At 48.5% G+C, this 60,948-nt stretch overlaps 15 protein-coding genes across 24 annotated transcripts; 5 read left to right on the top strand and 10 right to left on the bottom strand.

The window, feature by feature from the left end:
- Window positions 1-3,665: 3,665 nt before the first annotated feature.
- LOC131208689 (SH3 domain-containing protein Dlish) lies at window positions 3,666-5,534 on the top strand. 2 transcript variants are annotated; one of them, XM_058201636.1, is made up of 5 exons: window positions 3,666-3,890; window positions 3,972-4,349; window positions 4,413-4,786; window positions 4,850-4,960; window positions 5,043-5,534. In XM_058201636.1, the coding sequence occupies exons 1-5, from the start codon at window positions 3,842-3,844 to the stop codon at window positions 5,205-5,207; spliced, it is 1,077 nt and encodes a 358-aa protein (XP_058057619.1). In that variant the 5' UTR covers window positions 3,666-3,841; the 3' UTR covers window positions 5,208-5,534. The 2 variants fall into 2 exon arrangements, with proteins under 2 accessions (XP_058057619.1, XP_058057532.1); XM_058201549.1 differs by having other exon boundaries at window positions 3,972-4,960.
- LOC131208816 (small ribosomal subunit protein uS15m) lies at window positions 5,271-6,553 on the bottom strand. Its single transcript, XM_058201756.1, has 3 exons — window positions 6,153-6,553; window positions 5,899-6,094; window positions 5,271-5,835 (listed from the first exon to the last, which is right to left on the bottom strand). Exons 1-3 carry the CDS (start codon window positions 6,496-6,498, stop codon window positions 5,541-5,543), a joined length of 837 nt encoding a protein of 278 aa, XP_058057739.1. The 5' UTR covers window positions 6,499-6,553; the 3' UTR covers window positions 5,271-5,540.
- Window positions 6,554-8,580: 2,027 nt separating this feature from the next.
- LOC131215671 (uncharacterized) lies at window positions 8,581-10,267 on the top strand. The gene is made up of 5 exons (XM_058210063.1): window positions 8,581-8,680; window positions 8,935-8,952; window positions 9,121-9,132; window positions 9,965-10,113; window positions 10,199-10,267. The coding sequence occupies exons 1-5, from the start codon at window positions 8,587-8,589 to the stop codon at window positions 10,265-10,267; spliced, it is 342 nt and encodes a 113-aa protein (XP_058066046.1). The 5' UTR covers window positions 8,581-8,586.
- A 1,330-nt stretch (window positions 10,268-11,597) lies between these two features.
- LOC131216578 (uncharacterized) lies at window positions 11,598-12,664 on the bottom strand. The gene is made up of 3 exons (XM_058211108.1): window positions 12,515-12,664; window positions 12,257-12,436; window positions 11,598-12,178 (listed from the first exon to the last, which is right to left on the bottom strand). Exons 1-3 carry the CDS (start codon window positions 12,588-12,590, stop codon window positions 11,598-11,600), a joined length of 837 nt encoding a protein of 278 aa, XP_058067091.1. The 5' UTR covers window positions 12,591-12,664.
- Window positions 12,665-15,425: 2,761 nt separating this feature from the next.
- LOC131216702 (uncharacterized) lies at window positions 15,426-17,574 on the bottom strand. 2 transcript variants are annotated; one of them, XM_058211257.1, is made up of 4 exons: window positions 17,412-17,574; window positions 16,291-16,462; window positions 15,740-15,941; window positions 15,426-15,654 (listed from the first exon to the last, which is right to left on the bottom strand). In XM_058211257.1, exons 1-4 carry the CDS (start codon window positions 17,482-17,484, stop codon window positions 15,517-15,519), a joined length of 585 nt encoding a protein of 194 aa, XP_058067240.1. In that variant the 5' UTR covers window positions 17,485-17,574; the 3' UTR covers window positions 15,426-15,516. The 2 variants fall into 2 exon arrangements, with proteins under 2 accessions (XP_058067240.1, XP_058067241.1); XM_058211258.1 differs by having other exon boundaries at window positions 15,740-15,932.
- A 1,021-nt stretch (window positions 17,575-18,595) lies between these two features.
- On the bottom strand, window positions 18,596-19,758 carry LOC131216397 (uncharacterized). Its single transcript, XM_058210879.1, has 3 exons — window positions 19,339-19,758; window positions 19,170-19,275; window positions 18,596-19,096 (listed from the first exon to the last, which is right to left on the bottom strand). Exons 1-3 carry the CDS (start codon window positions 19,587-19,589, stop codon window positions 19,073-19,075), a joined length of 381 nt encoding a protein of 126 aa, XP_058066862.1. The 5' UTR covers window positions 19,590-19,758; the 3' UTR covers window positions 18,596-19,072.
- Window positions 19,759-20,213: 455 nt separating this feature from the next.
- LOC131216718 (glycine-rich protein 1-like) lies at window positions 20,214-22,026 on the bottom strand. The gene is made up of 5 exons (XM_058211274.1): window positions 21,860-22,026; window positions 21,416-21,436; window positions 20,829-20,879; window positions 20,704-20,763; window positions 20,214-20,629 (listed from the first exon to the last, which is right to left on the bottom strand). The coding sequence occupies exons 1-5, from the start codon at window positions 22,018-22,020 to the stop codon at window positions 20,293-20,295; spliced, it is 630 nt and encodes a 209-aa protein (XP_058067257.1). The 5' UTR covers window positions 22,021-22,026; the 3' UTR covers window positions 20,214-20,292.
- A 528-nt stretch (window positions 22,027-22,554) lies between these two features.
- LOC131215153 (ADP-ribosylation factor GTPase-activating protein 2) lies at window positions 22,555-26,260 on the bottom strand. 2 transcript variants are annotated; one of them, XM_058209576.1, is made up of 7 exons: window positions 25,912-26,260; window positions 25,613-25,804; window positions 25,361-25,492; window positions 24,815-25,006; window positions 23,914-24,664; window positions 23,570-23,839; window positions 22,555-23,501 (listed from the first exon to the last, which is right to left on the bottom strand). In XM_058209576.1, exons 1-7 carry the CDS (start codon window positions 25,987-25,989, stop codon window positions 23,350-23,352), a joined length of 1,767 nt encoding a protein of 588 aa, XP_058065559.1. In that variant the 5' UTR covers window positions 25,990-26,260; the 3' UTR covers window positions 22,555-23,349. The 2 variants fall into 2 exon arrangements, with proteins under 2 accessions (XP_058065559.1, XP_058065633.1); XM_058209650.1 differs by lacking the exon at window positions 24,815-25,006.
- Window positions 26,261-26,583: 323 nt separating this feature from the next.
- LOC131207392 (nucleobindin-2) lies at window positions 26,584-29,289 on the top strand. 2 transcript variants are annotated; one of them, XM_058200007.1, is made up of 5 exons: window positions 26,584-26,647; window positions 26,880-27,079; window positions 27,151-27,255; window positions 27,320-28,204; window positions 28,264-29,289. In XM_058200007.1, exons 2-5 carry the CDS (start codon window positions 26,939-26,941, stop codon window positions 28,828-28,830), a joined length of 1,698 nt encoding a protein of 565 aa, XP_058055990.1. In that variant the 5' UTR covers window positions 26,584-26,647; window positions 26,880-26,938; the 3' UTR covers window positions 28,831-29,289. The 2 variants fall into 2 exon arrangements, with proteins under 2 accessions (XP_058055990.1, XP_058055998.1); XM_058200015.1 differs by having other exon boundaries at window positions 26,630-26,647; window positions 26,883-27,079.
- Window positions 29,290-29,378: 89 nt separating this feature from the next.
- LOC131205474 (uncharacterized) lies at window positions 29,379-39,927 on the bottom strand. Of its 3 annotated transcripts, none has more exons than XM_058197621.1 (7): window positions 39,663-39,927; window positions 38,117-38,349; window positions 36,223-36,344; window positions 33,219-36,149; window positions 32,396-32,635; window positions 31,796-31,930; window positions 29,379-31,086 (listed from the first exon to the last, which is right to left on the bottom strand). In XM_058197621.1, the coding sequence occupies exons 1-7, from the start codon at window positions 39,707-39,709 to the stop codon at window positions 30,721-30,723; spliced, it is 4,074 nt and encodes a 1,357-aa protein (XP_058053604.1). In that variant the 5' UTR covers window positions 39,710-39,927; the 3' UTR covers window positions 29,379-30,720. The 3 variants fall into 3 exon arrangements, with proteins under 3 accessions (XP_058053604.1, XP_058053688.1, XP_058053768.1); XM_058197785.1 differs by having other exon boundaries at window positions 30,732-30,893; XM_058197705.1 differs by lacking the exon at window positions 32,396-32,635.
- Window positions 39,928-46,856: 6,929 nt separating this feature from the next.
- LOC131205722 (CDAN1-interacting nuclease 1) lies at window positions 46,857-47,867 on the top strand. The gene is made up of 2 exons (XM_058197947.1): window positions 46,857-47,087; window positions 47,156-47,867. Exons 1-2 carry the CDS (start codon window positions 46,876-46,878, stop codon window positions 47,805-47,807), a joined length of 864 nt encoding a protein of 287 aa, XP_058053930.1. The 5' UTR covers window positions 46,857-46,875; the 3' UTR covers window positions 47,808-47,867.
- Window position 47,868: 1 nt separating this feature from the next.
- LOC131205723 (mediator of RNA polymerase II transcription subunit 20) lies at window positions 47,869-48,628 on the bottom strand. The gene has a single exon (XM_058197948.1). The coding sequence runs from the start codon at window positions 48,565-48,567 to the stop codon at window positions 47,908-47,910; it is 660 nt and encodes a 219-aa protein (XP_058053931.1). The 5' UTR covers window positions 48,568-48,628; the 3' UTR covers window positions 47,869-47,907.
- A 331-nt stretch (window positions 48,629-48,959) lies between these two features.
- On the top strand, window positions 48,960-49,759 carry LOC131205725 (zinc finger protein 706-like). Of its 4 annotated transcripts, XR_009156757.1 has the most exons (3): window positions 48,983-49,048; window positions 49,115-49,456; window positions 49,534-49,759. XR_009156757.1 is itself a non-coding variant. In XM_058197950.1 (2 exons), exon 2 carries the CDS (start codon window positions 49,158-49,160, stop codon window positions 49,389-49,391), a length of 234 nt encoding a protein of 77 aa, XP_058053933.1. In that variant the 5' UTR covers window positions 48,960-49,091; window positions 49,153-49,157; the 3' UTR covers window positions 49,392-49,759. The 4 variants fall into 4 exon arrangements, 3 of the variants coding, with proteins under 3 accessions (XP_058053933.1, XP_058053934.1, XP_058053936.1); XM_058197950.1 differs by having other exon boundaries at window positions 48,960-49,091; window positions 49,153-49,759; XM_058197951.1 differs by having other exon boundaries at window positions 48,965-49,048; window positions 49,153-49,759.
- Window positions 49,760-49,805: 46 nt separating this feature from the next.
- Window positions 49,806-50,664, bottom strand: LOC131205724 (zinc finger protein 706-like). Its single transcript, XM_058197949.1, has 2 exons — window positions 50,571-50,664; window positions 49,806-50,371 (listed from the first exon to the last, which is right to left on the bottom strand). The coding sequence occupies exon 2, from the start codon at window positions 50,367-50,369 to the stop codon at window positions 50,136-50,138; it is 234 nt and encodes a 77-aa protein (XP_058053932.1). The 5' UTR covers window positions 50,370-50,371; window positions 50,571-50,664; the 3' UTR covers window positions 49,806-50,135.
- Window positions 50,665-51,374: 710 nt separating this feature from the next.
- On the bottom strand, window positions 51,375-56,198 carry LOC131215670 (uncharacterized). The gene is made up of 6 exons (XM_058210062.1): window positions 55,686-56,198; window positions 53,943-54,294; window positions 53,505-53,632; window positions 53,093-53,152; window positions 52,917-53,023; window positions 51,375-52,839 (listed from the first exon to the last, which is right to left on the bottom strand). The coding sequence occupies exons 1-6, from the start codon at window positions 56,196-56,198 to the stop codon at window positions 51,375-51,377; spliced, it is 2,625 nt and encodes an 874-aa protein (XP_058066045.1).
- Window positions 56,199-60,948: the final 4,750 nt, after the last annotated feature.

Here is a 60,948-nt window from a genome sequence, read left to right as displayed (position 1 = left end):
GACCAAAAGTGGCACGGTTCGTGGGGCAAGAACTAGGAAGGAATACTAAAAGTTATCACCTTCACATTCAAATAGGCTGGGTTATCATCGTATTTAAAACCCCGATCGCTGTGTAATCGTCAGCTCTGCGAAGCACTTCAGCGGACTTAAAAAGTTACCTTCAATGTGAACCATATAAAGGATTATATTTATTGGTATACATTATCTGTCCCTCTCTGTCTCTATTGCCGCGTTGGGCCATTTTGTTGGGACAATCAAACGTTTATTGATGCAACTCACAGTGTACGCGATCACCCGCAATCGGTTCGGAATTCAACATTAACATTCAAACCTAACCCAACGTGCCATTCCCTTCCACTGTTTTGTGCATTTTATTTGTTTTCCAGAAAGGTTTGATTTGTAGAAACACCTTCGACCTTCAGTGACTCTCGGGCACAACCCGGCGGCCCCATTGCTGCAATAAAATGCAATTCCAATTTAATGCCAAGCAAAGACGGCATTCGGTGAAGACAGTGTCACCGATTAATTGATAATCGCTGGGTGCATCGCTATTGTTGTATTTTTTGCTCGTTCCACGATGCTTTTTTTATTCGCCCAACATTGATAAGTTGCTGCGGCCAGCACAGCGGAGGCTTGATAAGCATGAGGTTTTGCAGTTTTCATCATCAAATGATGGCTTAAAGCAGTCACTACCGAAGACCGCAAAGAGCCTGTTTTTTACGAATAGAAATAGAACTGGCAAAAGATATTTCCAATTACAGCAAAAGAGCGCTTCGCCAACGCTGTAAGGAATTTAAGTTAAAACCAACCTTTTGGACCATCACCTGGAGCATTATTGCCATCAATCTAAACCCATAAAACACTAGCGGCCGAAGCTGCAACAGATGATTAACTTGGATTATTTCCGATTCCTCATTGTCTTCCAACGTACCGTAGTAACAAAAAGGTAGAGAGTCAACCAAGAATCGATCGAAAATCCTTGAAATTTATCGGCACCGCTCACCGGCGAGCTGAAACTTGAAACCGATTCGCAGGTTGATGTGGGTTTTGGCGATGCGTTCACATTATGCGGGAAGGAACGAACAAAATACTCAGAGGAGCAGACAAAATGGAGCAAAAAAGGACAAAAACCTGATCCGGGACAGTAAGAACCACCATAGGCGGTTGCGTAATACCGAGGGAAACTCATTACTTCATACCATAAAGTAGTAAAAATCGAAGAAAACCCCTGAACACTCTAAACAGCAGCTGATGTTTTTGTGGCAAGAAGTTCACACAGAAAGGAATGATAGCTGGAACGGTGCCTGGCCTCACCGGGAAACCTTCAAGGCGACGGTCGATCCAGCCCGAAGTGGAAAACAGTTTGGAGCCAAACCCGGTATCGTCCGAGAGCGGCGATTAATTCATCAGCGCTCGAGCGTTTGCCATCGAAGGTAAAAGTCCTTGAGCCGCATATTGCCGCGCGCGATCGTACGCATCATTTACGCCAGTCGCTGGCAGGCACACACAGCGACGACTGTCCCCAGCGGTAAGTGTCCACGCAGCAACGAAAGAGACGAGCCCCTCCCGCCAATCCGCCAGTGGCGATTCGAGAGATTATTGCTATCGTGTTGCTATGATAGCCTACACGCGGTGCGCAGCATTGTTCCATTGGCCACGCACCGGCGCCGAGGGTTGCCCCGGCAAATTACGTGGCACTTTGGCATCGGTAGCCCGAGTGCGGCGTTCGATAAACACCTTGCAGAAAGATGAGATTGGTGGCGTGACCTTGGCAGTTAGATGCGCAACATAAGCGAGGCGGACGGGCGGCGGACGGGTTGTGATGTGCCCCAGGTACAGGAGCGGTGGTTTCTTATCACAAACTTCGCTCGAGAGCTCTGGCTTGGGTCGCGTTCTTTCGCAACGCGTCAATACCGGCGCAATCCGCGGGAAAAAAGGTAGTCCCGCCGTGGGGAGCGGCACCATGCTAACAGAATTGCGCATTTCTCGAAAAAAAAAACCATCATTCACACGCCGGGACCGCTAACGTGGTGAACCGGGGCTGCGCTCGACGCGATGATGTTGTCCGTCGCTCGCGATGCTTTGCTTCTTATTTTGGGCCCAAAACGATTGCTAAAAATAGAAGTAAAAGTTGGGGCTCAGTACTTCACGGAGGTTCCAGCACGGTTCCGCGCGTTTGGGTGTTGCTCCATCACACATACACACGCACCCGCTTGCATTGGCGGGCCACGCGCCGTGTGTGTCCCCAGAGAGTGGCTTTCTTTTCGGTGCCAAAATTGACCACAACTGGTGCAACCCGTGGCGAGGAGATCGTTCGTTAACCTCTGGTGGGTCCATCGTGAATGTTGCAGGAATTATGCAATGGCATCGTTTTTTTGTACCGATCAATTTATTCCTGCTGAGGGGCTCATTGAACTCCGGAAGGATAGTTCGCAGGTCGTGGCCCACTGAAAACGCATTCTGTTTACATTCATGCTGTCATCCTCAGTTCTAGAATGTTCTTCAGGGCTTCACATCTGCACCCAAAACACGCGACCCTGCGCCGTACGTGCTTCCGTTGTATGTCCATTGTTTCGTGATGAATTCACTTACCTTGTTGGGGTGCACAAAGAAAACCGAAACGAATTCACAAAACCGACTCCGCCACGCACACCGCGGAAAAACGGTGGATCTCACTATTTTGTGCACGGCCGTCTTTGGTTATTTTCTGCAACTCACCGTCTCGGTGGGGACCGCGACAAGCGTGTGGTAAGAAAACACGGCAAATCCGCTGGCCAAAATAGCCTCTCTGTTAACGACTTCAGATAACACTTTGCAACACTTGTTTTCCCGGAGAAACGCACTGATAAATTGGGTTTTGGCACCAGACACATAGGGCATACGAGCACAGCGGGGATGTAAATCGCACCCCACGAAGGCGCGTTTCCGAAAAAACGCTAATAATTCGCGAACAACACATTCGCGGCTGCGGACGTGGTTTGGACAATCTTTCCGATGGTTTGGCTAGCAAATTTGCAGACACAATTGATTCGCACGATTTCGACTCTTGACAGATTAACCGAGTTGTTGCTGTTGGACGGTGTGTTGGTGTTTGGAATGTTGGATATGTTGTACAAAACATGATGTTCATTCCATGCCATCAACACAACCACAATTCAAGATGAACGTGTTCATTCTCACAATGAGTGCATCATGATAAAAATGCGGTCATAAATCAGTTTTTAAACGTGAGGATTTCAGTTATATTTTCCTAAAATAGATAAGTTGCCAATCAGAATTTTCGATTCCTTTTCATCCCTACACTTTAAGCTTACTTGGACACTTGGATCCAATTTTCCGAAAAATATCTCTTTTAAGCAGATTTGGTGCGCTATAAAGTATTTTATAGAGCACGATGAACGATCGTTTCCCCTGTGTGAACTATGGAAAGTTGATGACGATTTCAGCCATATTTTTCTAAAATACAGTGGCGAAAACAAATTTTTAACGAAAGAAAAATCATTCAAGAAATCGTAACTTTATTATAGCATCCGTCCGTAAGAATTGTTGTTGTTGTTGTTGTTCATCGCGATGAATGTTGTACGATCAAACGTTCATGCGATGAATCTTGTGAACGCGATCGAGCCAGAGATTGCCATAAAAATAAAATTCCTTTGATCGAGCTGGTTACGTTGTTGATTCGGGGTGGTCCGCAGTGTTTTCGCAGAATTCGGAGCAAATTTGGAACGAAGAAACGCAGGATGTGCTGCGTACCGGAGTGATCCGTTTGTGAATTTCAGCCGCTGCGCCACCCGCTGGCGTCATCAGGCCACACTGCGAGTGTTTCTCTCCCCGAAAAGTAATGGCATTCCTGTGCCCCGTTCGTATTCGTCGTGGGAAAAAGAAGAAACGTAAGCAGCGTTGTGATGATCGATCAGGTTCCTGGTAGTTCTAATCGTTGGTTTAACTGTTTCTTATTCATTGGGCGTTAGCACTCGGCGGTGATATCGACAAGGATCTGTCGAGCAGCCTCGGGCTAAACCATGGGATGGGCCGGATAACCGGATCGGCCAGCATCGAGACGCTGGTCCGGGTGGGTATCGAGAAGGAGCACGGCCTTAGCCCGGAGTCCAAAATGGCCGTGCTTCACGATTTCACGCCCTGCGTCGATGATGAGCTGGAGGTGAAACGAGGCCAGATCGTGAACATTCTGTACCGCGAAAACGACTGGGTGTACGTGATCGGACAGGACACTCGGCAGGAAGGCTTCATACCGTACTCGTACTGTGCTCCCTTCAACACCCAGCTGGCCGATTTGGCGATCAAGAAGAAGCTACCGCGCGACCTCACGACGATGGGCGCTGGTGCTGGTGTTGGTGGCCCCGGTGGCGGTGGTCCTGGCAGCGGTCTGGTGGGTGGCAGCGATCTTACAGATGGTATGCCGGACATTAGCATCGATGTGCTGGACGACAGTGGGCCCGGAATGCTCACAAACGCACTGAAACACTCGCAGGCGAGCCTCAGCTCCGAACCGGACTTTCTGCCCTTCGCAAAGGACCCCAGTGGTCGGTACATAGTCCTGTACACGTTTATTGCGCGCGACGAGAATGATGTGTCGGTCGAGCGGGGCGAGTTTGTGACGGTGTTGAACCGTGAGGATCCGGAGTGGTTCTGGATCGTACGCAGTGACGGTCAGGAAGGTTTCATACCGTCCGGGTTCGTGTATCCGGCCGAAAACATTCTACAGGGTCAGTCCGGCAAGCAGCAACAGCAAGGTGGAGGTGTAAATACTTTGGATATGAACATGGTGCCAATGGGGGGCGGTGGTTGCGGTACGAACATGGCAATCAGTGCCAACCAACACCAACAGCAGCAACAACAACATCAACAGCAGCAGCAGCAGCACCAGCAACAACCGGGCATTGGGTCAGATGACTTGCGGTACCACGGAACCGAGTTGGTTATGCTCTACGATTATAAGGTAGGTCAGCGGCGCTGGAATGGATGGTTTCTCTCGCAATTGCAACGTTCTGACGAAACATTGTTCTCCCACGATACCACAGGCACAAGCCCCAGATGATTTGAGCGTCCGGCGAGGCGACTGGATCTACGCCGACCTGAACAACCAAACGGTGGACGGCTGGTTGTGGGCCTACGCACCGAAAACCCGCAAATACGGTTTCATCCCGAAAGCGTATGCTCGCCCGCCCGCCATGACAAGTCTGTAGCTTTCGCTCCAACCCCTCAAGCGTGTCGGACGTTGAGTTTCGTCCCTTTTCACAATGGCTAGGTTTAATTTATTTGTAAAACAACTGAAAGTGCTTAACATATCGCTATACTGTTTCCCTTCTTACGGGAACCCATTCCGTTGATGGCATATTCCATTTCAGCCTTCGCAACAGGCACGCACCATTGCGGTGCCGCTAAAAATATTACACTTTAAAGAATATCGATGGGTTTTGCGTATTTTACGTACGAGTACGACGGAGCGCCAAGTCTATTAACTTTATTTTCTATTAATATATTTTATAATAAAAGAACGAAGTGGTGAATCAAAACAACTAAGAATCCTCTTGCTCCTTCTTACTTTCGACAATTGCTTCCCGTTTACGTTTGAGTTCCTCGTACTGCTTGCGCACGGTCTTGATTTGCTCTTGTTCAACCGTTACCGGCACACGGCAATCGATCTGCTCCTGCCGTATAAATTCCAAAGTTTTCAGCTTCTTTTCGAGGAAATCGAGCTGCTGAGACTCCAGCTGCTGGCGGTACTCCTGCAGACGACTGTCCTTGATTTGCTCGCAGTGTATGTTGGTTAGTTTGCGCAACGAATCCTTGCGGGTTATCCAATGAAAGTGTCTGTTCCCGAAAGGAAATCAGGTCTTAGGAACGAGATGATTAACAACACTCGCCAGTACTTACGTTGGGTATGGTTTGTACACTAGATCTAGTTTTTCGAGAATATACTCGAACCGGCGATAGTCCCACCGTCGCAGGTAGCGTAGGAAGCGCTTACGCTTGTCGATCAGTTCCTTCAGCTGCACCTTGACCACCGATTGGCGGGGAAACTGTTCCATGTACTCCTGCAGGCTGCGAATGCGTGCCGTCATAAGACCCACTGGAAAAATCAACGTCATTTGAATAAATGCACAAAAGTGAAGCACCATCGAACTTACGTGTGGCTTCCATCGAGCCGTAGTCCAGCTCGTGTCGGTATACTCGACGGACCATGTCCTCTTTGAAGTTTTCAACCATTTCCCGCCGCCGATTGTGCTCGAGAGTGAACAACTTTCGCACGGACTCATCGGCCGTTTCGAGCTCCTTTGAGTCGCGAAAGTCCTTCATCAACTCCGTACCGGCAAACTTTGGCAGGGCCTGAAGGTCTCCCGATTTCTCCGGCTTATAGCAGGGGATTTTCTCTGGCCGCACCCATTTGATTTTGAGATCCGACTTTAGTGCGTATGTGCGGACAATCTGGTTGATCGAGGAAGCTGTGGGTCTCAATTTTACTAGTGAATTCATCGTGGACCACGTTGTTACGAAAGACGATCACACTGTTTTTAAATGGGCCAGGAAAAGGTAAACATCGTCCTGTTTTTGAAGGGGGAAATCTTCACGTTTGTTTTTGACGTTTCGTAAGTTATGATAGCGCGCCATCTGTACGTGACGTTTCGCACTACTTTTGATTCTCCACGATTTTTGAATTTAATTGGGACTAAAAACATGAAAAACGTGTCGTAAAAATGTAATTTTAGCCCTCATAGTGACGATAATAACACTACTTGCCTACCTAATCGACAGGTTTTCAGTAATATTTCAATAGGCCGCTAAGTTTGTTGACATTGACCGGTCAATGTTTGTCACTGACGCAATTAACTATGGAATTTCCGGGCCCGGAGGGGATCTACTATAAATAAGCCGGATTTCTAAACACGCAATCACATATACTTTTCTTCGTCAGACTTTAGAATCTGTTGGTAAACATTCTTTGTGTAAAAGCCTTGGCGCATCGATAGGCTTTCAAATTATTCAAGGTGCCGTACTTAAGGTGCCGTAGTAGAGGCAGAGATAAACAACGAAAGCGAACAAACGAAAGAAATGTAGGACGAAAAACAAACTGGTTTGTCCCTGTTACTGTTACTGAGTCCCTGTTTGTCGCGTCTTATTGAGCACATTTTCTGATTAGTTCCGGTTTCTAATTCTGGTTCTCGCGATTTTGTTCGTGGAACCGAATTCAGCGAATACGTAATGCTGAAAAAGTATACCAAACGAGATACGTGGCCGGTCAGGAACAACTGGAGGCGCTTTCAAGGATACACGGCCTTGTCAACGTTGCTTTCACTGAATGTAATAGTTGCCGAGAGAAGGGAAAAAATCTTTCTGTTTTCATTCCAACACCACGCAGGATGTGTTGGATACAAATGATAATTGATGCTCTTATCCCTCGATACTCTTCCACTTGTTCGCCAAAATGTACCCAGATCGTTCGAGACACGCCGTGAAACCTTTCACGTAAGCAAAATGTCAAAACATAATGGGTCAGTAGACCGGCCTTCCGTTAGTCTCCAGCGCGATCACCATGATTGATCGTCTGAAGTGGAAGTCCTTGTACATAGGGCCAGGTTTTTGGACATTTTGTTTGTTTTCCCCACCGTGAGTCGTTGCAGAATAGGGTTTTGTTACAGTTGTACGTGACCTTAAAACGATCACTTGGGGGCCTACGGAACCGAAACGCTTTTAAGTTAGGAGTAGTCCAAGGACAAGCCCGCCATACTTTTCCCTTGTAGTTCAAGCGGTAACCTCACGATGCCGACGATGTTGAACTGAATGGCCGATCAAGGTTGGGAATTCCCCGGGTTTTATTTTTCACCACGATTTTCTTCCACACAGCCCAACTCACCACTTCGCGAGAAGTTCCGCCTATCCGGAACTGGTGGGTTTAAAGACGCAATTTACACGCTTCCGACTTGTTTGTGAGAATTGTCACGAAGTCTTCATCTTCTCGTTTCACGCGAGCAGTAGTAGTGGATGTGTGTGGATAGATTATACCTTTTTTATTAGCGAACCGCCGGTCAATGACCATTCAAGAAACGAACCACTTCAAGGATACGACATGGGTGGAAAAATCTGGGGAAAAGAAACAGACACACACCCAACATGCTAGTGGGGATGCAGCATCCCTAGAAGAACTTGAACTTGAAATCGGCCCGGCCGGTCGGACGATGGACACAAGTGACTCAACCACTGGATCTCTTCGGTTTTGCCCGTGGTTTCGGCCGCCGTCGGGTTGGGTCGGCTCCGGCTGGTCACAAACAACCTTGCGCCATCGTCCTCCGCTGCTCCACCGCACGCACGAATGTTGCGACAGTTATTGTTGACTCCCGTCCACCTGCAAGACGGAACCGTCGCCGCGCGCACGCTGGGTCTGATCCGTGATGCTGCGATCGTCAGCGTCTGCGGCACAGCATAAAAACCTTTATTTGACTATTGATGTGTAGCAGTTGATCGTTCGTCTTCGAACACTAAACATCGACCGGGTTCAGGACACACGCCCGTGGTGAAGTGAATCGGTTGTGACATCGGTTTAAAAGAAGCGCCAGCCCGTTCAGGATGAAATCGTTCGTGGTGTTATGCACGCTGCTGGCGGCAGCCGTAGCAGCTCCAGTGGCACAGTTCGGGTTCGGATATCCCGGTCTAGGAGGAGGTATTTACTAGCTTTGCCGCGGCCGTGAGTGAGGCGTTAAACGCAAAGATCGAGTGTAGTGCAAACACTGGGCGCACAGTAGTGGTGAACTCTTCTAAAGCTCCTCGCTTCGCCTATTTCTGTACCTTTGCTAACATTTTACATCACCTAACAGCCAAGTAGTGAAACTGATTTAATTTTTTTACCTCTTTTTCTTGTGCAAAAACGATATCCCCAATGGTTACTGAATGATCATTTCCTAAACACGATCACAGGCAAAGCATTTCGAAAAGGTAGTCAACATGTCTGAAGGCACAAAACGGAGTGTAAATGTAGTTTTTTAAATATCTTTCTTATTTTCTTATCAATGGCCGTACATATCGAAAACTGCACGGTCACCTGCATAACTGATGCATCTGTAAACACTGTCTCTCTCTCACACACGCGTACACAATGGTCAGCCCTACGAAGAGGTACGGTAGTGTTTCGTCCTACACACTAAATATTCAGATTTACAAACATCAGAAACGTCCGCAACCCGCCCATGCTGGAGTTATGTGATCAACCTTGCTGTTTCAAAATGAAGACAGAGTTCACACAATCCATGAATCAATACGACGTGAGATAGGCACAAAAGTAGAAATCAAGAATTCGACTGCTGGTTCAAAATATCAATATTTTAATCATATTTCACTATTACTATTTTCTGCATAATTTATAGTTAAAGGATGATCTTTTAAACAATACTTTTTTATAGATGAGGTCATCCAAACAGAAATACTTTCGTTGGTAGTTTTACCGAAAGTTTCGCGCAGATTATTCAAACAGAAATAAGTATACCTAATTTGAATAATGGCCAAAATCCCCGCAGGACCGGTTACACCGTGTCAACAGCCGTCCGCTGTCTCGCGGATGTTGTTCTTAATCGTCTCATGCGGAACGTGTGCTGTTGGGTTCCGACAAAAATCTACCGATATGTACACAATCGGGGTTTGATTGAGTTGTGTGCCGTCTTCACATTAGCATTCCGCATTTTTGCAGATTGTTTGTGTTTTATATTTGAACGGTGACATGATACAAACCTACGAACAGATGGATGAACGGAAGGAACTTCTTGGACAGTTCTGGTGCCATGGGAACCGAAACGCGGTTTATAAGCAGTTTAGTGTTAAGATTACTACTCGGCATGGGTGTGGTTGTCGTAGACGATCGTAGTCCGTATTTTTGTACCTGTCCTTCTTCGGCTTAACCCCACCGCTAATCGTAGTTTGCTTGTGATGGTCGGTTTCCGGTTGGTATTTCTAGGCTTCTTTCCCATAGCGGTTGCGGTGCCCGTAGCAGTGGCACCGATCGGTATCGCCCCGGTCGGTGTCGTAGCCCCGGTAGGATACGCAGTCCCAGGTAATGGCTTCGGTCACAGTAAGACTCATCGAAAACGGGGCATCCTCGTGCAGGCCGGTGTTTTGAGGCGTCGCCACTCCGTCATGGCCTCTCTATTTATCGTTACGTTTCCTTTCGTTTCCGAAATTTCCGGACAAGAACCTCACCATCATCATCATCATCACCATCGTCACCGACCACATTTTGAACGGTACGATGGACCAATAGGACCACTTGGAGTCGCTGGGCCACTGGGCGGTGGCGGAGGACTCTCTGGTAGCCAGGCGAACGCGCAGTCGGCCTCTTTCAACATTGGGCTGGGTGGCATTTCAGGATCGTTCAGCAATTCGAACGCCAACTCGTTCGGAGGCGGTGGCTTCGGAGGATCGGGATCGGGTGCCCAAGCTTCCGCACAGTCCGCCTCGTTCGGTGGAGGTCTCGGAGGATTCGGAGGTTCGGCCTCGAATGCCCAAGCCTCGGCAAACTCGTTTGGAGGTGGTGGTGGTGGATTCTTGCCGTAAGTAACTGACCGCTTTGACTACTGTAAGTGTCTTCATTCATCGTTCTGATACCATCGGTATTTTGTAGGTTCTTCTAAGTAAATCCGGAGGATGATAGAGCTGTACATAGGAAAACACCACGAGCGAAGCGAATTTAACCCATGGAGTTATCTCTGATGTTTTGTAAAATATTTTTTATTTATGAATAAAATGTTAAGCAACAAAGAAATCGAAAGCAAACGGGTTTTGGAGCGAACCGAAGGGCTGCCCCGATCGCGATACGATATGCAGTCCGCAACGTGATAAACGAAACGAAAGACTCACCAAGCGACGAACCTTTTCGACGTCACAACCACAGTGTTGTCGCGTCAAGGTCGAAGGTTGGGTCGCTGAAGAAACTGTGGTTCACACGTTGCAAGGTTTTGGGAGACTTCGGTTGGGTATTGATTGGAAGAAAAACTAGGATACAGTAAAACTGTATCAACGCACGAGGTTGACCGTCACGTCCATTTATCGTACACGGCAAGGCGGAGAGATCACCCGTTTTAAAGGTTACTTTTGGTGCAATAACTGGTTCGTTTATCGTTCGATCGTTTGAAAACTTTCATCTACGTAGCATCGGCATTCGTTCCGTGATAGCAGAACGGGAAACTTGAAAATATAGCAAAACGCACTAAAAGGCCGCTAATGCTTGGGCGACAAAAAAAAATCTTGTTTGTTGGATAACAAATCTGAAACAGAATCTTTCATTTTTTTCTGACCGTTCTAAAGTATGTCGGATATCCTAAACAAATATTTTATAAAATTTCATGCTTTTGCTGAGCTTTGCATGCTGAGAAATATTGCAAAATTAAGTATATTAAAGGGGGATGTTTGATTTGTGTTTGTATTTTGTATATTTAAACTTGAATGGTGGCTTCAGCCATAATTCGACAATCTGCCTCGCTGTTGGATCTCTTGCATTGTGACCTTCAGCGAGAAAGGGACAAGTGGAAAAAGGTTATTCACCCGCCCCGGAGAACACCCGGTAGCAATAAGTTAACCCAACAGCCTAGTGTCTAGTATTTGTTGCGCAGCTTCGCTGGCCGATTGCTGTTGATGCTGCGCAGTTGTTGCTGGGCTACAATGGACCGGCGACGATCCTCCGGCACGGAAGCTGGACTTCCGTAAGCGGTAGCATGGCTTGTGGCCGAACCCCCCTTGCCGGTGCTGTAGCTGTTGGCGATGGCGATAGCACCTCCGTTGGTGCTACCGAACGTAACCGGGAACATTGAGCCACCGCTGGCGGCACCGGGTTTGCTGCTGTTTCCCCGGCGCGTTCCGAAGCTCACCGCACTCGGCTCTTCCCCTGCATCATCGTCCTGTTCCTCCTCCGAGGCCGAGTCCAACTGTACCGTGGTAACTTTTTTCTTCTGCTTGTCCGGAACAGCGACCGACGGGGCCAACGGTTCCAGTCCGGTATCGTCCACAACCGACGCTCCATCGAACGCACTGCCTACGCTGCTTGCTCCCGGATCAGCCAACAGATCTCCTTCGTCTCCGTAAGGGATATCATTTTCGGGTGACGCTTCAGCAGGATAGGCATCGGCAAACGACTGAACCGCGGGTGCCACCGGATCAGCTGGAGGTCGGCAATCGGCTGTTACAACACAGAACAAATGCAAACGTGCAGAGCCCGAGAGCTGATGTGGGGAATCGTCCTCACTCCTATACGTACTCTTTAGCAGTGTCCCAGTGGCGATGTCATCTCCGGAGGCGAACGCTGCCACACCGCTCGTGGCCGACCGGCGGTGGCTGCGTAACCGCTGGTGCTGGTACATTGCCTGCTGATACATGGCGCTCTGCTGGAGCAGCGGCAAGCCCATCATTGGGTATGCGTTCCGGTAGTACATGAATGCTGAGCCAACAAGAGAAGCAAAGATCATCTAAGTTAAACGTCACACTCCAGGACCGATCATCCAACCAGATCACGCACCGTGCTGTGGATAGGGATAGGCCATGCTGAGGGCCACGCCACACAGGAGAGCAAACACTACGGTTGACTTGTACATAGTGGTCCGGTTAGGTTGGACTGTTCACTTTGGGAGCGTCACTTGAAGAACTGTTTCACTCAATTTAACCTTCTTCAAACTCCACACTGATTGCCTGGGAAAGTTATTCTTTTCGGCTACAAATACCACAACTCAATTCCTTTTAGGGGAACGTCGACGTCGAAGGCAAACTGCCGGTGGGGATAAGCACACGCCAACGCCGCCGGATCTCGCGACCGAACCGTACAGATCTCCTACAACAACTGACTGATAACCATCATCCCCGGGATCATGCCTTTTATACCGCGAAGACGATCTCGGACCTTAGAGTTTCCACTGGTCCGAGACCTTACCTCGTTGGTATTCATGTCCATGGGCGAGGTATTATTGCCTGCTCTTTTGTGCCACACACTGCACACTGCGGGTTTGCAGCGCCGGGTCGACTTTGCATGTGCGGCTATTGATTTTATTAGATTTTAGAATAAATTTACCGAAGAGCCGCTCCGCGTAGTCGGCAAGTCTGCAACTATGATGGGACCAGACCAGGGACCAGATATGCGCGAGAATTGCAAGCAATAAATCAGAACCAGAGCTACACGTGTGCAGTAGCTGCTCCGGATCTGGTCACTAGCAGTAAAGAGTAAAAACAATGTTCGGGAAAAGTACTAATACTAATAGTAGACGTGCGTTAGGACTCGTTCGCTATTCAGGACGACCGTCTTCGATGTCGATCGTTGCCCATGGTAGTCTCGTATTCTGCACCGGGCCTATCAATATGGTGACTGAATCTTATCGCGCCGATTCCGCCAGAAATTGGACAGTCGAAATGGATGTCAATCACTTCGTGACATCTGTCACACCATCTGTGCGCCAGCGGCTCCCGTTCTATTGTCCCCGCGTATTGATACGTTCGATATCGCGCTGGAGCCGATTCCGGATACGCATTCCGCCGCTGAGGCAGCATTGTATGGTAATTTCTGCCAAAACGAGCCTCTTTGGGGCTCGTCGTGGTCGTATCTACGGCTTCTAGTCCCCACCCCCGAATCGCAACGCATTGTCCAATATTCTTCCTCCCGCTAATTGAAAGGAAGAAGCACGTGTGCGGTGACTGAAGAGTGCCCGGGCTTAATTGCCTTATCGAAAGAAGGTGATGATCAGGTGGTGATCATAAACTTGAACGGACTCGAATGGAGCTTGAACGGCACCACGGCGTTCCACGATCATTAAAGATTTATTACAACTTATGTGCACTAAGCCCTTCTACTGCTCCCATCGGCAACTGTCGGTAGTCCCGCAGGCCATCAAAAGGTGCCGAAACACGGTGCGAAATCGAGGTGCAGAATACAGATCAGGTGTGCCCAAAAACAGCTACAAACGGAAGCCTTACTGTTGTGGCCATCTGTCAGGGCCTCTGTGTTGATATTTCGCGAATCACTGGAAGGTGGACCCGCCCGGGCAAAAAAGAAACCAAAACCATGGGAAAGGTTTTTGACGTGAATCGTAAATCGTGTATTTAACGATCCTCCCTGGGACACAGAATCAAGTGCCGTTAGTTTTACATCTGGACACCAGACTGAACGTTGGGATGATGTTACACGCAACTTCTCCCAGAAATATTGAGCTGAGTCAAAGGATCGGCCATTGCTATTCAAGAACTTCTTGAAAGTCGTAAACCACTGCAAGAAGTGTCAGGCGTTTTGCAGTTTCTCCGAATATCTGTAACGTGTGAACGGGGCAAAGTGAAGAAGGAGAACCCTAACGGAGAAGCTCAATTGATATGGATCGGAGCAACCGATCGGCAAACCCGAACGTCGAGTGGCCTCGGTGACATTATTTTTGGACTAGTTTTGTGGTACGTTGGGTAGATGTGTCACGAAATATAATGGCGATTGACGCAGGGCTCGACTGGTGAGCCGACCATCCGTCTAGCCCATCGAGGCACGGACACGGATCTGTCTAATAAAATAAGCCATTAAATTATCCACCGTCTGGCAACGTGACGCTCGGTGCTTTCCAAGAATTCACTTCCAACAGCTGGCTCATCCGGGAGCGTTCGCTGAAGGGTGTCCCTTTTCGAACTATTCGAACCCCGCACCGTTTGGGGCCACTGGATGGATGTCGAAGTCATGAAAGTAAAATGGCTGATTGATGAACGATTGGGACAAAAATTATGCTCCGTACGACGTAAGATCGCAGGGATCCAGTGTGTCTGAATGGACGATGAATCACCGTAACCGTCAATGAATCACTGCGCGAAGGCTGAACGGACCTTACGGACTGCCCTACGAGCGACATCACCCGTGCGTCCCCCGGAGTAGACTTGGGCGTATTTGCGGAATCTTAGCTTGTGGCGCTAGTCTACCTCCGTGGCCCGAGAACTTGAATGGTAAGGCTCTAGAAGCTGACCGCCGGCACCGAAACCTTCGCCGACGGATGGCATCGTTCGATTATGCAAATGATCTCTATCGTCCCCAGCTGGTGCCCGCATGGTAGCGTTAGAACGGCCCCATCGGCGTAAGTCCGGCTTGCTCGGACACGGCCATAGAATACCAAATAGGCGCCTGGGTAAAAAATTACCATTCCACAAGGCACCTGCTGTAGTTTGGGTGTTTTCTTACTAAAATAAAGATAAAAACAAACATGAGTAGTATCTTCAATTAAGAACGAGATTACCGGGCGAGGTGCCCACCAAACGGCTGTGGGTGCCGAACGGCGATGTGGATCATTTTTGGAACAAAATGAAAAGGAGGTCACTGTGGAACTCCCGGTGGCGTCGGGAACTACTCGCCCAGCTATCGCAGCGATCTGCATTAAATGTGTCAAACATTGATAAACGAGAAGCCGGAGTTTACAAAAGAGGTGCTTTATTGTGACTGGCTTTGCTTCTAAAGCCCCCGAGCGTGGTTGCGGAGTTTTCATGGCAATGGAAGGCGTTGTACTGTCCGGTTTACGAGAAACTGATTGAGCTGCCCTGCGATGAGCTGGGCTGGCCGTTGGCGACGGAGAAACCACCACTGTACGACAGGTTGATGTCCTTGTTTCCGGGCAAATGGTAGCTCTGGCTACCGGACTGTCCAGCCGACCCCTGTGGGATGGGAAGAGGATAGTTCGGACATGCGATGGCAACGATTAAGTCTGATAGGTCTATCGCCTGTTAGCAAGAGACTTACGGAGAATCCACCCGGACCAACGTTGAAGCCCTGAGAAGCGGAGTTGGCGGCCGACGCACCGAATCCTCCCTGCGGTCCCTGGTTGTAGAATGACTGAGCACCGGCGTTAGCGGCGCTTCCACCGAACCCTTGCGGCCCTTGGTACTGGTTGAACGCGTTCGCGTTAGCGTTCGAGCTTGCCGCCCCGAATCCACTGTCAAAACTTAGAATGATTAAGAATAGTACAAAAGGTCCGATCTGAGGGTCGCAAGAAGTTGGTTCAAGTATCGTCAATCAGCTGGAGGAATTACTCGCTTAGAATTACTACCATTAGGAAGATTGCCTAGTTTAAACAACGTGCTTCATCTTTGACCAGTCTAATGACCTGGGGTGGCCGAAAAGTGGGGAACGATTGTAATGGAACCACCTTCGGTGTTAAACGATCGTAAAGCCGCGATACGTCAGCGGAATACAAAGTAGCACGGACGCGTTTGGCCAAGGTCAATCGGGAAGGAAGAGGACTCAAACTGATCGCGGTTGCCGAGCGGAACGAAACAAATTAATGCACTCACCCGAACTGACGTTTCTGGCGCACCAGCGCCACCGCTTCCTGTGGCACCAGTATATCCAGCACGCTGCGCACATGGCGTCGGGCCGCCGGATTCGTCTTCCGCACGTTCAGGGACGACTCAACCAGGATCTCGGACTCGAACCCATGGCTCGCCCGGTCCCGGACGGACGCATCTGTCGCAGGTGTTGATGATTGTGAGACAACAGAGAGAAGAAGAACGAGTTAAGCAGTTATTTAATCGACCTGGCTATATTGTAGATGCAGGGCCATTAACATCTTCAATGGCAGCAATTACGGTGGCCATAACAACGACCTAACCTATGGCAATGGCGGTCGAATCAAGTTGCTCCAAACAAACCGTCCCACATCGTTGTGATCGAACAACGTCCACACATCCTTGAAGGCTCTCGAACTTCGAGATCTTCACCGAGGACACTCTGAACCAGTTTTAGTTTCTTGTTTCCCCCAAAAACGGACACGACAATATCGTGTGGGGACACTGCGCCCAGGCGGCCGAGGTACATTCGGATTATTCGCAAGATCGACGCAAGTGTCGCACGGGGTACGAAAATTTGAAAACCTGTTCCAGCCAGCACTTCGCCATTGGTGGTGCTTCGTTTCGGAGATTTGGCGATGGCTGTTATCAACCTTGGGCGGGCGAATCGCGCTGGTGAAGATTAATTTTACCACCCCATGCCACGTAACCAGTCTTTCCAGTTTCCCCCAAAACGGCCAAAATCGGTAACCGGACGCGCTAACGAAGCGCACAGGGTGGGCCACAACTCAATGACCTTTGGGATCGATTTTTGTTGTTTGCCAAAGTTTCAGCAGTGTCTGAAGCAGTTCCATGGGACCTTCTGTGCCGATGTTATGAAAAAAAGGTATGTGACTTTTAGAGGGATTCAGCAAAATGAACATCAGAAAAGCAGTAACGTGTAACTCTCACTAGGATTCACTAGTAAACGGATGCCCTGATGATACCATTCAGATTATCATTCGAGAACCGAAGACATTGGGGCAAATTATTCTTCTTCCGCCACATCACATTCGTAATAGACCAAACATCTGCCGTACTATCAATAACCTTTTCCACGAAAGGTGGCAAAGCAAAGGTCAACTTACCACGGCCATCATGCTGACCCAAGACACCGAGCACCAGCACCGACAGAACGATCGCACCCAAAAATCGCTTCATCGTTAACACTGTTGTTGCTCCTGCGGCTGAATTCCGTTCGCTGCGAAGCGCTGACGAAGACTGTCGCTCACACCCGCGGCCTGACGCACTCTGATCGCGGCGAGAAGATCATCGCCGGCGTTGGCAATGATCTTGGCTCACTTGCCCTTGTTGTCGCCCCTGTTGTGATGATGATGATGGCGATGAAGCTGCGAGCCGAACCCCGCGGGGAACGGGCCCGACGATCGCTCGGGTGTCGTTCGCGCTAGACCCGATCTCCGTAATGCCCTAATCCGATCCACGATCTCTCTATTAGATCATCCTTTTCTGTTTTTCTTACTCCAACTCCTCCAAGGATGTTCGGCGCTCGGCTTTGCTAAACCAGATTGATCCTGATCCCGGTTCGCGGGTGAGCGAATACAACGCGTCTTCCCGGGCCGGGAAGCGTATGTAAATGCCCGGAATGTGATGACCCGTGCCAATGTGGCCGATGATCATGCGATGCGCACAGAGGAATGCAGACTTGCAACGGTAACCGGTATGGCCGGTGTTCCCGCCGGCAGGCAGTTGGTCTGAGCTCCGATCGCTATCGCTGCGCTGTCCGTTCGAGCGGTTTCGCCGTCGTATTCGAGCAGCGGTGTAGGATCATGGGTCCTTCAATTGGATCAGACCACCGCAACGAATGGTTGGGAATTCCCAAAATCACCCCTCAAACGATTGATATTTCCATGCTGAGGCGTGTAGCTGTGTGTGATAAAACTGGTTTCTTCGTCGCTCAGTGAGAGTGGTGGGCAGCTTAAGCATCAGAAGAAAGCATTTATCGCTTGTATCAAATGATAACAACGCCGTGTTTACGTTCGTGTGGGGTTTTCCAGGTTTACTTTCGTGAAAGGCATTTTTCGGACTAAAAAAACCCCCGTGGGTCTTACTTACTTTTCTAGGTTCCTACATGAATTAGCTTTAAAAACTGGTTTTTAATTCATTTGTTTGCTTTTTAACGGAACTGAACCGATGGCCAAGTGCAAAGCTATGTAAGAAAAGTAATGGTAAAGGTGAAAGTAAAAGCACGCCATTCGGAGCACGATAATTTGATAGAGGACATAACAAGCCAGAAACCACCAACTGGGCCCTGTTTAATTTAAGAAACAGTTTTTATTCGTATTGATATACAACTTTTGTTTGAATGTAGGAAAAAAACGCGTAAATATTATTCGAAACGCCTCATACACTGATAACCGTATCAAGCAACGAACGGTTGAATTCTGTTATCAGCCTCAGTTAGACACTCATACATCGAGGAACACTATTGGTTGCGAAAACAACTCTACCCTAAGCACACTGACTGGCGTTAATCATCGTCAGGCGGCACGGAACAATCGGCGGTGGAGGTTGTAGAAATTCTTGCACCATGATCTCGGATGGTTGTTTCCTAACAATAAGGCCGCCATTTTCCCACTCTGGACCACACAAACACGCACATTCAGTTCGCTTTGCAAATTAAGTAGACCTCTGTAGCCTCATTGCGTAGATTTCGTAATCGCTTAACAAGTTCACTACATAGATTCGCGCCGTTCCGTCTGCGATCGATTGGCGCTGCTGATCCGACGATCTATAAGTGATTGCCGTGGCGAGGCTGATAAGAATAAATTATCACTTCAGAACCAAGTTTCTTGGGAAATCACTCTCCAGGCGCTGCCGCTACTTACAGTGGGTTTGGTCTGAGGGATGCCCTTCTCGTTGAGTCGCTTCGAGTTACCGATTATCTTGTCCCCATGCGACTTGCCTTCCGCGCCGCTTACGGACTGTTGCAGGCTGGTTGATCACAAAATTTAACTAAAATATTCTAGCAACATTCGATGGCCGTCCCTGGCTTACCGTATTTCTCTTTTGCCCATCGAATGGACGGGAACGATCGGTTGCTGTCGCTGCTGCCGAGCAGGCTTCTTCCGGACGTAGAGCGACGCAGCGACCACAACCTCCTCGTGGACGGTTCCATTCGGAGACAGGGAAAGCTCGCCATCCTCGGCCCGTTCCAGGGCCGGTAGCGCGAGGGCACAGCCGATGAGGAACGCCACCAGAGCAAACGTTGCGGGCCGGGCAATTTTACTGTGCCACGCGTACATCATGCTGAATTGCGACTCTCACGAATGCACTACTGCAACACACTGCCGCTCAAGGGTAATGTCCCGACAGTAGCAACTGAGCCGAACCGAGCGAGCAACACTAATTCAAACGCAAACGTCGATCGACTCAACAGATCGCTCCGAGTAGATCGCTCGTGTGGAGGGGTTGCTAGTTGCGAGTTACTACAAACAACGAGCCCGAACCTACGCCAAAACCCACTTCCGAGATTGCAACGTGCACAGCGTGGTTCGTTGGGCGTGGGAGAAAGTTGTCAGGCCGCTCCGTGTGGAGACCACTGGAGTCGAGTAAACCCACTCCCTATTCGACCGTTAGATCTGGCGCAATAAGGCGTCGAACATTCAAAGGTTGCGAGAGGTTTGTGATTGAGCCGTTTTTTCGTCAGCACAGAGCATCGGTTAGTCGCGAGGTTATGAGGGTTATGAGTTATGACAGTATTGAACAAACAGTTTAGAATGTGATAGCAAACACCCAGAGGTTTTGAAATAGTTTAATGGTGCGTAATTCCCTTCGAAGGCATTACCAGATGGTGTCAACTTTAGGACTCCGGAAAAACCACGTGAAAAAAAATGCCACGTGACACGTTGTTTGTTACATTTTCATCACGATTTATTGATCCTTGAGATGATATTTACATAAATAATACGCTATGCAGCCCCCATCAGTCTAGCGGGAAGCTCGGTGAGATCATTTACTTTCGGAAATGCTGAACCCATTCGACCCCGACGGTTGTCCGTTGGCGAGCGAAAATCCGTTCGAATAGGCGAGTGAAATCTTGTGGTCACCGGGAAAATTGTACGTTTGGCTACCGGCGAAAGACGCCGATCCGCTCAACCCATCCGGTCCGGCACTGAATCCTTGGCTGGCCGCATTCGCTGCGGACGCCCCGAACGATCCGAATGGACCACCGGCCTGGAACGATTGTGCCTGAGCATTCGCGGCCGAAGCTCCAGCTCCTTGGCCGAGTCCAAATGATTGGCTGAAGGCGTCAGCATTTGCGTTCGAACTAGAAAAACCGGCTCCCCTGCGTCCGGTAAAGGGTACCGTTAGGTGAGTATTCTGCAAACGAAAAGCCCCCTCTGTGTATTCGGTACTTACCCAAAGTTTTGGCTCAGCGCATTCGAAGATGCACCGGCTCCGGAAAACCTGTTCAATACTCTGCAGAAAATTACGACATTAATTTTGAATGATTCAGTAACGAATCGATGCACCGAGTGACCTACCCGGGTTGGGAGTTGAAGAAATTGGGTTGAAAGCCACGCGAAAATCCACCACTAGATTGAAGAATAACAAAACAATTTAAAATCAATCACTTTTCACAATAATTCACTGACTTATAGTAAGCACTACTACAATTGCTTGAAGTACTCCCAACTATTTTGGAACCTATTCTACAATCGGTACCGGTGCTTGCCATACCCTAACACCGGAAGCAGCTGTCTTTTAATTCGAAGCGTTTGCTGAGGTGCTGGTTGTTCGTCCTGTTGTAACCCCTTTCGGATGTGCACAACGCCGGCCACTACTATGCCGGCAAAGAACGATGCCGCCACCAGGAAGTAAACCGTGTAGACCGTCCGCATCTTTTCGCGTCAGAACTGAAACTGCCAAGCGTCCACCGTGGAACCGTCTTTTTCTGTACAACGCGACGAGACTCGAATTCTGGTTTTATTTGTCGCGGATTTTCCCATCAGTCTTTTCCATTAACGGCCGGCCACTTCCCAAATTCCCAGCCACTAGATGAAGGGACACTCGGCCGCCTATGCATCACCAATTGATTACGATCAAACTAGACCCCAGCTTCCATACTTACTCGCCAAGCGATGGTTTGCCCCTAAAGCGACAAAGAGAAATCACAATCCAAAATTAGTTATGGGGTTTGGAATTCTCTCTATCGATCCTATACTGATAGTTGTGACGCACATTGTTTCTGACAAATGTTGGCGGTAAATAAAATTTCGTGTTACTTTTTAAACACCAACTTTTCAATATACAAACAAACCGCCAAAATGCAACAAAATAAATACAGCCGAACCATGCAAGGTGTGTTTTTATCACTAAAGATCGACTTTTAGAGAATATCGAACGTTAAACAGGTTCTGGCCTTCTGCCGTGATAAGCGATTCTTCTTCTTCTCCGGCAATTATAACCACCGGGCGGTCTTGGACGGCTACTTACTCTAACGTGGTGCTTTTGTGGGCAAGGTTGTTGGCGTCGGAGATTTTTTGAATTATTTTCAGTTTTTAAGTTTACTTACATTCCATTTCTCCGATCTCGCAGCCACCAACGCTGACCGTGCAGGGGCAGGGTAACGTTTCCGGGGAAAATGAACCCGTGGATATCAACTCCGCAGAACGCTATGACCACGCACGGCCATAGTAATGCCACGGTAAATGCGTCCGGACTAGAAACACGCATCGTCGAGAGGTGCCAGAATGTAACTGAACCGATCGTGCGCTTCAACACCGCATCAAATATGAAACGGTCCCCAATGGCACCCTGATCAACCTGTGGCCGTTCGGGAACCCTTTCGAAGCACAGTAATACACCTGCTAATGTCGGGCCGGTTTTATCGATACCCAATAAGTCTGGCGCGGCAATTTGAGGCACACACAATGTACGAAACGTGTCCACCGCGAGCGAACGATGCTTTTCTTGCCATCCAGTAGCGACCTTGCTATCGGCAGTAGTATCGCTTAAAATATGCACCATTTGTGCGAATGGTTAGATGATTTATTCGGCTTTGTGTTCTTTTCCAATGCCGTCTCCAGAGTGTGCGAAACGAATGAAGATGATGGACGAGGAAGAAGGAATGTAGATGACGATCTCCTCACGGTCATCACGACAATTGTATGAAGTTTGTGTCCCATACGGAAAACCCTTCCAAAATTGTCAAAACGTATTCCCAAGGAAAGCAGAAGTCACCAAAAATATACCTTCGATGCAGTTTACAATAATAGAGACTTTATTACATTAACATCCCGCTCCCGCAGCGCGTTCTAAATATTGTGTGTTTTGCTTTCTTTACATACATACTTTCCGATTCTATGTGGGCTACCTTGGTGTACGGGTCTACGGTATGTTTATTTAAGAGAAAATCAACAAAACGGCGTTCTAATCCTGGTGAAACCCTGGCCTCTCGAACTCGAACACCGATCACCGTCGGGATGCGATCGGTTAGTGGAGAAAGAGTCGCCCCGGCAGCTGAGCGAGATAGATTCAAAGCAAAATGGCCAATAGTTTGCTCTACTTGCGCCCTAGAAGAACAACTGAATGCTCTGCGTCTGCATTGACAGAGTGATTGTAAGCGATCATACTAATCGGCGACTCAAACCCTCTAGCAACATTTCTATATTTGCCTACACAGGATTACCTGCTTATTGCATTAACACTATCGCCATCGTTTGTCGATTGATTGCACAGTTTGGTTAATTTTTCCATTAAGGCGCTTTCGCTTTGCTACAAAATGATGGTTGAAGAAGTAAAACGTGTAAAAATATCAAACAATTTGTTTCCGCCCGATATCCGCGTTCCGTGCAGTTGAAGGAAAGCACTTAAATCGTTGTTCCATAGTAGCGTCCAGTGGGTTTTGCACCGTCAGAGCGTGAAGTAAGAATGCTGGCTGTTCGTTTAAGCGATACGTAAAAACTATATTCTATCAACGAAAGTGTACTTTTGTTTGTTTATCATTAACATCTTCAACGATCCGTAACATGTTTTGCCTAGGTCGCTTGGGTGTGCACTATTTTAATAGCCGTATTTGTCCTGGATCGAGCTCATCACGTCGCTCGCAAGTGTGCTCAAGCGTCCCGCCACTTTCGTCACTCCCTGCCGGACGCTTTCCTTTACATCGTCAAGATCGGGCCCGTTATACTGCAGAGCGGGTCCACGGCCACCACCTGCGGCGGAAGAAAATTGAAGGTATCAATACATTGATTATTTTGGGGCCCTTCCCCAAGCACCGTACCTGAACGGCTGGCACCAGATCCTTCGCTGTGGCCGAAGTAGTCCGCGGAAGAAATGCTTGTCGAGCCCCGGAACTTGGACAGGTTCGCTGATCGATCGATGGACGACTGTTCGTCGCCGAAAAACTGATCGGACGAGATGCCCTTGGCGGAGCCGAACTTTTTCTGTGCCGTCTCGCTAGCATCCGCCGCCGATTCGTGGTGGTTGGTGACCGTCCTGCGATTGCTACTACTACTGTGGCCACTTCCGCGCGTGAACGACGTTGGTTGATCTGCCCAATCGGAACGGAACTTTTCAGTAAGATAAAAAATAAAGCCTACAGCTACAGCTAACGAGAGGACCTACCACTAATACTGTAGCCACTTTTAGACCCAGAGCTGGAGCTTGGCGGTGCTGCGTACATCCGGTTAGCAGGTGCACGCTTGCTATCGATTGGCTCGAGAGTATCGAAGCCCATTTGGTTGGCTTCACTTAGATCTGCCCCCTTGCCGCTGCCAGAAATACCGTAGATGATGGAGTAGTCGTCGAAGAAATCGTTTCCGCCGCCGCCACTGCTGCCACCTCCTCCGACGCCTGAGGAATCGTTATCGAATGCCTTTCCTACCGGAGCTCCGCTGCGGGTGGTTTCCTCCTGCGTTAGTGTCTTCATGTCGGTCATGGCCGAGTGCGAAACGCCTGCCGCCCGCCCAAAGCCCATTCCGAGCCGTTCGATCTGTTTCGCTTTGTTAGGGTCGGTTGCCTTTAGCTTCTCTTCTTCGCGGTGCTGCTTGATCGAAAGGTCCTGGTAAGCGAGACGGACGCTTGCGAGCGTTTCCACTTTCTCCTCTTCGGTCAGCACCTTCTCCACCGTCGGTGGGGCCATCCGTAGCTTCTCGGCCATAGTGGCTCGCTCCTCGATCTCGGCAAAGTTTGTCTTGACGCGAGTCGCACCAAGCCCACCCTTTCGGGCACCCAAGCCGGCCTTCTTGGGTTGAATCTTGCGCACGCCGATCGTAGATTTTGGCGCTTCCGGTGGCGTATCGGATGAGGTCAGGAAGTCTACCCGTGGTCCGGCGGTGGGATCGAGCGTGGCACTTAGAGACGCTAATTTTGGAATCTACAAAGAAGAGAAGCAGACAAATCAGTTATATTGGAAACGATCTAAAAAAATCATTCAGTTTTGCTCAAAGAATAGAAAATGTAATCCGTGCAGCGAAGCAAAAAAAACAGTGTTAAAACAAAACGACTCCATTTGTTGAGTACTTACGTTTTCGTCCCAGTTCGAGTCCTGTTTCTGACCATCGCTACTATTATTGTTCCGCGCATCCTTACGTGCCTCGGCAACGTTCACGGACGCTTCACTGTCCGGTGCACCATCAAAGTTGTCGCAGTCGGCAAAAAAGTCGATTTCCTTTTTCTCGCTGAGCTGGTGCTGATCGTGCACATTATCGATGTGTAGCTGCGTGAGGGATCGAGGTGAGAATGGGAGGCCGAATTTGAGTGAATGCGCGATGAACGAGTTTTCAAGACCCTTTTGTGGGTAGCGCCAACTTTAAGACGACATCGTGCGCTTGGCTGTATCTGTTACCTAAGATAATTCTAACGCTTCGTAACGGTCTTTATGGATTGATTAAAACCCAAGAAACGATTTAACACACAAAAAATCCATGCCAAGCAAACAAAACTCGTGTTATCAAAGTGTTTGAATAATTTTTGAATCTTCGGACACTGTGTTTGCGCAAACAAAGCTGTGCAAACGAACTTGGCCAAACACACTTTGAACACATAAATCCGTATCGTTGCTCTCGCTTACCGTTGTCCCGTGGAGTTGCAGGGACTGTTGCGCTTTGTTGAGCAGCTTGTCTTTGTACAGCTGGGCAGCGCGTGAGTTGTACTTCTGTTGCGCATCGGTTGTGTTGCAGTTGTGCTGCCGGAAGAACTGTGCCTGCAAACCCAGCAGTAAGAACGACAAAGGTCCGATAAGTACTCGTAATTAGGTTAGTAGCGAGCACCACCTCGCTCGCCCGCCGTTGACAGGTGTTCACGGTGTCATTCGTATCCCTACCGCATTTGCGTTGCCACCGACTTGCATCTGGCGTATCTGTACCCAGGTCCAGTTGGTGTCCAGGTTCGTGGATCGTACGAACGTAAGATGCACTCCGAGGTTCCGATGGACGGCGGAACAGTCGATGCAAATGAACACACCGTACGTCACCGACGACCAAGTTGGATTCTTGGCCCCACAGTCGAAGCAGCTCTGGGAAATGGAGAAAAAGTCGTTGACAATGACCTCGGAAAGCCACACCTCGCCAGTGAGAGGGTGAGCAACAGAGGAAAAGGGGGGCGTCTCGCACGGTTACCAACCTTGTTCGTCGCTAACGATCGTAACCGATGGAAGATGGCATCAATGTCCGCCTTCGATGGTGCATCTCCTCCGGCCATGGTCGATGTTGCTGTTTGACGAGACGAATTTTACGGCTTCCACCAGCTTTCACGAACGAACACGTTACACGGTGGACAAACAAGAACTCCACAAAAAAAACGCTGAGCCAACCCAAACACGGCCTGTGCTTTTTCTGGCTCTCAATGCAAGCCCAGCGAAGGGTGGCGAACAGAATGGCGGTGCTGAGGCGGAATCGACCGACCGGAATCAATAGAAATTTAGAAGCACGGGAGAAACAATCGAACACGACACACGGAACTAGCGTTTCACACGAAATTTTCTCGCAATCAAATCCAATTCTGACGTGCCATTCTCTGACGTTGCCACGAGTTGACAGCGAGAGGTCTAGAACCCGGTGAAAAATCAAGCCACTAATAAGATTCGAATGCAGCAGAAATAGACAACAACAGAGAATACAAGCGGATTGAAAATGTACCCTTCGAGGATTACGGTTCAATGATGGACACATTTTAATAAAAAGGACACTCTACACAACAGTTCCGGTTACTAGGAATCGAAACACGTTGATCATTTCAGAGAAAGACGAATTTCAGGCCATTTGGCATCACTGTGCGCTACACGTCAGTTCTGGAGAATACACGATCAAAACAATCACCTTCATTCACTGACGACGACGACGATTCCAGATTGCAGGTGGTAAGTACGTGCTTCTAGTGCGCAAATAAAACCGAACAATTCGAACTTACATACATAATTGCATCAGCTGTAACAAAAGACACAATTTCTGGTCTCCAGTAGGCTTCGAACTAATTTTTTCGCAACATTGAAGTGTGCAGCGCGTGTGTCATTCGAGTATTTTTTTTTCTGCAACTCGTACACTTATCTTATCTTGCTAGGTTTACAATTGGCCTTTTTTTGTTGATTTCAGTAGTGCCGGCAATCAAATCTCGGTTTTACAATAACGATTTCTCCAACAACCGCCTCACCATGAACGCCCGGTTGTTGCTGCTGGTGATGATGGGCGGCCTGCTGCCATCGATTCTGGCACTTCCGGTTGTGACGCAGAAGCCCACGGTTCCGGAGGAGAAAAAAGACAATCCCGAAGAGAACACCGTGGAGCGAATGGAGGTAAATGTGTAATGGGACGGGCGTTTATCGGTACGAACGCCCTTTGTGACCGCTTGTTTCCTAACTTACAGAGCATCATTGAGTATAACAAATACTTGCAAGAAGTCGTCAACGTGCTCGAAAGTGATCCTGCATTTGCAGAAAAGCTGCAAAAAGCTGCTGAAACGGACATTCGGGTACGATGGGCAATACCGTTAAGTGCATTTCGAGATGACGTAAATCATTTTTATTTTGTATCAGTCCGGTAAAATTGCACAGGAGCTTGAATTCGTCAGCCATCACGTGCGATCGCGGCTGGACGAGTTGAAGCGAATGGAACTACAGCGGTTAAAGGAGGCAGCTACCAGACAGTTTGAGCTGACGAACGAGATCGATCGGGATCACCTGAAGATCAGCGGGCATCTGGACCACTCCAATCCGCACACTTTCGAGATTGACGATCTGAAGAAGCTTATCCTGAAAACGTCCCAAGACCTGATGGAAAACGATCGCCGGCGGCGGGAAGATTTCAAGCAGTACGAACTGCAGAAGGAGTTTGAGAAGCAGGAGAAACTCCGAGCCCTCGATGAGGAACACAAGAAGGCGTACGAAGAGGAGCTAAAGAAACAACAGGTAAAGCATGACAATCACGAGAAGATCCACCATCCGGGCAACAAGGCGCAACTGGAAGAGGTCTGGGAGAAACAGGATCACATGGACGCGCAGGACTTTGATCCGAAAACCTTCTTCATGCTGCACGATCTCGACGGCAACAACATGTGGGACGAGAACGAAGTGAAGGTGCTGTTCATTAACGAGCTGAACAAAATGTACCAGGCCGGGGCACCGGAGGACGACATGAAGGAGCGGGCCGAGGAGATGGAGCGTATGCGGGAGCATGTGTTCCAGGAAGCGGACACCAACAAGGACGGGCTGATTAGCTTCGAGGAGTTTGTGGAGCAAACCAAGCGCGACGAGTTCCAGAAAGATCCCGAGTGGGAAACGGTTGACCACCAACCGCAGTTCACGCACGACGAGTATCTGGAGTTTGAGCGTCGCCGCCAGGAGGAGGTGCAACGGTTGATCGCGCAAGGAAAGCTGCCACCGCACGCTAACATGCCGCAGGGTTACCATCCCGAACCGAACGTAAGTACTGGTACCTGTGTATTGCATTCCTCGTTTTATCATCGCTTTTCAATTCTTAGGGTCAATATCAGGTTCACCCGAACGCTATTCCCCAGCAGCACTACCCTCCGCAGCAACCGCCGCATTATCAACAGCAACAGTATCACCAACAGCAGCAACAGCAACACTATCAGCAACAACAGCAACAGTATCAGCAGCAACAGCATCATCAGCAGTACCAACAAGGACCACCTCCAGTGCCGCAACCTAATCACCATCCAGCACAGCAACAGATAAACCCACAGGGCGCTGCATTTACCGGACAGCAGTCGACGGTGTACTCGGGTCACCAACAACCCGTACAAAATCAAGTACACCCAGCGCCACCACAGCAACATGATACGCAACAGCAGCACTACCAGCAGCAGCCGCCACCGCAACAGCAGTTCCAGTCGAATCATATTCCGCAAAATGCCCCACAACAGCACCCTCAACAAGTTAACATACAGCCAAATCAACAACCTCCACAACAGGCGGCGGCACAACCTGTCCCTGCTCCTGTTCCGCAACCATCTGGACAGCAGCAAGCGCCTCAACAACAACCACCCGTCTCGGCGCAGCCATCGGTGGTGCAAATGAAACACTAGATAGGCACACTACCCATAGGGACATTTGTTTCACTGAGCAAATGAAACAAAAGAAAATCAATCAGTCAATGCCAACGAAGTTCTCTGTTTACAAATCCTCCCCCATTTGGAGCTTCCAAAATATTAACAAAGGAAGTGCCTCTTCCTCCTCGACCAACACTCCGCGCGCTCCAAGTAGATAGATTGTTGCGAGTTGGTATAAAAAAAAGAATTAGAATAACAAAATAGCATTGAATTAAAAGAAGTTGAAACCTGTGGACCCGGAGATTGCAGGATGTGTGTTTCGGTGTTGGTGTCCAGTTTCGACAATGTACCATGATTACCGCCCTCTTTGAACTTGAATAATTTGTGATGCGATTGTAACTCTATTGTAGAACTAATTTCGTGATGTCTGTTTTATACACTTATATTCCATTCTTATTTTTGTATGTAAATTACAGCAGCAATAAACGTTTGTTCGGAAAGGAGCCACTTCTCGGTTTATTCGGGCTTCTCGATTCGGTCTGTGGAAGCCCGATGCCGTTTTATTGTTCCGTTTAGTTACTTACCCTTCTCACAGGTGATATTATTATGTGTAGTGAAACAGATCGTCATTTTGTCCTACATAGAGGGTTCAGTTTAATGTATAAATACGTGTATATGTATAGATCCATGTACACCTACGGTAGAAGGGCCTGATGCACAATTCCTGAAGCCCGCTGCCACGTCCCCTACCGTCCATTATTTCTGTACTCCGCTCCCTGGTTAGTATCATTTGTTTGCTTATAATCGCACGCGACGATATCCTTACATCACTTAGCCTAGCAGATGATTGATTTAATTTTAACAATTCGCGATTGAAAGGTTTGTTGGCCTTTAACTACGTTATTGAGAGCAATGTTGCAAAGTCTTTTACTTGTCGGCATCTCCACGGCATCGATAGTTACTGGTTTTTATCAACTCAATTCCTACAATCTTGTAACGGTACGGTCTTTTAGGGCCCTAGTTTTCTGAATCTCCTTGTGACCGTGTCATTGAGTTCCGTGCCTAAGAGTACAACCCGGAGGACCATACCAAAGGAGATAGAAGCGGATGTAGTGTAGTGGCAGCGTAGAAATGAACCAATAACAAATACGACAACGGGGCAGTGTCGAAAGATGCAACGAAAGCTCAGATTTATCACAAACGATAACGATTCTCGTTAACGAATTTAAAACCGCGGTTCATATGTCTAGACAATCCAATGACCAACTAATTTGAGAGGGACAAAAATACGTAGACCTCTCTTTTGTGGGGACCAGATTAACCAATCGATTTATTTCTTACACTAAAGAAGTCTAATGGTGAAGAAATACAGGATATTCGTGTTAACAGGATAAAGAGTGAACAGTTTAAAGCGTAAAAGATACGGAGGACGAGTGCGCACTTTCGCCAGCAACAAAATCCTTGGCCAACATCTATCTTAAATGTATTCTAAGTAATAGTATTGTTCGATTGAATGCTATCTGGCTGGGTTTGTTAGTTCGATTTTTTTCGGTCCTTTGCCCTTCGATACACGCTCATCATCGATCTTAATGATGGCGGTAGAAGTGGAGTGACCCCTAACACTTGTCGCATGATTACTCCCCAGGGAAAGGGAAGCCACTGTAAGGAAGGGTATCCGCAAAATATGCGGTCGACAAAAAACATTACAAACTAATGGCGTTTTCGAAGGAATTATAAAGAGAATAGTGAGAGAGGAAGGATTATAAGAGTATGGAGTGTGCTGTATTGGCTGTCGGGCTAAGACTCGATACGGAAATACTGTAGAGGAAAGCGCGCCGGATAGGCAATGGAGACGGTTTTCGTAGATTTTTAAGTTGCCCGTTCTACTATCTCGAGATCCTACGGCGCTTCCATTCGGGGTTCCGTCTATCGCCGGATGTAGCTGGTCGGGCGTGGTAGCCCACTGCGCACCGCCGGAGCTCGGAGCGCCGAGGGGGGTCTCAATCCGGACGGTTTCACTCCATTCGCCGGCTGCTTCAAGCCGGAACCGATCGTTCCAGGCACCCCGTGATCGGCGTTGACTTCCACTACGGACGACCCTGCGGCTAGACCACCACCAGTACCATTAAGTCTTGCTAGCAAACCATTACTATTCGCCACGCCAGCGCCGTTCACATCGTCGGTGCTGTGGGTTCTCGTGGTGTTGGTAAAGGTTTGTACATTGTTTGCTATACTTTGACTATCTACACGATACAGGCTGCCTCTAGAGCTAGCGGATGAGGAGGACAGGCTCTAACGGAAGGACGGCACACGGACGGGAGCGCACGAGCGGTTCACGCATAGTACATGAAGTGTATGAAAAAAGAAGAAGACAAAAATATGAGTACAAAATTCAAAAGGAAACACGGTCGTAGCAACCATATGGGCATAGCTTCCGTTTTCTATACAATGGGTCACCAGGGAAAGAAAACTAGATTAACAACGAGGTCATGCATTTTTGGCAATTATATTATGTCATGTTAAAGCCTTTGCGATTATTTTTTTTTTTTTTTGGACTGAGGAGAAAAAAGTTTCATAGTTCAAATTCCTCATGTCATTGGATTTAAAGTTCGTGAATATATCATGAAGTAATAGGAGTATATCATAAAGAACGCACATCGAAACATATGAAGGAAATGGTACCACTTGACTAAATAATAATTCTGTGTGGTCTAAAATTTACAGTTGATTAAAGTACACGAGGCGTCCACGGAAAACATCCAGAGTTTGTAGATGATAAGTTACAAAATTACCTACAAAATTGCAAAGACTTTTTTACACGGCCTTCACATGAATACTCTTATTGGCTTTACACCGAAACGGCAGACATGTAGGACCTAAGCTATTGATGAATTTGGAATATGGTGTTTTCGATACATGGTAATCACGTACCTTCGAGTAGGTACGCGGATGAGCGTTGGAAAGGGCCAACTTTTAAACACAAATGACTGCATCTACTTACATTGATGGACTCGTTGTCCGAATCCGGGTGCTTACGGTGCGTGCTGTAGCTGAAGTATCCGGACGATGGCCGTACCAGCCCGAGCCGGGACGTTTTAGCCAAACCACTGGCTGTGCGCATTTGTACACCGGAAAGCTAGCGAACGAGGGTAAGAGCACATATAAAAGCGCATGATGTTTCCATAGTAACTGTTCTACCGTTTGCTCAATTTCGTGAGGGAATTAGTTTTAGAGTAGATCAATAAGCGGGGCTGATAATTTTGCACAATCAATTTTAAGTTCATGTTTAGTGCAGCACTATTGTACGGTACCCGCACCATTGTTTCCAAAGCACAGTTCTTACATCCAATGTGTTGTGGGGTTAGGGACAGCAACAAGGGACACCGATAGCATTGCAGGAAAGACATTTGTTACGGAACAAGATTCAGAACCTTAGCCAATGGTGTAAAACAAGAAGCTCAAACATTTTCCAACGAAGGGAAACTTTGTTGAAGTAGAATACAGACAGATGATGTTAGAAAGATGCCAAAGAAAAGCCCTAGCCAATAAAATGATAGATAAAGTAAAGGAAAAGACTTTGAATACAAACACAAACACGTACAGTAGTGGTAGTTTGGTTAGCTACGGCAGAAGCAGCGGTGCCGCTGTTGTTCGGGAGGAACTGGTTCGGTCGTACCAGCGGTAAGCTGGTCCGTCCCATTCCTCCCCTTGCTCCGGTTGCTCCCGGCATTGCTGCTGCTGCTGCTGCTCCTGCTGTTTGCTGTACTGTCCTCGTGCCGGACGATGGGTGATGCAGTGGACTGGATTGCATCGAGTACCGTTTGGATATGGTACTTTTCAGCTACAAAACAGTGACCGAGCGGACATTAATGTTAGTGCACGGCACACTCACACACACAAACAGACGAGCGACCTCACGCATGAAGCGAAGTGAGGCGAGGACACCAAAGCATCCACTGCCAATGTGAATGTACGGAGTACGAAGATGAAGTAACTGATGAACGCTCGTGCTCAAATGATCGTGATTAATCATCGGGGAAATGGAAACCAATCAGAAACAGTGCAACGATTAACATGGAACACGAAATGGGTGCGATTGAACGTGATAGACCGATGGGAGGCAAAAGACCATGAACCGCAGCTTGAATTTGGCTCCGACAACATTGTGTGTATGATACAAATGATTCCAATTTGTTCGTCCTCGAAGATCAATGCCGTTCAAAGATAAACGGCATTGGAATGAATGATTCCAGTAAAGCAATGTGAACCTAGAATAATGGCACCAAGTAACTCCGTAAACGGGTGATAATGAGATGAAACGATTTCCAAAACACACTCAACACAAGCAAAAACATAGCTGGGTGGCGCACAAGTATCGGGATGATCGGATGATGAGTGGAAGAGAACCTGCGAATGATTCCTACCTCTGTGTTGCTGGCATTGTGCTTCAGTTTTAGCTGCAAACCGGACGATCCATGCACCTTGGACAGATTGCCGCTGGAACCGCCGTAAGCACTGGCATTGGCCTGGGCGAAAGTGAGACTGTGGTAGGATTTCGATTTTGTCCCCATCGGCGACTTGAGTGCTGGTGCCGGTTGCTGCTGTTGTTGCTTCGGCTGCAGCAGCGATGGTTGCTGTGGCTTCTGTAGGCCCGTGTACTGGGAGTATCGCCCGGTACCGATCAGACCACCACTTCCACCGCCCAGCTTCGAAATGGCGGTCAGTCGCGACTGTTGCTGCGGCAGACAGTCACCTCCAAAGGCAGGCCGCTGCTGTTCGAGACTATCCGTTGAACTGGACTTGTTGCCTAGGGCTAGCGTTAGGTCCTTACGGTGGGCCAAAGCACCTGCGCCCGTCAGCCCCGTCCCAGCCCCGTAGTAGCGTGGTTGCTGCTTCGTGAGATTGCTGCGAACGATGCCCGCTACCGGTTGCACGATTGCTTGCGGTTTCTTAAACATTTCATCCCCTCTGGACACCAGTGGTGGTCCTTTTGGGTCAGTCTTCATCATTAGGTGATTATTTCCTGCTCCCCTTCCCGTCATCCGGTCACCTGCCGTTCCGGTTTTCAGTGAATTTTGATCCACCCGACTAAAGGCACTAACGTTGGTACTGTTGAGGGGAGCAGCAGCAAGCACAAACCCGTTTCCGACCGGCTCGGGGCCTGAGAATGGTAGTACCAATGGCTCCGTTTGATCCGCATCCGGGAGCGCGGGTGCCGGCAGCCCATCTTCCCACCGTTTGATGATGCGTATTGTCTTGAAACGATCCCGGTTTTTACGATCGTACGAATCTACCTCAGGGCCAGTAGAGACACGATCCGCTACCCCGGTCTCTTCAACCTCTCCGCCGGATCCACTTGACACGGTGATCGTTGTGTTTAGTTGCTTTTGCTCCGGCTGTGACGTTGCGAACGTCAGGTTCGCATCCTCGTTGTATCGGCTTCGTCGATTCAGCAACCGTTCACTGCCACTCGACGACGACATGCCGGTGCTTTTGGTCATCGAATCCGCCAACTTGTTGTCGAGCGGCGGTGGAGGAGTGTCGTCGCCCGACTCGATCGATTGCTGATGTAGCTTGCGCTTGAGTTCATCCTGTTGCTGCTTTTCGAGATTGATGCGCGAGTGACGCTTCTTGATATTGTCGAGCGACTGACGCAGCTTGTCACTGCTTTCACCGGACCGTCGTACATCCGCGGTTAGCGAGTTGAGCACCTCGTCAAAGTCGAGGCCACTGTGTTCGCTCTCCATGATGGACTTTTCGAACTCTTCGAAGTGCTGCAGTGAGATGCGCTTCTCGGCATCCAGGAAGTTCGATATGTCCGCCTTCGAGCCCCCAGAAGCCGGAAGGCGTCTGATCTGGACATCGAACTCGTCCGTTTCCAATTCGTCCAGTTCCATTACCTTCGGGCTGCCCTCGGAGCGCAAATCTTGATCAAGGTTGCGACTTCTTCGGACAACGTTGCGGACTATGCCACTGGTAGTGGTATTGGTGGGGCCGGTTGGAGTCTGAAGTGCCGCCTCGTTGGAGACCGGCTTCGCGGTTGAAGCAATCGGTGACACATCACCATCGAAATTGAGCATAGGTTCTGGGCCCACGGCACGCTTTACCGGGCCATGGAAGGGCGTAGACTGGACCAACATCAGTGAGGCGTCCGCATTTGCTTTAACCAGCCCGTTCGGTGTGTGTGGAATCGCTTTTCCATCTGCTCCCACCTCTACCAACCCAACTGTCTCCGGGCGCAACGGACTAACCAGCTTGGGATCGTCTTCCTCTTCCGTCAGCGTTCCATTCGGACGTGACCGACGCTTAAACGTGCGCCCGAAAGGAACTTTGTACTCCGACGGTGGTGCATCGAACGTTAGGTCGAGCAACGGAACATTGTCCTTGTCTCCTACGCTGGCTGCCGGAAACGTTTCGTTGAGGTTGTTCGTCCTGTTGCACGTGAACGTTGTGTTGACACCGCCAGCCTCCCGATTCCCTTCGCCAACGATCCCGAACGTACTGTTCATTACGGTGTGCTTGGCAGTGCCGGAAGCCGACGCATTAAACGTTTGCTCTGCATCATTTCGCTCCGGGTCCACTTTGGGGAGGGCATCGAATGTTTGGTTCAACGACGAACGTGGTTTGCGGTATGTGTTAAAGTTTCGAGGGCGTCGCGCATCGTACGTCCCTCCGTTCAGCATCGTTGCACGAAGGTTCGCCATCAAGACGGCTTCTGGCTCCAACGGTGGTGGTGCTTCCGGGAGAGGGAACGTATCATTCGCAGTTCCTGTTCCGCTTGACGCCGCCAATACTATCGTGGAGTTGATCTCTGCACCGTTTGGTGATTCGTCCTCTTCGAACGAGGATTTACCAGAACCGGCCACACCACTGCCGGCACCACCGCTGCCGCCACCACTCCTGCCCGTGCCACTTTCGTATGAGTTTTCCATGGTGCTCACCCCGGACACGCTCTCGATGCCGTTCAGGTCGGTGCGCGAAATGTTGCAATCCTTCGTGAGCGTACTTTCGTCGCCCAGGCAAAGGCTCTCCAGCCGCTGCCGATCCTCGATCACACTGTACAGACTGTAGCCGTTGTAGTTAGCGCTGGCTATGGTCGACACGTTGACCGGCTCATCGCTCGTGTTCAGGAGACAACCGACACTGCTGAAGTCACCGCTCGTGATCAGACTGTTGGTGAACTTTTCGTTCGCCGAGTACTCCATCGAGTTCATGATCGAGCACGGTGGGGACACATCGTTCAGCCAGCTACGCTGCATCAGCAGCCGGTTGCCGGTGGCTGAGTTGGCCAGTGATGGCGTAACCGGACCACCGATCTGCACATTGAGCAGTGGCGATCCTCCCGAAACCGAGAGCTACGGGAATGAGCAAAGACATTAGACAGTTCCATAATTAACGCCATGAGGTCACAGAATGCACGATACTAACCTCATGCTGTGCGAAGGGTGACGCTGGATTCTCCGAAGAAGCAGCGGTGATGTTTAGAAGTGGACTAGCTTCCAGTTTCTTTTTCGGTCTAACGAACGTTCGAGTGTCAACGTACTTGGAACCTACAACGGAGAAGTGAAGACGTGCGATCAGACAAAAACTCTACCCTTAAGCCAACACAACACTGTTTCGACGAAAGATGGGTTAATTGTGTAATTTTATAAATTAATTTCAAATTACGTTCATAGTGGAATGATTAGTCATGTGGTTGAGTTGTTATTTAGCCCACTCCATGCAAGTTTGCCAATTGGCCGCTACACGCATGCTCTCTCTTGTTACGGGGTTTGCCATTGCCAATCATCAATCGGCTACTGCGGGTAGGGAGAGTGACTACACGACGACACGATGACTTCATGAATTTGGCAACGGAATTACTTACTGAACCTGTCCACACTCGGTTGCGAGTCGCGTAGAACGTTATCAGTATCGTCGAGCAATTGCAGTTTCTTGTCGTAATCTTCGACAACCTCAGGCGATTGCGGATCTATAGATTTGCAAACAAACAAAAACAACTTATCGTGTGGAAAGTCCGACAACGTTCGGTCCGATAATGTTCTTCACCGTGAATCGATGATGTCAATTTGTACTTCTATTTATTAATGGAGAATTTTGTGCGAAACACTTTACTAATGAATGGAGTATGCTATCGGAAATGATTCGCTTTGGATGGGTTTTACACGGAACGGAGACGAGTCCTTGCCGACCATTCGTTGAGGTCATTCGGATCGGAATGTTATATGACCATCAAAGCACTGTTATGATAGCGAATGCGGGGTGTGCAATGAGATTATGGCCACAGACACCATTTTGGGCGACCGATGACTACTTTTGTCCCAAGCAATAAACTTCCTTCAATCAAGCGAATAGCGGCAGAAAATTGCGGCGCGTTTCTCGGCGACAATCTATTAGCTACAAAGCCGCCACATAGACGTCGGTGATTAATAAGGAAAATGCCAACTTGGGTAACGTTCTCGTCGTCGGTTTTGTCGCGGAAGTCCAAACCAATGGGCTGTTGCTTTCTAAAATGGCGTTAGGTGTCACCGACAGGTTAGCGGTTCCACTAGAACGGAAACGGTGCATTAAACCAACCGGGGTTCGATTTTCACGCGAGTACCACTACGAACTTGGCTAAAATCTTGCCTTCCGAGCAGCAACCCCACGAGTCAGGTTCGTCGGGCAAAACAGTGTCGCGCGTTGGCTGTAATTATCTCCTGACAAGGGTGTGTGGGAAGTCACATTTCCAAATACTGTTTGTACACACTACCCTGCACAGTTCGGGCTGGAACTTGCTTTTGAATGGCTCTTGGCACTCCGCAAGAAGGCGATTTGTGAAGGTGTTTTGCCAAGCCTCTACCCTCTACGCAACACAACCGGTCACTTTCGCGAACAACGGTTCCATTCTTCACGGTTAAAAAGTACAGAATAAGGAACACAGCAGTATGGTGTGGCCGGCGTCGGCGCAAGTTGTTGTCCTTCGGAGACAGCGAACCACCCCACCACCTCTGTTGAATGATCGACTGTCACCGGAGCAGGAAAAAAGACATAAAACTTTTGCCGATATCTTGCCACATACAAGGTCTGCCTTTAGACGAAATGGTCGTGGTTCCCTGTGGTTCCACTAACTGGTCAAATGGTTTATCTGTACTCCACGCATTGGACCATTCCATAATCCATCGCGCGTGAAACCTACGCCTTTTGTCGCAGTTGTCACGCCCAATGCCTCGGTCAGAAAATATGTGCAGCCTATCCGTAGTTTCAGCACCACTCGTTGAGTCGAATAACGTGATATCGAAGTATACTGTCCGAAAGAACTTCTTCTGGTCGTTAAACTTACCCGGTTTCGGGCTAATGTTGCTATCATTGTTGAAGGATGATTGGTTGATGATAGTGCCATTACTGCTGCTGCTGCTGCTGTTGATGGTGCTGCTATTGCTGCCACCACCGCTGCTGTTCCAGGTGTTGCCGGTGGTGGTCATCGCCGTTTTCCCTTTGTTGCCACTCCGCGATTCCCATTGTTTCAGGATTGCAAACACTTCATCTTCATCAATCCATTCCGTGTCGAGGCAACTGATTGGCAGAGCGAGAGAGAGAAGAAAAGAGGGCGCTTAGTGCCGCGAAAACTAGGAATAATCAAACCTGCAAACGAGACAAGCATCGCACCCGGGCGTCGTGAAAACCCATTTCAACCCAGTTCCATAATAAGCATCGGCCAATTTATCGCACACCGGCTTGGGGCAACACCACCAGAGAATGGTGCAAAATGTATCACGAAATCAAGTGCGAAGCCGTATGGAGGCGGCAGCATAAATCGAAGAAGCGCCAGTTTTCCCGTTGAACTACCCCGATTCGCAACTGTTTTACTCCCGCAATTGAAGCCTGGCCAGCAATCGAGAGCCAAACCGATGGGTGCAATTAAATCAGAATGCCAGAATCGGAGTGCATTCGTGTCGGTCCACGATAAGCCGCGAGTGATGAGTTTAAACACACCAACACGCCACGTCATCGGCCCCAATCGATGCTATAGAGCATAATTAGGAGGCTGATCATCAAATGCCATCAACAATGATCTGTACAAATTATTTGGTGCAATATTCTAATTTCTCACGGCAACTATTTTATAATGAAGCAAAATGTTAATGAAGTTACCGCTATTTAGAACATGAGTCATGTGGAAAATCCAACCCTGTCTGGCGCCCGTAGTCTTGTTACCAAAACCGATGCACTCGTGTTGCACCAGAGAATGCATTTAAGAACGACAACTAAATTGAATCAATTTCGTTTCCTCCAATCGATGTTCGCTCACTCATCGCAGCCCAGACTGTTGTTTCACGATAAACAGATTATTAAACCCCCGATGGGGTGCACAGCTCCATCACTTTGTCTCGTGTAATGAAGTTCTTATGGCGGTGCTATTGCCTGGCTTCCTCCAGATAGTTGCAATCCAAGCGAATCAAGAAGTGAACAAAGAACAGTGGAGAACAATGCATCCCAAAACGGTACACGGCACCGGAAGCACGAGAAATAATGTGCTTCCCGAGACACACCCGAGAGAGTCAACAACAAAAGTGTCATCAATGGTTGCGTTTTACGGTACGCGGAAGCTGGGCCCGATTTGAGGCGGTAAAAAATAATAAGATGATGGTTCCGCTTGACCGCTTCTTGGCCGATAATCTTTTTACACTCCATTGGGCGCCGCATTCCAAACGTCGAACCATAGGTAAATGGCAAAGAAAATATAAACAAATCTGTAAAAAATAATACTAGACAAATGTTACACAAAAGGAGCAAATGGTTTACATCATCGAATTAAAGTGGAACCTAAAGGCAAAAGATCGTGTTGCTCAGCTTCAACATCGTTCAATAGACTTTTCTTTACTTACTTTTCCGGGACTAGCTCGTCGGCGTGGAAAAGCTCTAGCGTATCCATGGTCGCTGCAGGTGTTGCGGCGAGAATGCAAATTGATGCTGGACTGTCGACAGCAGGAGGACACGTCACTCGTCGTCGGTGCGGCCTCCCCCCGCCGAACCGCACTTCCGTTCGAAAACCTTTCCTGTTGCTTTCCGGCGACGCATACGCAGCACTTGGTTTCCGAAACACACACTGAGGCAGTCGATCTTCACCTGCTACTTTCGATGCCACAACACAGTTTCTGAGACGTTTCGCCAAGTTTCACTTCCTCTCCGGTAATTCCATTCCCGCTTGGGTACTTTGTAGTACTCTGTGTACAGTCTCACCGTGTTTTACAAAAATTTCGTTTCACAATCACTTCAGGTGTCTGGAAATGTAGCAAATCAATCGTTAGTATCGTTAGTAGAAGCAACCAATACCCTGTTGTGTCCAACGATCAGTACGAGAGTAATAGTTTGCCAATAAAAAACCATCGAATTGCCATTAAGACCCTTCCGCTAGGCCACTGGCAGACTCACGCACTGCTAGTCAAACACAAATTTCCCGTCGTTTCGTATGAGAAAAAGCATTAGATTTCACGATCGCTGTCTGTTTTGGCAGTTGACCCTTTCCGATTCGACTAATTGCACTTGGTTGGTGGGAATTGGCGAAGTGGAAAGTAAAAGCATTACCAAATTCGGACGTGATTATTGTTCGGCACGGCCACGGGCATTGTGCATTATAAACGATCGACGATCGATCGATTTTAATGTTCCGCGATCCGCCGGCGGTTGTCGGGGTAGTAGTACCGGGTTTTTTTTATTTATAAAAGGAGGCACGCAAGCAGCGACCAAAAGGTATAAAAAAGAAACAGAAACGGAAGCATTAGAGGCATAGAGCGGCAATCGAAAGCGCTCTAACTTTTGCGTATTCATTCCAGCTTTAATTTGGAGGCGGACGTGCTTGTGGTTGCAACGTAACATGCATACACTGGGCATGTTGAGTGCACCGTCAGCTGACCAAAACCGTCAGCTGATAGCGCACTAAGCCTCGCTATTTCCTGCATTCGTCCGCTAAAGTAAACAAATAAGGATACCAAAAGGGCCAAACCGAGTTCAGAAAATGTAATGCTTTCTGCTAACGATTTTTGGGGTTCACAGAACTCAACAATCGTTCATCGACTCCATCAAAAATCGTAGTGCGGATCGTCAAACAACACGCAGCAGAGACGAAGGCCGTTGTGATAAGTGACGACGATAAGGAATCGTCGTCACTGAATCACTGATAAGAGCGCATGATTAATTCTTTGCCAACTCACTTTGCAGTTCGCTCACCATTTTACACGCCCGGTGCATTGGACATGAAAAGTGATCGTCAAATTATAAAATAATTGCTTCATAAATGTTACTATAAAACCTGAAGTTTACCACTCAACTGGAGGCGGGCAGTGTCCACCTACTAACCAGAGCACAGGCAGGCAATTAATTAAACTTTCATTTTAACGCACAGCACAGAACATAAAGCCCACGCAAGTAGAACCAATTGAATGCATCTGCGTCTGACACGCGTTGTTGTGCAACAATTAACGAAAGAATGTTGTAGCGTTGGCGCGATGGAACATGCGCTTCTCGCATGTGCACCGTGGAAAAGATGTAACTTTTTGTGGCGAAGGTTTATCGGAATTTTTGGTCACATGGAAACCCATCAAAAACAGGCTGCTCGGGAGGTACAAACTTTTGGGCGGCTATTGACCGTAATTATGTTTTTTGCAACGCTCCCTTTGGCGAACAGAAACATTCAACACTTTCTACAAAACTTATGGTAGTGTGGTGTGGCAGTTAATAATTTAAAATACGTTCTTGAAATCCTTCACAATGATTCACACTGTAAGTGATAGTTATTTCAAATGGGTGACAGCACCCGTTCCAGAGTTTCGGACACGGATCGTTTTTGCCATACTAAAATTAAAGTGAACATAAAATTCTTCAAATTGTAATATGCGTGAACATAATAAAGGTAATACTTCACCATGTAATGGCAAACAAACATTTGCATTTGTACATTGCTCCGCATTCAGTTACGGGCCCTTTTTCCGATTCCGCCATTTCGTTGTGCTCTGGGAGTAATTGGACGAAAACCCAGCAAACTCCCAACGGCAACAGCGGAATGGTTGAAACAGTTTCGTGACCTGCTCACCGCTCGTAAAGGAAACACTTACACAAGCGGCCAGGCGGTCCGGCCACCAGTCTGCAGGAAATGTTTCCCAGAGGTCTTGGGCGCCAGACGCTGGCTGGCGGCTGCTGGTGACTCACAAATCGTGTGTTTCACAACACAGCGCTCCACAGGGACATACCATTCGGTGGTGTTTTATTTTTCCACTCCAAAAGCTACCAAATTTGCATTCCGTTCAACTTCGTGGCTCATTTTCTCCCCGGCGGTAGGTGTTTCGAGTTGAGTATGGGCTTTTCTTTTCGCTGGTTTTCTTTTGAAGAAACCCAAAGGTCCGTGTGGACGAGCAAGAAAGTACACGAAGCAAGTTTTATAGCTATTGTGACCAACCAGAGCGAGCCACAAAATCGTTAAGCCCTCCTCGATCGATTGCCAGGAGGGTAAATCCAGTAGTGCGAAAAACTATTTCTAAGTGACTTCCCGGCAAACTCTGAAGGCCACTTGGTGCTTCTCCGATTGGTGATTTGGTAACTTTCGTTAAACCCTTTCAACGTTGTCGCCCGTTCACTTGAGTTCACTGAGGGCAGTTTCATGAGTGTTTCTTCTCTTTCAGAAAATTTATGTCCACGGTGCACAGAGGAACTTCCTCCTAATGTCAAGATCCGATATAGATACCGAGATACAAGACATGTTACATGAAAAAACGTGAGGCCACCACGGCAACAATTACCTGCGACCGAGATTGGTCGTGGCGTAGTGCATGGGCAAGATGGCAAAACTGTCTTCCAGGGAGTAGCAAAAACGACGCCGAAAGTAGCACATGCCTTATACTTGTGGTATGATTTTTTCCCATAGATTTCTTCAAAGTGAATGGAAAATGTTTTCGTTTCCATCATCATCCAGCAATAATATGTCGGAACCTTTCTCAACCTACTAATGTCGTAATTGTTCGAATGGAGACAGTTCCACCTGAGCGAACTAATTGTATATAGTGGTTGGTAGACGAAGCAAAAGGCCCTAAATGAAGGTTCAGAAATTTAGATGAAGAGTTACGGTTACATTCCAACGTCCAACAATAAGTTCCAACAAATAGTTTAATCGAGTTTATGTAGCAAAACATGCCCCTTGGATGATTAAACAAAGGACCTTAAAACTCAGGCAGTAATCGACCTCAAACAGAGAAAGCCTCATTTCGGCCGCCGCAAACGATTGCTTAAGCCAAGGCTCGTGCGTGTATTGGGAAAACAGACCATCGAGAATCGGCTCGGTAAAAGAAATTGGTCGTAGAACGGTAGAAGCAACGTGAGGTTATTTTTAGTTCCAACCCAGGAACGACTCATTCAACGAACCGATGCTGCGTGAACGCGATGCGTGCGAAGATCTTCATTTTGGGAATCGTTTATGAAATATGCTGGCATTTCAAACTTAACCACTGGTCTCCGCATCGTTTTGAGAGCCAGCCAGCTAAGTACACGTTCAGTTCACGATTTTACCATCCGACAAACATGAAATGCCATTGAAAACCATATCAAGCTCTTGATTCTACATTCAGATAATCCCCCTCTTTCATCGATCTTGAAACGGTCATAGAATAGTGCTTTCGTCTCACGTTCTGTGTCATACGTCGGACAATCTTCGAAGACAAGAACTTTTCCCATTTTGTATTGGACGCGTGCCAAGCCAAGATGCTCTATTTACACTCTCTCTATTCACCATCATCTAACGCGAGCGTGATGTAAATTGTAAAAAGAAAACATATCGATATCTTCCATCGCAACCACCGCGCCACAAGTCACCGATACCGAGGGTTCTGGTTCATTGAAACGGCAGCAAATATGTGCGCAAAAGTGCATCGTCCCACTTGGCACAGTCCCATCCGTGATGCGATAACGCGCCACCAGCCCAATGTGGTTATGAGAAACCCTAGAAAGTTCTAAACAAAACAGACGCTTGGCCACCGGACGCAGTCTGTGTTTTATGTTTGAAATGCCAACCAAAAAAAGCAGGAACATAAGGCTACGGCATAACAGGTTCGCGCTGTTGGCACCCTTTGTAAATAAAATTTTCCAAATACTGAAGAAGAGCAGCGGCATAACGCAATTCATACATTCTTCAATGGAGCACCACAAAAGCCCTACACGAACGTGGCCAACACGCAAGAACACATCATTCCGTCGCGAAGAAAAGACGGGAAACTATTTTCGACCCGATGACAAAATGCGTTCGGGTGATGACGGTGCTTTTTAGCTATTTTCACCCATTACCTCGCCGACGATAATCTCGATTCGCCGATTCTTCTTTAGTTTGTTTTATGTGTACCAAACGCAAACCGATTGGGGCCGAGCCAAAGGAGGACCGGAACGGAACCTGGGCCGGAATGGAAATCAATCGATGCCCGAGGGCATTGTGCATTCGGAGATCCCTTCTACCAACCCTTTTGGGTGTCCAACGAAGAGCAATGGACTTCCGCTGGAAGATGCTGACCAAGGTACGTTGTTTTCTCCCATCCGAAAGTTTGTTGTGCTTCACGGTCGATTTTATAGTATCGCTGTTAGACGAAAGTACCAAACAGCGCGGCTTCCTAGCGCTTATATTGCCGTGCCGTTTAAATTGCGGTCATTCCAACCGCTGATGGGCAGGATGTACCATGAACTTCGTGCCGGCAGCCGATGCCGCCCCAACCAGGAAGGGTGACCGTCGGCAGCCGGAAGGCATATGTTGTCTGCGGAAGGCGGACACGACAGCTCGGGCTCGGGCTCACATGGTGGTGACCTCATCAACCGTCGACGGCCCGGGAGAGTTGCTGTTGTTGCTGCGTGAGATGCACCGCCGACCCGTACGGCCAACAAAGCTGGCCCCAGTTTCGTAGCCAAAGACGCCTTCGTTGACTTTCTCTGTCCAACTCAAGGCGAACATTCGGCGTAGCGATTCCGGATGCCTGGCACGACGACGACGGTTGTGGCTTACAGAAACCAGACCCCTTCCGGCAGAGTGCTACGGGAGCGTATGAGAAGCGTGAGTTTTTCACACCTTCCACTTGGTCCTCCACATAACTGCTTCTGTTTGTATGTGAGGAAGATGTTTTAGTCAACGACTAAAGAAGAACCACGAAGACGGAGCGGACGTTCTTACGTTTCCCAGCGGATTTTTTCTGCTTTTTGTGTCACTCTTCAGCGGAACGATGGCGATGACGGGACGGGAGAATGATACGTTCGATACAACTTTCAAATCGAGAGCCGATCGCTAATCTGGTACTCCGATGAAGGTCCTCCAATGGGTTAAGGACACTCAGCTGGGGCGCATTTCTTATGACTCAGCCCGTCGCGCTTTGACACATGCAAATCTGCATCCGCCCTCTGCGCATACCCATTTAACGACGCAGGTGGAATTAGGTCTCTTGGACAGGCACTCAGACGAATTGTCCGGTCCAGCGCATCTCGTGGTTGCGATCTTCATCCGTTGCGCTACGATTCGTTGATTCCTAGCGTCGGAATTTAGCCGAGGAAGTGGCCAGACAGGCAGTCGACGTAGCAGCTGGCCACTCTGGTGGCTAACCATAATGTGCACGACCGCCGAGGCTGTCGTCATTGAACTCACGTCTCACACACTCTTGCACCTAACGACCAACCGCGGAACTCCGTGCGGCGCCATTATTGCGACCATGTCTGCCAAGGCCTTTTGCTTCAGCTCGGCTAAAGATGGAGGCCACAAGTGACTAGTTAACCACACTTTATTAACACGCCCCAAGAAGGGGTGCGTCATTTCTGGACGAGGAGCTTCACTTCGGTTTTCATCGAGAACTATCTTTAGCGGGTGATCCGGAATTGATAAGAAACTTATCCACTCGCACTTGCACACTGAAGCCACTAATCACTCTTCGAATAAAAATGGAATCGATGCGACAATCGAAAAGCACTAACGCGATGCTCGCGGTGACGCAAACGGGCGAGAGGGTGCGCTATTTCGGGACTCACTGCGCTGCTTCCGCAATTCGGAATCGGTGGACGGTTTCGGGAAAGGGCCTAGCGGCCCGTGGCCAACATTTCGACGCCAATGGGCCACATTTCCGTCGTGTCGCGAATGCACCCACGGAAACACGGAACACGGTCGGAACACCCGAATCTGCGAGCAGGACAGGATTGCGTTGCTGCAGCTGAGATGGTCCGAAAGGGTGCAGCGAAGCGAAAGGAAGGAAAATAGCTACCTTTGAAACACACCAACGCGAACCAGCGAAAATGGGCCTGCGGAGCCAAAGTGCAACGTGCAGCAACAACGAATGGAAAAACAACAATGCGCGTTCTACAGAGGAGTAAAGGCCTCACACAGAAGCTGACGTAACCTATTATACTAACGTATTGTATTAACGTATCAACGTATTATTATTATTATATTAACGTAGCGAGAAATTATTATATTAACGAAAACGCTTTTCTGTCATTTTTGTCTTTTCTTTTCTCTCTATATTCTATATTAAACTCTAGTTTCTGGTTTTTCGACCCGACCGTTCCCGGTCCCTGGTTTTCACTTGTAGGTTCGCAAACCAAACATTTTTACGTTCCCGGCCTCTAAAAGTGACTTCTGAATTGGAATTGCTTGACAGATCGTTTCTGTTTTGTTTCACGAAATTAAAATTGAAATAAAATAAAGTTATTCTGTCGGGTTTAAAATGACATTAAATATGAAACACTTACATAAAATTTATTTGAATTGTTATTTTAATTATAAGGCATCCCGGGATGATAATATAAATAACCCCGTTCGAACGGAGTGACAGCCGGGCGAAGACAGCAGCATATTTTACCAACGCTGCAATTAAAACGAAATTGCTAGAAATTGCTAATGAGGGCTACTTTGCATTTCCAATCGTTAAAGTGCGACTTTCCATTTACCTTTTGAAAGCCAACGGATCCCAACGTTCGCAAAGGTAGCATTTTGAACGAAATGTCAGTGGCAATGTTTACCTCTCGTTCGGATGTTTTGACCCTGCAAACAGTTTACCGTAGAATTTCGAGGCGTTTGGTAAAAATAGCGAGAAAATGGTCGTTGTCAGCACAGAACAGTTTACAGAAATACAGAACTTCATTCGTGCCTACGATGGCGATTTAAATAACTGCAGCGTGGAACTGGAGAGCAGGTTCCCGGAGCTTTCCGCAATAACACTGGGAAGCATCCTGTCGAAGGTGGTACTGCAGAGGGTGAAAACAACATACTCGCGACTCGTGGCCAAGGCTGGTTCGCTGGTCAGCCAGTAAGTGATCGTCGTTGGCCGGATTGAACGGACGGCCGATTGATAACTCTGTTCTCGCTTCGTCTTAGGTACCAGAACGCTGCCAAGCAAACGCCAGATCATGATATTCTGCTGAAAATGGCCGTGAAACTACGCATACCCTCAACGGTAGTGTGTCGGATACTACTCGGAAAGCTGTACCAAAACCTGCCGCGTTCGGAAGTTTTGGACATGCTGCGCGTGCCGGACATGATTCCCGATTCACTGCTGGCAATGAACGTGAGCTACTGTCTGCATAGCGAACACATGGATGGACCGATTACCGATGCGATACGGCGGTGCATCGGCGAAGAGTACGAAGATCGTATGAAGAAGTTAGCCAGGGCGGCGGGGATGGTGTTCTACGACGAGGGCGATTTGCGACGCACAGGATATGATAAGACGCCCGATTTGAAGCTAGCCGTACCGTGTTTGTTTCGCGGTCAGGTAATCAACTGGATCGAGAGTAAAGCATCGTTCGGGGACGTGGATTCCCACCGGCGTTACGTCAAGGACCAGCTGGCTAGCTACGGCAATCGCTTTGGTCCAGGTGTAGTTATATACTGGTTCGGATACGTTGACAGCATTGCCGATTGTGCGGAAAACGGTAACGAGGTGATAGTAACAGACGGGTTTCCCGAAACGGAGGAAATAGAATTCCTCACATTCAACCTACCATGCTCTTTGGTAGACACTGATTAGTGGACCATTTGAAATATGCTGTAAATACATTAGAACAATAAAATGGACCTGAATATTGTACATCTTAAACCACCAAAACGTGTTTTATTAAATGACCAAGTCAAGGTCGTGCCCCTAACGGAGCCATGGTTTGTTTCCGATAGTTTGTAAAGTGCTCCAGGTATTGGTTGATTGTGTCGATGGGTTGGTAGATTTCGTTCGCCTTCGAGTGGTTCGGGTTGATGCTGGAACGCTGGGTAAAATATGCCGGCATCGCGTTGGACACGTTCGAACCGAGGAATCCTTGCAGAAACTCCCTCATCAGCTCCCAGCAGCTTCCAGGTACCAGACAGGGGCGGTATTCTACCTCTACCAGCACACCTTTAAAGTTCTGGCTCATCGTAACGCTACCCAGCTTGATGAGAAAATCGCCAAATTCGAACCGTTGCCCTTTCGATTCGATCTTTGTTTGCTTTTTAGACGAGTAGGCCGGTGCGATTCGCGTCATCAGCAAATCGAATAGTCCATCCGTTACGAGCGAGATCTGTTTGTTGCCGGTGTCGAGAATCGAAAACACTGAGGCTGGCTGTTCGGAGTTATGCAAGATGTGCACCGTTCTCGGTGGTCCCAGTTGCGGATTAGAGCTGTACGTTTCGCAGTCGACCAGAAAGTGGCCGGCGGGTACGGCTCCGAGATTGAGCACACGTTTCAACAGAAAGTCGATGGTTTGGGCTCCGGATTTGTTTTCCACTGGGTATTGCTGTAGAACGGTGACTCCCATGATTGGTTATTGGGTGGGTTTTTTCCTATCGGACGGGAGATTTGGCCACTGCCGATTCCGAATGCAATGTCCCACTTCACTAGTTGAAATTGTGTACACGGCAAAATAGTTGTTTACGATGCTGTTTTTGTTTAGATGCTGAGATATGCGCAAGGTTGATATAGAACATTAACATCGAAAACCAAGAGACATAAGGCAGACGGTCAGAGTTAACAGTATTTACTAGAAAAGCATAACCACTTTAGTTGCAATGGTAATATTTGATGGTCAAACGTTGAAAACTCCACGACAACCAATCCGCCACAGTTGAAATCGGCAGAATAATGATTAAGTTTCAAAAACTATTCGATGTTTTTCGATTTCCCGTTGATGTTGACAAGCGATTGTCAAATGTAGAGAACGCAACAAATTTTGATCTCCAGCCATTTGCCATCAAAATAAATAATAATCAATTTTCGCACAACAAATCTCGGGCTACAACGTAAGTAATCGCGCTCTGTTTTCTCCATCGCACAAAGGAAAAGGTACAATTATCGTTGTGACTCAGCATCAATTGATTCTATTGATGTGTGGTTTATTTCGCAGTAATAATGGCTCGTGGTCATCAGAAAATCCAGTCGCAACAGAAGGCGCAAGAGAAACAGGCCAAAATGAAGAAACAGCAGGGCCACGGGCTGAGCGACCAGATGAAGGCCGCACAGAAGGCGCTCGTGTTTTCCTGCGCCGTTTGTAAATCGCAGATGCCCGACCCGAAAACGTACAAACAGCACTTTGAAAATAAGCACCCAAAGTCGGAGCTTCCGGCGGAACTGAAAGATGTGTAACAGGGAGTCCTATGCGCAACTGAGTGGGCCAAATCCGGCGACCACCGTCGATGTCATTCCGAGAGGTTCGATTCCACGAATTGCTCAACGATGCAACCTTTTACATTTAATACTCTTCCATTCACGTTCGATTTTGACACAGCTTCTGAATCCTGCTACTTGGCGCTACCGTTACTTAGACCATTGGGAACGAGTATTGAATTTTTGATATATTATTCGGTTCTTGCAGGTTCAATGTAAATAGTTGGGTGCTTCGAAGCCAGGACTGCGCGTCGTGTCTGGCTCCTTCCTTGCGCACTCTTTCTCCTTTACACTTGACAAGTAGAGTATTAAATAAACTGAATTAATATACACCTGGAAAGTGATGCTTCTTTCGTTGTACGATACAATAAATACTCAGCGGTTCAAAAAATGTCAACGTCTGTATTAGTTTATTCATTATCATACGATTATCAAAGAGTGCTTGTAATTGGATTAAAAATTGGTAGCATAACCCCGAGAGGAATCGGAACAAATCAGTTGCGCGGCCACTTATCAGTACACTCGTCGGGAGCGTGCAGTAAATTGTCTACTTTTTTCTGTGTTCCGAAAGCACGTGGATTGATTGGAAAATACAACACCCTGCGTGCGGTCACTGAGAACATGAGGGAAAGAAAAACCGGGAATGCGCCGCTTCACTGCCACACGGCGCATACATTGGAGGAACGACAGGTCTGTCTGTTGGTTGGCTGACCAAAGTTTCTTTTATACGTCCTTTAGCTCCGCCGGTAGGTCATTTTTGGGATGTTTGTTTTCAAAGTGCTGCTTGTACGTTTTCGGGTCGGGCATCTGTGATTTACAAACGGCGCAGGAAAACACGAGCGCCTTCTGTGCGGCCTTCATTTGGTCGCTCAGCCCGTGCCCCTGCTGTTTCTTCATTTTGGCCTGTTTCTCTTGCGCCTTCTGTTGCGACTGGATTTTCTGGTGGCCTCGAGCCATAGCTGGATGTTGCAAGACATAGAAAGGAGAGACGGTTCGATTAGGAAAAGCTTTTTGCCAATGTTCGTTGCGTGGTGGGGACGCTGGTTGTAGAAGGTATGGAGAGATGGTTATCGCATGTTTTTGGCGATATAAGAACGGCTTTGGAGTCTGTCTCGTTACGAAAATGTTCGCGTTTTTGGCATATTGCACCCTACTTACTTATTTCTTACAGAGGCCGCGGTGAACACTTTTTTCAAGGGAAATAAACAAGAGAACGACGTGTTCTCGCACAGGTTTTCTTGATGGCTGTGTTTGCATTGGCATTTGACGTTTTGCCTGAGTGTAGTTCTTGTGATTCACATGCAGATGGCGCTGCAGAGCGAAAATGGAAAAATCGTATCTCTTGCGGAAAATCTGAAAATCTCAACGAGCACCGACAAAATGTGTAACATCTGATTTATTTTGTATGCATTCAGAAATTTTAATTTGTGAGTTGAAGATACGCTTACAAACTACGCTGCACTGATTTGAATAAGTTTTTTTGTAGGCTCGAACCAGAACTTTGATACAAAACATTGACATAGTTGATAGTTCAGTTCGGCCCATTCTTTGATAATAAAACGCAATCACGTGCATCATGATTAAGAAATACAAGAAACTCGCATTCCCAGCACCTAGTTCTGCGATTTTCCGTAAGTAAATATTTATTAAATATCGCATACCGTACCGGACAGCATTGGGGGTTTGCATAACAGATAAAAAACACGATGTAACGTAACGTTCCTCCGATTCCGATTCCATAATCCTTCGATGTTAATTAAGGCCTCGGAAGGTATCATAAGCGTTCAGTTGTTATTGAGCGGAACTAAACTGTGGTCGGTATAACAAGTAACACGTCGTTCCCAGTCCCATTATCCCCTTTGCTGAATCGTATCCTAAGTTCCTAAGGTAAATATAGTGCTGTGTTTGGAGAGTCTATCTCTAAGTCAACGGTTGGCGACGCATGCGTTTGTTTGGCGCGGCTTACACTACAAAACTTTGATTATTATCACAAAACTCGTAAATATTGTCCACAAACTCCACCTCGCTCGGTGGGCCGGACTTGCGCTTCGCCGACAGCGTGAGACTGTTGCGCGAAGTTGCACGCACGGTTGTTGCCTGATGCGTGAAACACGTGTCCGCACTTAGCCCGGTACCGTCCACGGAGCCCGATGGGAAGTGCGTCGTGATGCCGTATCGCTGCTGCTGCTGCTCCTGGGACCTCACCGGGCGTCGATAGCATAATCCTGCTTCCTGTGCCTCGAGCAGGGCACGCAAATTGTCGATCAGCGGCGACTTTTCTTCGATCTCCATCTTCGTTTCGAGCAGCTGCTGCTCGATATCGATGATCTCCTGAGCGCATCGATCGATCGACTGCTGCAGGCGTTCAACGTGAAAGTCAAGCCCTATGTGCGAGCGATAGATTTGATTTTCGGCATGAAATTTGGCACTCTTCAGCTTCAGCCGCCGCAACAGATCCTCCTCCTGCTCGAGCAGATGCTGCATCTCGGCCATCTTGATCGCAATCTCCTGGCGGATCAGATCGAACCGGAACGAGGTCCGGTTGAAGGTGCCGCGACGCAGGTCCACCTGCTGGCTGGACTCGAAATCATCGACCGGCGGCGTCAGATCCTCATCGGCATCCTCGCCTTCCTCATGCCCGCCGTTCGCTTCATCAAGTGATCCATCGACATTCGACTCGCCACCGACCAGCTCGACCAACTCCTGGTCCACCTCGGATGATCTACACCCGCCGGCGGACGACGCTACACCGTCGTCCTCGGACGCAGCACTGTCCAAACGGCACCGATTCTGGTGATGACACCGGAGTGAATCGTACCGGCGCTTGGACCGATGATACTTCTGCTGACGGCGCACCGAATCGCTACTAAATCCACGACCCTGGAACTCGACCAGTTCACCGCCGTCGTCCAGGTCTTTGGTGTACCGGTCGATTTCCACCATCGATCCAAAGTTTGGCCGCTTCGGCAGCGTGTCGCGTCGGCTCAGCACATTGTTGGTGAAGATCCCGCTGTCACTGTCGGAAGTGTGATCGATCACCAGCAGCAGCTCGTCTTCGTTCGCCTTCACACCATCCAGCTGATCGGACGACTCGAACAGGATGTTCTTCAGTACGCGACCACCGCCGCCACCATCACCAGCGGCTACCCTCGATGAGGTACTCTTTCGTGCGGAAAAGAGCAGCTTCCCCGGAAAGGTGCTGCGTCGAACTTTCTCCTTCTTTTGGCTTCCTTCCCCACTGGTGGCGGGGGTGGCGCCTGCGGCAACGTTTCCTCCCGCTGCCACGAGCGGTTCGCCGTCCACCGACAGATCGGATAGGTTGGTAGTCGCGTCGTGCAGAAAGTTCTCCATGATCAGATGCTTGCCGCAGTTCTTGCGCACGTACTTGCGGAACTTGTCCTGCTGGCGCTTCTCCGTTGATTTTTGGCTGGGTCGATAGAGGAGGAAGAAGAAGAGTTAGTAAACGCGACGATCGGTGGAGGAATAGGACAGGGCCCGGTGTACCTTATCTGCGAAAGATGATTCTGAATAGCTTCGCCCTGCTTCAGCACCTTGCGCATCATGCGGTTGATGAGGCCGATCTTTTCTTTCTGCTTCTTGGATTTGTTCTCCTGAAAGAAGGACGGAGGTTAAAGGAGTTACTAAACCAGAATCGAATCAACGGGAGCTCGCTATCTCACCTTGTCACCGACGGGAGCCTTTTCGGTGTAAGCTTTATTGATTTTCAACCGGAACTGCACCTATTCGGGGACACGCGACCGAGTAAAGAAAAGGGGAGAGGAGAACATGTTGTAAGTCGACGGAGAGTTATTATGTTGCTGATATAATAAAACGCGAAACGCGAATGCCTCAGAAATGTTAGTCCCGATGAGCGAGGGCGGTGAAGCGCGGCGCGTAAGGGTAATTTGTGTACATGCGCCACAAATCGACCCACAACCGACCTCTGGAGGCTATGGCTGGTATATGGTTTAGGCCGGCCCGTGTTTGGTTGGGGTTGCGTTTGGCGTCATAAAAATGTCGCACGGAACAACCCCTAGCGTGGCGTCGTCGTGTCGAGCCCTGGATAGGGGGAGAGGCACACAGCAGACCTACCTCGTTCCTGGCGTCGCCCCACGCGCTCCAGATTGAAAGGATTCGTGTGTCGCCGGTGAGCACTTGCTCGACCTCACGCCATCGTTCTATTATCACGTAATCGTTCACATCACGCGATACTGCGACATCTGAACATGGAGCCGCCCGGCACGTCAAACGAAGCAGCGCAGCAAACGAGGAAGAAGAAGAACCGGAAAAAGGAGGAAAAATGAGGTAATTAAAATTCAAATGAATCATGTTTGCCTTAATGGCCAGCCAGCCAGCCAGCGTCAGCGTGCGCATAATCGGACAAGAAAATGGGATCCAAAAGTTCTGCTTCTTGAGAGGCAGGGACCGACCCTTGCGCCCTACGCGCGCCGACCGATCGATGCGTTGCGGCCGGTAGCCGATAAGCATCGTGTTTCGTGTGGCTCCTCCGCTCTGGCCGGGGGTACGTACCTTCCGGACCGTAGTTTCCGTTCTGTACCTCGTCGTCGATCAGCGCGCGGATAATGTTGCTGCACGTGGTCGCTTCGTTGATGCCGGACACGAACCGGGCCTCGCCCCGAATCCAGATCGGTATTTCAATCTCAGAGCTGGGGCCGGCCTGTGGAGCTGCCGCGGCGGTGGCGTCAGCGGTGGCGGCGGCTGCGACAGGTTCTGTCGGTGGTTCCGGAGTGCCACCGTCGAACGCATCGTCCGTATCGTCGGTCACGTTGCCGTCGGATTCGATGCTCTCCGGGTACCTCCTGATGCTGCTTCTGCTGCTGGTGGGCCGATGTGAGTGCTGATGGCAGGGAATAGAGTTTAGCTGAAACATAAACGTAGTTTTTTTTTGTAAATAAAACTCGTTTTTGTATAATATTTTAAACTGCAAAAACTTCTTGCTCAGGCATTGAGCATCTTAATAAAATATTGTTTTGCAGTGTTTTGAGTAGAAAATTTAAAGTTTTCCCAATCACTCTGTAGATATTTGGAAGCCACAACTAAAAAAGAATGCATTTGAAAACACGTGCCAATTAACGAAAGACCTGTCGAAGCGACGAACCCCAGAAAAGTGTTATAAAACGCAAAACGATCGGTAAAAAACCCTTACTAAACGCAAGATAGCGGGAGTGGTCCCGTTTTCGAAGTGACACCCTTTCAAACATAGTTGCTGTTCCAGTTGTGCCAGTGAGTACACGTGCTCGTAGCACGCGGTTCATCGTGGGACAATAGGGTCTAGGTTTCCTTTCGCTTTCGATCACCACACACGGAACGAAATTCCGGAACCTGGCGCACCATTGTGCCAGATGATGGCGCGCCATTAACACCTTCTCATTGTGTCTGTGTGCCCTCCTCCGTTGCGGTGGGAGGTCGGTCGTTCTGGGGGCGTTCTTTTAATGAAAGCGAAAAATGTACGAACGAAGAAAAAATAAACCGAGTGTCCTATTGGACTCTGGCAGGACGTGAGCCAAACTAACGATGACTTGTCACATCGATTGTGAGGCCGACAGAGAACCGGCACACAATCTACTCTGTGTTTGAGGTTGTTGCTATAAAAGGACGGTATGCGACGTGGCACGAGAATTCCAAAGGGAATCGTGGCGTTTTATGCACGTATAGTGGTCCCAACTGACATCGCCACACTTTGAACGTTGTCAAAATAAAGTCGTTCAACGTCACCTAGCAACACACCACCGATGGCAGGTGTTGCGATAAATCGGTGGAGGCCATGAAAAGTGCACTTTCATGGGAAAAAGAACGATTGGCGCTCTGGAGACCCACGGAGCGGCTGAGAAATTAGAATCCTTACAACTCCATTCGGTTCCAAAGTCATGCATAAATTCCCAAAGAAAAAACGCCATGAACATCAATTTCATTATGTTCCGTCTGGTGGATGCATCGATTTTGTTGGGTGGCGCACAAGAACCCGGGCCATATGCTGCCCAAAAACGCCAATTCCAATTTTGCTGGTCACGCGGCCCAGCTATCGATCAAACCCCTCGTCGTGCTGACTCTTTGCATCGACATCAACCCGTCGGTGTTAGCATATGACGTCCGCGATTTTCGTCCTCGACTTTTTTGATTGCGTAACACACGCGGGTGAAAATTCAATCCTTTTTCTGCGTCTAAAGCGCGCCAATTATGTACTCATGACGTCATAGTTGAGGGCCAATAATAAATGTGTAACACAAACTCGCAGGTAGCGGCATGACTTACCAGCTCTCGTTTCACCGTGCCCCGACCGGTGCCGCAGTTGCTGGCGGTGGCACCAGTGTCCTGCGCACTGGACCGACGATGGAGTGGTTGCTGGTGGTGGTCATGCCCCTGCGGCACATCCTTGGCCAGTGGCGGTGGTTCCACCGCCGTTCGAAAGCTTCCGGGCCGGGATGGTGGGGCGCGCATGGTGGCTTGCGGTAGCTGTTGGCTGTTGGCGTTCAATGTTGTGGTTGTGGTGGTATCCTTCGTGCTGGGCTTCGCGTTGTTGTCCAAGGAACTGGAACTGGCCGACACCGGCGGAACCTCGGGCGTACGCAGCCGGGGTTTCTGCTGGTGCTGCTGTCCTTGATCGCGACTTTGATGACGATGGTGGTGGTGATGACGATGGTGATGATGGTGGTGATGGTTCTTGGCCGGCAGGATGGGGCTAAATTTGCCCAGCTCCTCGGCCGAGGTGACCAGCGAGGCCGAACCCGTCGAATCGTTAATCAGTGTCGAGTTTTGAGGCGCCATTTTCAACGGCTGTGCTGCTTGTTTGGAAGGAAAGAAGGAAAAGTAGCAGAATATTTGATCAATAAAATATGGTAGTCGTAGTTTGGTCAATTATAGCACATTATTCAAGGATGGATGATAACACAGTGCCAGTGCACAGTGATTCGCGTCCTCGAGCCCAGTTTTTCCTCTTTCGCGAATGTTAATTCACCGCAAATTTGAAGGCTTAAAGTTGCATCCAGTTTACAGCCCTTTCTCTCTCTCTCTCTTCCTTTTCTCACCAGTTCTTTGGCAAAGTGCTGTCTTCCTCTCGGTTGGTAATCGGTAATTGGCCATCGGATCAATTTATCTAATCCGTAAACGGTGCTAATCGTGCCGAGCTACGGCGGGCGCGCGTGCCCCCCCTTGCTGATGGAACGGATACGAATTTCCACGCCATTTTTTGGGCCGCCCCGAGTCGCTCTCTCGAACTCGCAGTCAAAAAAAGGCGTATAAAAAGGCGGATAGTGAAAAGAGGAGAACCAACCATCTTTAATTGCTTTCACCCAATCAGCTCATCACGATCAGTAAGGCGCGGCGCAGCGGCCGATGATGATGATGATGGGTTGATTTGCATCGTCCGCGCTCTCGAGAGGGTCGATTTGATAGACAACGGCGCACTCATCCCACTATCTACCCTAGCGACCCCCTTGGGCGAAAGTTTCCTGATTTTTCCTGTATTCCAATAGCGTAGGGTTTTTCTTTCGCATCGCGACTTCATGAGTGCCGGAGCGGTGGATTCATCGTCGCCACACGCTTTTTGTTTTACGCTAATTTGTTTGATTATGGAAACACCATCAAAAGGGGTTAAATGGAAAATCAAATTTCACCACCTTTCCATCGTCTTTTTATCGATCGGCAGTGGCGTCGTCATCGTCGTTGTAGAGTTTCCCTGACCTCACAGTCCTCTGTCGGTAAGGTCCGCATTAAAAGTATAAAAAAGGCTCGTGATTTATAACATACGCACATACCGGTGGCCAGCGTAGAGCATTATGCGAAACACCTCCGTCACGGAATCTCTGTTTTTCGAAAAGCGTTTCGATTCCAGCTCCGTTTTGCATAACTCGTCGACCCATGACGGGTCGACAGCTTGGGGCTGGCTAGTTTGCTGCGAGGATTTCACTCACCATCAACTCAAGTGTGACTCACCAACACTCACGGCGTTATGTTCTGTGCGGTGCCTTCCGTCGTCACACGGGAAGCGGAGATGAAATAAAACATACAGCTTAAGCTCCTAACGCCACAAAAACAAACTCACAAAATGGTGTCCAACAATGTACGAGGGTAGTCTGAAAAGTTTTCGCTCTAAACATGAAGTTGACAGCACTAATAAATGAATGCTGTGATTTTGGTTGTCAATCTTCTGATCGATTTATTCACGAAAATTTCAGTCAGACGAAAACATCGCCAAAGTTCACCTAATGATGCTAGAGGACCACCGAATTAAGTGGGCGAGACAGAAGAGGTTATGGACGTGTAAAAAAATCTTTGTCACAAATAATGTCAACACTTAGCCATGAGAAAGCTTTCGGCGCATTTTCTGCTGCGCTTTCTACCATTGTCATCAAGTGGCTCAGTGGTTGCCATGGCGAAAATCAGCGAATCACAGTTTAAACTGCTTGACCACCAGGACTAGGCCCAAGGGACTGCGTTTTTTCCCTGTTCAGAAATTACCCTCGGAGAACAAAGATTTCCGTCGAATGAAGATGTAGCCGTCTTCTTAAACAATTATTTTGAAGAGAAAAAACCCTAGTGCTAGTTGGACGCGTTACAGAAATTGGAGCATCGCGATTGGAGAAGTGTGTTGAGTTACAAGGTGACTATGTCGAAAAAAAGGCTTGTATCTAGTTTATGCGGAGTACTTTTCAAACCATACGCTTACGCAACATCCAGCACGCCAAAGAATGGAGTATTAAAAGGGTTATTGTTTCCTGCCATTCGTGTTTTGCCATGCAAATTACTCCCAGCTGACACCACATGAGCGCCATTTTGGGTGTATTCTGAAAAAAAGAAATCTGCAAATTGTTTGCACTTTGCAGCATCAGAAAGAACATCCGGGGTGAACATCCATTGATGTTGGATGAATGTTTAATTTTCGCTCAGAAAAACAAAAAAGAACCACTCGTTAACGATCTTCCGGTGTCGGGGAGCGCGATGATCATAATGACTTTCTTTCCGATCATCATTCCTCCACAATAAAGTGTGGCTCGCCGCCATCATCAGGCATGGGGGGGGGCTTAGCGGCGAACGCCATGATGGAAATGGGGCCAACATACAAAAAATGGGCAATGATCTTCCATTTAGCGCACGGCGTGTGCAAAGTGTATTGGAGTAACAAGGGCAACGTGCACGGGGTTTAAGCGATTTTTGGAGAAACAATCCCTTTAACACACAAAAAACTCGGGATGACTTCCGACTGGCACACATAAATTCTCTCCCCACATTAGCCATTAAAGTGGCACGGTGTGGTCCAGGGCAGCATAAAACGCGGGCCGGTTCGCTTCCGCTTTGGGCTGATCGCTTTCCCATACGCAGCCTTCATCAGAGAGGTGGCCAAATGTCTTCCTCGATGGCCCGCTTTTTCCGCTGCACAGTGAAGCGTATTAGATGCTGCACACACGCAAACACAGTGTGAGTCACCGCACAATGGACTTGCCGAAAAGGAAAGAGATCAGGGGTTTGGCGAAATTCGGGATTTATTGCGCGAGTTTATTTTGTTATTAAAAATACATTTAAATCGGAGCTTCTTACGCATAGGAAAACAAAGGAAGAAACAATTTGATGGTGTTTGTGTACAACATCATACATACAGAGTGAAGCGGATATCGGCACGCTGCCCGGTGTAGTGGATTTTTGCATTGCAAATCCGAAAGGAAAGTGTGGCCGAAAATCCAAACAAAGATGATACCACGGAGTAGCAGTGGGTGGGTGTGGGTGCGTGTGGCCGGTGGGCTAGATGCTGTTCAGTGGACCAGAGTGTTGGCCGGATGCACTCCACGAGTAGCAATAAAACATGTGTTCCGCTCTGTTTGATCATTGGATCACAAAGAAATTTGCCGGACACGACGCACCACGCGGACATGCGTTTCGTACGCGTGTATGTGTGCCCCATGATGATCATCATCATTTGAGAGGGGGGAACGCCCGCCCGCCCACCCGCGCACTCTCATAAACAGGTACCTTATGGGAGGGCAGTAAAAGAAAACATATTGGCCGCCTTTTACGCACCGACAGAGAGAGAGAGAGAGAGAGAAAGGCTCTCAGATTTCTGCTCTGCTTTGCAACACAAAAATGCGTGTTTTGGCTTGGAACCGTCTCTCACTCGGAGGATCCACCCGATTCTGGGGCTTCACCGACTTTTTGCACCGGTGCCGGCTACTGATGATGATGTTGATGAGATGTTTCGTACCAAATAAATCACCATTGATTAGGTGGATCAATCAAAACAGCAAATTACGAACGCGGAGCGCGAGATCGAGAGAGGGAGAGGATTTGAGGATTCGCGCGCGCATCGAATGGATTCGATTCGGTGTGTGGTAAACGACGCCCCACACAGCAGGCGGCCTAAGGCTCCGATCGATCGATCGATCCGCCCCACAGGGGCCGAGGTGTTAAATCATATATAATGCAGCGCAGCACACATATAATTAAGATCGAACAGACCCCGGGGAAGACGATCGATGTCTTGACACTGAAAAGCCCCAAAGAGCGGGATGTAAACGAGAAAAAAACCCGACAACTCACCAATCGAATTGAAACGAATTCAATTTCAGATCACACCTCGTTAACCCACTGTCTCTCACTCCAAGGCTCGTCTTGTGGCAAACCTCTTCTTTTCGAGCGGCAAAGTGAGTCTTTTCCGTTCTGTTGCGTAACAACGGCGAGGCTGGCACTTGGGTTCGGTGTGTGCTTGGAATCGATTCGATAAAGCCATCTGCGCCGAAGGGCTGCGTGGCTGTGGCCGAAGAGATGAGCAGCCGTTTGGCAGACTTGATGAGATCATTTGCCGGCGCAGCACACCTCTTTCCGATCCGTTGTGGCAGAAGACATACCGCCTCAGACCGAGCGTTGGAATCGGTTACACATAACAAGCCTACTTAGCACCGAGGATGAAAAGTCAAGGTTTAGATAGGGTCCAAGTGTACTAGCAGTTACGGGGTTTTTGGGCCACACTCGTTACCGAAGGCCGACAGATCAGTTGCTCCACAATTGTATGCGTCGAAAGAAAAAGGCACATTTTTTAGCGCATTTCAAATCCGCTCCGATCAAAAGATTTGCTTTCGGACGGTAAGAGACGAACCCTGCGGAAGCGAGTGGTGGCTCCTCATAAATCACGCTGCTGGCCAACACCTAATAATAAACCGAAACGGGGGGTGTTGTTTGGGGTTGAAACAGTTTCACCCAATTTCTCCACCCACCGGTGGGTGCTTTTTTTTCCTTTGCGTGTGTTTGGGTGGACACTTGCGCAATTGGGAAGTCACGCATTTCGCCTCCGCCCGGAGCACTGCTGAGGCTATCAAAATTTATCATAAAGTAAAAACCATACCACCGCGCGCTAAATATGTTACCGGCCACCCTACGTAATATGAACGTAATAATATAACCCAACCCGGCCGACCGGGTGTATAAAAGGACGCGCCTCTCAACCGGCCGCACACGAGAGAGGTTTATTATGGGTTTTATTTATTTATTTATTGATGGACTGTCAGCGATACAGACTTAACTCAAAAGA

The sequence above is a fragment of the Anopheles bellator genome, chromosome 1 (assembly GCF_943735745.2).
Source record: "Anopheles bellator chromosome 1, idAnoBellAS_SP24_06.2, whole genome shotgun sequence".
NCBI classification, from domain to species: Eukaryota; Metazoa; Arthropoda; class Insecta; order Diptera; family Culicidae; genus Anopheles; species Anopheles bellator.
This window is presented reverse-complemented; position numbering and strand designations above follow the sequence as displayed.

What these genes read in the sequence shown, in the direction of transcription:
- LOC131208689 (XM_058201549.1), top strand. Translation starts at nt 3,842, where the DNA reads ATGGCATTCCTGTGCCCCGTTCGTATTCGTCGTGGGAAAAAGAAGAAA. An exon ending in TCGTGGGAAAAAGAAGAAAC is followed by an intron (nt 3,891 to 3,971) that starts GTAAGCAGCGTT and finishes ATTGGGCGTTAG; the next exon opens with CACTCGGCGGTGATATCGAC. An exon ending in TTATGCTCTACGATTATAAG is followed by an intron (nt 4,961 to 5,042) that starts GTAGGTCAGCGG and finishes ACGATACCACAG; the next exon opens with GCACAAGCCCCAGATGATTT.
- LOC131208816 (XM_058201756.1), bottom strand. Translation starts at nt 6,498, where the DNA reads ATGAATTCACTAGTAAAATTGAGACCCACAGCTTCCTCGATCAACCAG. An exon ending in CGGCTCGATGGAAGCCACAC is followed by an intron (nt 6,095 to 6,152) that starts GTAAGTTCGATG and finishes TGATTTTTCCAG; the next exon opens with TGGGTCTTATGACGGCACGC. An exon ending in GTGTACAAACCATACCCAAC is followed by an intron (nt 5,836 to 5,898) that starts GTAAGTACTGGC and finishes TTTCGGGAACAG; the next exon opens with ACACTTTCATTGGATAACCC.
- LOC131215671 (XM_058210063.1), top strand. Translation starts at nt 8,587, where the DNA reads ATGAAATCGTTCGTGGTGTTATGCACGCTGCTGGCGGCAGCCGTAGCA. An exon ending in AACGGGGCATCCTCGTGCAG is followed by an intron (nt 10,114 to 10,198) that starts GCCGGTGTTTTG and finishes TTTCCGGACAAG; the next exon opens with AACCTCACCATCATCATCAT.
- LOC131216578 (XM_058211108.1), bottom strand. Translation starts at nt 12,590, where the DNA reads ATGTACAAGTCAACCGTAGTGTTTGCTCTCCTGTGTGGCGTGGCCCTC. An exon ending in CTATCCCTATCCACAGCACG is followed by an intron (nt 12,437 to 12,514) that starts GTGCGTGATCTG and finishes TTGTTGGCTCAG; the next exon opens with CATTCATGTACTACCGGAAC. An exon ending in CACTGGGACACTGCTAAAGA is followed by an intron (nt 12,179 to 12,256) that starts GTACGTATAGGA and finishes GTGTTGTAACAG; the next exon opens with CCGATTGCCGACCTCCAGCT.
- LOC131216702 (XM_058211257.1), bottom strand. Translation starts at nt 17,484, where the DNA reads ATGAAGCGATTTTTGGGTGCGATCGTTCTGTCGGTGCTGGTGCTCGGT. An exon ending in GGGTCAGCATGATGGCCGTG is followed by an intron (nt 16,463 to 17,411) that starts GTAAGTTGACCT and finishes CACCTGCGACAG; the next exon opens with ATGCGTCCGTCCGGGACCGG. An exon ending in CGCCAGAAACGTCAGTTCGG is followed by an intron (nt 15,942 to 16,290) that starts GTGAGTGCATTA and finishes AATCATTCTAAG; the next exon opens with TTTTGACAGTGGATTCGGGG.
- LOC131216397 (XM_058210879.1), bottom strand. Translation starts at nt 19,589, where the DNA reads ATGATGTACGCGTGGCACAGTAAAATTGCCCGGCCCGCAACGTTTGCT. An exon ending in ATGGGCAAAAGAGAAATACG is followed by an intron (nt 19,276 to 19,338) that starts GTAAGCCAGGGA and finishes GTGATCAACCAG; the next exon opens with CCTGCAACAGTCCGTAAGCG. An exon ending in TCCCTCAGACCAAACCCACT is followed by an intron (nt 19,097 to 19,169) that starts GTAAGTAGCGGC and finishes TATTCTTATCAG; the next exon opens with CCTCGCCACGGCAATCACTT.
- LOC131216718 (XM_058211274.1), bottom strand. Translation starts at nt 22,020, where the DNA reads ATGCGTGTTTCTAGTCCGGACGCATTTACCGTGGCATTACTATGGCCG. An exon ending in GGCAAACCATCGCTTGGCGA is followed by an intron (nt 20,880 to 21,415) that starts GTAAGTATGGAA and finishes TCTTCAATCTAG; the next exon opens with TGGTGGATTTTCGCGTGGCT. An exon ending in TTCTTCAACTCCCAACCCGG is followed by an intron (nt 20,764 to 20,828) that starts GTAGGTCACTCG and finishes AATTTTCTGCAG; the next exon opens with AGTATTGAACAGGTTTTCCG.
- LOC131215153 (XM_058209576.1), bottom strand. Translation starts at nt 25,989, where the DNA reads ATGGCCGGAGGAGATGCACCATCGAAGGCGGACATTGATGCCATCTTC. An exon ending in ACTCGAACTGGGACGAAAAC is followed by an intron (nt 24,665 to 24,814) that starts GTAAGTACTCAA and finishes TCTTCTTTGTAG; the next exon opens with ATTCCAAAATTAGCGTCTCT. An exon ending in AAGTGGCTACAGTATTAGTG is followed by an intron (nt 23,840 to 23,913) that starts GTAGGTCCTCTC and finishes CCGATTGGGCAG; the next exon opens with ATCAACCAACGTCGTTCACG.
- LOC131207392 (XM_058200007.1), top strand. Translation starts at nt 26,939, where the DNA reads ATGAACGCCCGGTTGTTGCTGCTGGTGATGATGGGCGGCCTGCTGCCA. An exon ending in CTGCTGAAACGGACATTCGG is followed by an intron (nt 27,256 to 27,319) that starts GTACGATGGGCA and finishes ATTTTGTATCAG; the next exon opens with TCCGGTAAAATTGCACAGGA. An exon ending in GTTACCATCCCGAACCGAAC is followed by an intron (nt 28,205 to 28,263) that starts GTAAGTACTGGT and finishes TTCAATTCTTAG; the next exon opens with GGTCAATATCAGGTTCACCC.
- LOC131205474 (XM_058197621.1), bottom strand. Translation starts at nt 39,709, where the DNA reads ATGGATACGCTAGAGCTTTTCCACGCCGACGAGCTAGTCCCGGAAAA. An exon ending in GACGAGCTAGTCCCGGAAAA is followed by an intron (nt 38,350 to 39,662) that starts GTAAGTAAAGAA and finishes TCTGCCAATCAG; the next exon opens with TTGCCTCGACACGGAATGGA. An exon ending in CAACATTAGCCCGAAACCGG is followed by an intron (nt 36,345 to 38,116) that starts GTAAGTTTAACG and finishes TCTCCGTTGTAG; the next exon opens with GTTCCAAGTACGTTGACACT.
- LOC131205722 (XM_058197947.1), top strand. Translation starts at nt 46,876, where the DNA reads ATGGTCGTTGTCAGCACAGAACAGTTTACAGAAATACAGAACTTCATT. An exon ending in GCTGGTTCGCTGGTCAGCCA is followed by an intron (nt 47,088 to 47,155) that starts GTAAGTGATCGT and finishes GCTTCGTCTTAG; the next exon opens with GTACCAGAACGCTGCCAAGC.
- LOC131205723 (XM_058197948.1), bottom strand. Translation starts at nt 48,567, where the DNA reads ATGGGAGTCACCGTTCTACAGCAATACCCAGTGGAAAACAAATCCGGA.
- LOC131205725 (XM_058197950.1), top strand. Translation starts at nt 49,158, where the DNA reads ATGGCTCGTGGTCATCAGAAAATCCAGTCGCAACAGAAGGCGCAAGAG.
- LOC131205724 (XM_058197949.1), bottom strand. Translation starts at nt 50,369, where the DNA reads ATGGCTCGAGGCCACCAGAAAATCCAGTCGCAACAGAAGGCGCAAGAG.
- LOC131215670 (XM_058210062.1), bottom strand. Translation starts at nt 56,198, where the DNA reads ATGGCGCCTCAAAACTCGACACTGATTAACGATTCGACGGGTTCGGCC. An exon ending in CGGAAACTACGGTCCGGAAG is followed by an intron (nt 53,633 to 53,942) that starts GTACGTACCCCC and finishes CTCCATGTTCAG; the next exon opens with ATGTCGCAGTATCGCGTGAT. An exon ending in GGGGCGACGCCAGGAACGAG is followed by an intron (nt 53,153 to 53,504) that starts GTAGGTCTGCTG and finishes GTCCCCGAATAG; the next exon opens with GTGCAGTTCCGGTTGAAAAT.